This window comes from Magnolia sinica, chromosome 8, assembly GCF_029962835.1.
Source record: "Magnolia sinica isolate HGM2019 chromosome 8, MsV1, whole genome shotgun sequence".
Taxonomy (NCBI): domain Eukaryota; kingdom Viridiplantae; phylum Streptophyta; class Magnoliopsida; order Magnoliales; family Magnoliaceae; genus Magnolia; species Magnolia sinica.
In genome coordinates this window covers 91,259,888-91,331,976 of record NC_080580.1, presented here as the reverse complement: position 1 = coordinate 91,331,976, position 72,089 = coordinate 91,259,888, and the positions used below count along the sequence as shown (strand labels likewise).

The window sequence follows — 72,089 nt, the reverse complement described above, 5'->3', positions numbered from 1 at the left end:
TGCTTCGATTTTTTGGATCAAGCACTAAAATGATCTATCAATACTGATAGACGGCGTGGATATAATACATATTTATCAATGTGGGCCCCACAGTGTCACACCCAATCCGCTTCTAGATGGCATATGGTTTTGCATTAATCCCGTCCATCTATCTATTGGGTCCTATCACAGATATCACAGATGGTATTTGAAAGCAAACATCTTAGCCGAAAATATCCGCAAATTTTCCAACGAATATCTGACCGTTAACCATTTTTGTTTACGACCGTAGATTTGAGTGCCTCTGATCTAACGGTTAACATCATCTATCAATGCTTAATTTTAACCATTTTCCATCCACACTAGGAGTGACTAGATGGACCTTCCCGATTGAAAAATCACCCTGCCACGTGTACTCTGGAGAGATGGATCTACATTTTTCGGATTCCATCGGCTTCGAGACCTGAGAGACTGACAACAAACGTTCTAGATGGTTGTGTTGATTTTCCAAGGGTGAGTTGTATGATACTCCGGCTGCGTGTGACGCTAGATACGCAGGCACCTAGATATTGTATACGTGGCATATATTAAATCAAATCAATCGACTAAATTGTCGAACTTGATGTCACTAAATTAGAGTCCAAAAATCAGATTGGTGGAATAATCCTGAATAAGACGATTGATTTTTTTTTAATTTCAACGGTCAAATAAATGTCCAACAATCTAACGGTCAGATTAAACAGCGTTCATGACTTATAAGCCACGTATGCAATTACTATGTAGCGTATCATCCGTCACAATCCATATTCTGCCGGGTTTTGAAAAATGGAAAGTTGAATGGAACTTCATACTCTAGAGCATTCTAGTGACATTTCAAGTGGTATAGTGGGGCCCATTTTCATCCTACCCGTTGATGATGTGGGCCTATCGTGCATGCACCAAAACTCCTAAATGAAAGAAATCCTAACCCTTCAACGACTTGGATCATTGAACGGTGGGCCCCACTCGTGTATACAGAAAGCCCAGAGGTACTCCACCAGAGTCTTCTTGCCTTAACCATGAACGTGAAGGGATGAATGCATGGGGAGAAAACCAAGGTGGGTTGTATGTACACGTGCCAATATGGCAAGCGTGTGAGAATTGTCGTGTGGCAGGCGACATGGACGGGTCCAACTAAAGACCATGTGGGCCCCACAATGAATATACAGTGGCCCAATAATAAAAATCAGGCCGGTGTATCAAGTAGCATCTTCCAACCATATTGAGCTTTACACGTAGGCCGTTGGTTTTTTTTTTTTTTTTTTTTTTAACAGCTCATAGCTTTGTGGCCAACCTAACGAGTGAAGTGGGCCGATTTTTGTAGCAAGGTGCATCCATGTCAGGGCCCACCTATTGACCGTATCAGATCAATTGCCTATGTGTCAGCCATCTTGTCCTTAACGGGCTGAATCTGAGACACATCTAAGGTGACCATTATAGGCCCATTCCGGCCCAGCCTTTCATCTACGTGGACTTGAACTGGGAGGGTCCACCTGCTGAGATGATTAAACCCCATCATTGTTGAGTTGGGAGGGATTGGTCTACTTTTGTCATGGCTAAACTCAGACCTGGATCCAACCAATGGCTAGGAATCACTTCAGGAATGCCTTGTTGAGTTGGGAGGGATTAGGCTCTAAGTTTGAAAATTTGAAGCCAAATTCAAATTCGGATTCAGATCCGACTCAGATTCAAAATGTGATATCCATATCGGATCCACTTATAAATAGATAGATTCATTTCGGATCCAAAAATTTATATAGCCATCGAATTTAGTCGGATTTAGGTCTGAATCTACCACATCACAAATTTAAAAAATATGTAAGATAATATATTTAATTTAGCAATAAAATCGTGCAATTTCAATACTTTCAATTTGAATCATGCGAGTATTGAAGTCTAAAGAGATAAAGTCGAACAATCACACGGAACTCACTATTGTGAAAGTCGAAACAGTGAAGGCTTCAAGGATGCAATAGTGATGTAGAGCGGGTCTAGATTTGGATCCAACCCAAATATAATTCAAATTTATTTTTGTGAGCCTAAATATAGCCCATTTAATTTATTAAATCTATTTTAAGATCCAACTCCGCTTATACGGGTTTAGAGCGAATTGGATCTTGGATCTAACTTGCTTCATTGAAAGCCCTAATTTCACCCTATTCAATTTCAAGTTTGAAGTTGAATTTTAAATCTAAAAGTTTGAAATTTAACTTTAAATTGTGGAGAGATATTTCTTTTTAAATGATAAAAAGAGTAAATTTTATGTGACCCAAAGGTAGGCCCCACGAGCCCATATCCAACATGGTTTATATACTTTTATCATGGCTAAAACTCAGGCTTGTACCACCAAATTATTACTAAGTTTAATTATAACTAGGAATTGGGAAATTATAATTAGTTAATGGATGGATTGAAAACTTGAAAACGGATATTCTTACATTTAATCATTTCTCATCTATCTGGAAATCATGTGTGAAGGAATGCTACTGGCGTTAGATCAAGTCCGATTACTCACAAATACAACGCTTATTTGCAATAAGAGCCATCATGTAGGAATCACTGCAGTAGGGCCTTAGGCAACCCCAGGCTCAATCCATAAATCTCATGAGATGGTCTGGATCTTCTTATACTTGGATTGGACCATTAAATAAATGAGTTGGCTTATTTTGATTTCAACCCACTTCAGAACCCACGATGATATCAATGAATTGGACCCAGCTGAAAATTCAGACTCAGTTATTAAACGGGTCAGGTTTCAGATTCCCCCGGACTCGGCCTATTTTCCTAAGTAGGTTGGGTCTCTCGTAGACCCAGAAATACAGTGGGCTGGCCCAACAAGTCAGCAATGAATCAGTCAGTGGGCCTCGGTGTATTTCACTAAGTAGGCTGAGTCTCATTTGTTAGACCCAATTCCATCGCATGAGCCTATGATTACATGTTGATGTAGAGGGGGTCATGGATAATTTCATGGCCAAGATGGACCAGAAAAGGCCTGATTAGAGATAGAGATGATCTGGACTGTCAGAACTTAAAACGAACATATCTCGCATACCAGGATGAGCTATCGAACGCACCATATATGATTTTCGGTAGGACTAGTTACTTTACCCACCCAACTTACTATGCCTGGTTGCGCACGTCGAATTTGCGAAATACTTTTAGATCGACGGTTAAATTCCAATTTTAATTTCGTTTTTATTATTTATAGTAAGTTATAGTTTAAGTATAACTCTTCATTTGTTGGCTTTAGGAGTTGTGCCCAACATGGAAAGTGCTTAGAATAGTTAGGAAAACATCATGATTTGGCCAAATAGGACACTTACTATTTTTGGCTGAAAACAATCGCACTAGTAGGAATCATAAATGTCTATAAATAGTAAGTTTACTATTTATAGTAGGGGTTTTAGTTATAGTTTAATTTCAAAACTGTTTCTACGTTTAGTTATTATTTAAGAGGTAGTGAGCTCGTTTTTCATCGTCAATCAACTTATTATGAATTTTTAGAAATTATTCTATTTTTTTATTTTTCTCGTGGATTCGAGGCATCTCTATGGGGAGTTCATAGAAGTTCCGTGGATTTGGAATAGTTATTTTTTTGAGGAAGTCTGTGCTCAACCTCAACACACCCTTCACTGCGTCACATGTAGACCTGGAAACACGGTGGGTTGGCCCAACAAGTTAGTAATGAGCTAGGACTCAGCCTATTTGCCTAAGTCGGCTGTCTCATTTCTTAGACCTAATTCCATCACGTGAACACTAGGATTACATGTAGACCCAAAAACACAGTGGGCTGGCCCAACAAGTCAGCAATGAGTCAGTCAATGGGATTCAGCCTATTTGTCTAAGTAGGCTGGGTCTTATCTCTTAGACCCAATCCCATCGCATGAGCCTAAGATTACATGTAGACACAAAACCAATGGGATGGCCCAACAGGTCAGCCATGAGTCAGTCAATGACACCATTATAGTATATGAGCAAGCAATGATGCAGGTTCCATCCCATGGCTCAAGTGTAAAGAGACTAAGTACCTTTCAACATTAAGATCATGGGTTTGAGTGCGCATGTTGTGTGTGTCTAAAAGAGATCATTTCTGTTTGCGTGCTCATGTTGTGTGTGTTTCAAAGAGAGCAAGAAATGATGTGCGCAACAGTGCATCTTAGCCAACAATCACTGCAATTCTCTAAAGAACAGGACACTGATTCCTATGGAAAGCTAGGTAGGGTCCATTGTGATGTTTGTGAGCAATCCACTCTATCCATATGTTTTAACAGATCATATTAGGACATGGACCCAAAAATGAGGCAGATTCAAAACTCAAGCGAGCCCCAAAAACAATAAGAATTCAATCCCTATTGATGGCTTAGTGGTAGACTCGAGAGTTTCAACGCTAAGGTCATGGTTCCAGTACCTATTTGTGGTGTGTGTTGGTGTGAGGGTTAGTGATTATTTTTTTCAAGTTTAAACAGAAAACCGTGGGTATTGAACATCCACAGTTGGAATATTGGTGGGCATCACATTAATATTTTTGTGATTTCAGTTCATTCCAATAGGAAGAACCGTATGAAGTAGTAAGGACATTATGATATTGATTGCATGTAAACGTTTTGGACCTAGGGAGGTTTCAACGGAAAAAAATTAGCACCGTAAATGAGTCTGTACTATGCCTTTTTTTTTCACCGCCTGAAAATTATCTCACCAAAGTGGATTTTTAGGGTACGGAGATAGGTTTTTTGACGAAAATACCCCTACCTATTAGGGTAAAGCAGCTAGAAAAGGCAGGGGTATTTTTGTCTTTCTGGATTTGTCCGTACGGATTGTAGTCTAGTTTGGTAATTTAGGTTTTTTCAGGTCGAATGAAAAAAGTAAGTAGTACATCGGGTCTATACTAAAAAAGTACCCTTTCAACGGTAGCATTTCCCTACTATCTTTATCCCGTGTAGTCCACTTCCACTTAAGTTTTAGATCTACCTCATTTTTTGGACCCAGGTCCTAAAATGATATGTCAAAATAGATGAACAAGGTAGTTTCTCACAACATCAAAGTGGCCCCACCTAACTTTTCGGTCGCAGGAAGTTATGGGAGAAGCTTTGCAGGCAATCTGCATCCCAACGAATATCTGACCGCTTGCCACTGTAGATTTGAGTGCCACCGATCCTATGGTTAACATCATCGATCTGTGCTTAATTTCAACCATTTTCCATCCACATTAGGAGTGACTAGATGGTCCGACTCGATTGAAAAATCACCCTCACACGTGTACTGTGGAAAGATGTATCTACATTATTCTGGTTCCACAGCCTTCCATTGGTATTAAATCCTGCCTTAAATGGTTTCAAGACCATGGAAATTCACCACAGTGTTCTAGATACTTGTGGTGATTTTCCAAAGAGGATTTTATTTGATACTCCAGCTGCTCGTGACTTTGACACTCAGGCACCTAGAAATTGTACACTTGGCATATATTAAGCCGAATCAATCAGCTAAATTACGGACCCTTATGATGCTAAGCTTGATTCCAAAAATAAGATTGGTTGAATAATTCTGACCTTTGATATTTAGACACTTGTTTGTTGAAATATGACTATCATATTTTATTTTATATTTTTTTCCAATTTCAATGGTTGAATAAATGCTCACCGACGTGACGGTTTGATTTCATTACCTGTATGCCACGTATGCAAATTTTAGGTAGTGTATCATCCATCATGATGCTAGGTATCAAAGACCCACTTTTCAAAATGGAAACTTGGAATTGAACTTCATACTCCAGAGTGTTCTAGTGACATTTCAAGTGGTCTCTCTAATGAGTCGTTCAATAACGTTGTTCAAGCAAGTGGGCCCACTTTCATCCTGGCCGTTGATGTGTATGGGCCTATCGTGCATGCACCAAAATCCTAAATGGAAAAATCCTAAGCCTTCAATAAGATGTTAAAAAAGAATGTGGTAATGACTCTTATTCTGGTTAGATTTTTAAGTGTTTCTTGCACACAACGGAGGATAGAAGAAAAAGATAACGAGATGATCAGGTCTATCGGATTCAAAGCTCGACTTGAATGGTCAGTTTCTCAAGACAGATTTGTTGTCCTTTTTCTGGAAGTTCCAGCAAGTGTAAACGAAGAAAATCTGTAAATTCTCTTCAGGATACAATAAACTGTCAATCCAAATTTCAACACGAAAATTTGCACATTTAAGTGTTAAACAGATCTCTAGTTTTGACACGATATGCCTTTAAGACATTCAGAAAAAACTTAGCAAGAAGTCAAATCAAGAGTAATTGCACAGAAGATGATAAAATTCTAAGAATTAATAGTGTTAACTTCTGGATTATAGCATCCAAGATTTATATCAATTGAAAGATTATAGATTTCTTCATGAAGAGATGCTAATGTGCTTCTTTAAGAAATTCATACTCATTCATAGCAAACAATAGCCTTTCCATGAAAGGACATGACTCTTTGTCCTATGGCAGTTATTTCTATACCCATTCAGACAAGAACAGTTATCCAATAAGAAAAACTGTATCCACATAAGTGACACATGGCATAGATGCCATATGTACAATCATGTCACAATTACTCTCAATCATAAAAAATGTAATAAAACATTAGGGTAGACCCCGGTTCAATTCCAGTTGTACTATGACCCAAAAAGTTTAAACTGTGTGCTAAAAAGACTAAGGCTCTTTTTGCTCCTTGCGGCGATGCGCACGTGCGAAATGCTAAATGTGCCTAATAAAGTGCCCATGCCGCCTGGGCGAACGATGATTCACATCGTTCTCGAAGAGATTTAAACCCTAGTTGCATAAGCAAAAACCTCTTTTCTTACTGATTAGTTATACATACTATTTATGAAAAGTTTAAATAATTAATATATTTATTTACTTTCTAAAAATAACTTTTATTTTTGAAATTTATTTTTATTCTATAAAAAAAATAACAATTCAATCTATTAAAAGGATATTTTTTTATTGTTAGTGTTGTCGTTCAATTCGAAGAGATCAATTTTGGTGTAGTGAGATAGATATAAGTATAACGAACAGATCGATTTCAATTAAATGTGTGCAAATATATTAGGTAATGGGCATGAAAAGGTCATGTGTCGACTTGAATCACATTAAACGTTTGTAATCTCATATGCTAAATTAGTCGGATTAGGACCATTTTTATTAAGATTGACCCAATTATTCAGCCAACAATTATTACAACAATCAAGTGATTCATAAAGGGGTTGTCCAACTGAATAAGTCTTTTGCCTTGAAGACAAAGACTTTTCTTTAAATGGTGATAGATTGGACCATGTTTCTCAATAAAACAATAAGAGATAAAAAAATTAAAAATAAAGGACTTGGTATCTAATTTTATTAATAAGATTGTCAATACAGTATAATTGATAAAAAATAAAAAAAATAACTAAAAGCAAAGGAAATTATCTACAGGGGTTTGTGTTGGAGAAAAATGACCATGACAATGCTCCATACCTAAGTGATCATGAGACGGTTGTGGTAGCGGTCAGTAGAGTGTGACCAAAGATATACTAAGTAAGAACTCAATAATTTGAGAATCTAACATCGGAGTTGTGGATATTCACACTAATCTACTGACACATTGCAGCAATGCACTAGACAATAGAAAATCTAAGCTAAGAAGTATGACGATAGCAAATCTAACAACAGATTTTTACCAGGTTTGTTGTGTGTCTGCTATTTTTACTCGATGTGCCTTTTTCGATTTTCACTTAGCTCACCCATTTTGTTTTGGACATACTCTCTCTGGTTTTTTTTCAAGCACTGTAATCGATGGCAGAATTTTCTTCATTGCCGACCAAAATGTATCTTTCCAACGAGCGTGAGATTTTGAATAAAAAAGCTTGAGGTTTTAGACCAGTTTAAGAAATTATGTGGTAAGGATGGAGGGTTTTGCCCCCAAGGGCCAATTTTTATTACCTTATTTTATTTTATTTTCTTTTTTATTTCATACCCTTATTATTTACTTTATTTTTTTTTCATTTTTCTCTTTTCTTTTGTTTTTAAAAGGTGTTCGAGGTGAGCGACCGCGTTATGGTCCATCTGCGCAACGAGATATTTCCGACCGGGACGTACAACAAATTGATAAAGAAGAAGATTGGACCCGTCCAAATTATCCGAAAGATCAATGACAACGCTTATATTGTTGATCTTCCAAATGACATGGCAATCTCACAGACTTTCAATGTCACAGACCTGACTGAGTATCATGAACCAGAGCATGACGAGAACTCGAGGACGAGTTCTTTTGAAGTGGGGGAGACTGATGTAGAGTGGGTTACGGACAGTTTCATGGCCAAGATGGATCAGAAAAGGCCCGGTCGACGACAGAAGTGAGCCGGACAGTCAAACCTTAGATCGGGCGTATCTCGCAATCCGGAATGAGTTATCTAACGTAAAATATATGATTTTGGGGTAGAACGAGCTACTTTAGCCAACCAACCTATCTATACTGGGTTACGCAGCCCGGAATTGTGAAAAATCCCTGGATCGACGGTCGTTTTCCTGTTTCAATTTCGTTTTTACTATAAATAGTAAGTTTTAGTTTGATTATAACTCTTCATCCGTCGGGCTTTAGGAGTTGCGCCCAACGTGAAAAGAGCTTAGAATAATTAGGAGAACGGGTTGGTGAAGCCAAATAGGACACTTACTATTTTTGGCCGAAAACCTTGCGCACTAGTAGACATCACGACCGTCTATAAATAGTAAGTTTACTATTTATAGTAAGTTGCGGATTCTAAGAGTTTGAGTTGTAGTTTGATTCTAATTTCTTTCTCATTGCTTGGTACCCCTATTTAAAGGGTTGTAAACTCGTTTTTATTCATCAATTAATCAATTTCGAATTTATTAGAATTTATTTCTATTTTTTGCTTTCTTTCCTCGTGGATTCGAGAAGTCTCTGTGAGGAGTCCAGAGAAGCTCCGTGGATTCGGAGTAGTTATCCTCATCACGTTCATCCCTGCGTCAAATAGTGAGGATCCGATCACTACTAGATTTGGATCCAACCCAAATATAATTCAAATTTATTTTTGTGAGCCTAAATATAGCCCATTTAATTTATTAAATCTATTTTAAGATCCAACTCCGCTTATACGGGTTTAGAGCGAATTGGATCTTGGATCTAACTTGCTTCATTGAAAGCCCTAATTTCACCCTATTCAATTTCAAGTTTGAAGTTGAATTTTAAATCTAAAAGTTTGAAATTTAACTTTAAATTGTGGAGAGATATTTCTTTTTAAATGATAAAAAGAGTAAATTTTATGTGACCCAAAGGTAGGCCCCACGAGCCCATATCCAACATGGTTTATATACTTTTATCATGGCTAAAACTCAGGCTTGTACCACCAAATTATTACTAAGTTTAATTATAACTAGGAATTGGGAAATTATAATTAGTTAATGGATGGATTGAAAACTTGAAAACGGATATTCTTACATTTAATCATTTCTCATCTATCTGGAAATCATGTGTGAAGGAATGCTACTGGCGTTAGATCAAGTCCGATTACTCACAAATACAACGCTTATTTGCAATAAGAGCCATCATGTAGGAATCACTGCAGTAGGGCCTTAGGCAACCCCAGGCTCAATCCATAAATCTCATGAGATGGTCTGGATCTTCTTATACTTGGATTGGACCATTAAATAAATGAGTTGGCTTATTTTGATTTCAACCCACTTCAGAACCCACGATGATATCAATGAATTGGACCCAGCTGAAAATTCAGACTCAGTTATTAAACGGGTCAGGTTTCAGATTCCCCCGGACTCGGCCTATTTTCCTAAGTAGGTTGGGTCTCTCGTAGACCCAGAAATACAGTGGGCTGGCCCAACAAGTCAGCAATGAATCAGTCAGTGGGCCTCGGTGTATTTCACTAAGTAGGCTGAGTCTCATTTGTTAGACCCAATTCCATCGCATGAGCCTATGATTACATGTTGATGTAGAGGGGGTCATGGATAATTTCATGGCCAAGATGGACCAGAAAAGGCCTGATTAGAGATAGAGATGATCTGGACTGTCAGAACTTAAAACGAACATATCTCGCATACCAGGATGAGCTATCGAACGCACCATATATGATTTTCGGTAGGACTAGTTACTTTACCCACCCAACTTACTATGCCTGGTTGCGCACGTCGAATTTGCGAAATACTTTTAGATCGACGGTTAAATTCCAATTTTAATTTCGTTTTTATTATTTATAGTAAGTTATAGTTTAAGTATAACTCTTCATTTGTTGGCTTTAGGAGTTGTGCCCAACATGGAAAGTGCTTAGAATAGTTAGGAAAACATCATGATTTGGCCAAATAGGACACTTACTATTTTTGGCTGAAAACAATCGCACTAGTAGGAATCATAAATGTCTATAAATAGTAAGTTTACTATTTATAGTAGGGGTTTTAGTTATAGTTTAATTTCAAAACTGTTTCTACGTTTAGTTATTATTTAAGAGGTAGTGAGCTCGTTTTTCATCGTCAATCAACTTATTATGAATTTTTAGAAATTATTCTATTTTTTTATTTTTCTCGTGGATTCGAGGCATCTCTATGGGGAGTTCATAGAAGTTCCGTGGATTTGGAATAGTTATTTTTTTGAGGAAGTCTGTGCTCAACCTCAACACACCCTTCACTGCGTCACATGTAGACCTGGAAACACGGTGGGTTGGCCCAACAAGTTAGTAATGAGCTAGGACTCAGCCTATTTGCCTAAGTCGGCTGTCTCATTTCTTAGACCTAATTCCATCACGTGAACACTAGGATTACATGTAGACCCAAAAACACAGTGGGCTGGCCCAACAAGTCAGCAATGAGTCAGTCAATGGGATTCAGCCTATTTGTCTAAGTAGGCTGGGTCTTATCTCTTAGACCCAATCCCATCGCATGAGCCTAAGATTACATGTAGACACAAAACCAATGGGATGGCCCAACAGGTCAGCCATGAGTCAGTCAATGACACCATTATAGTATATGAGCAAGCAATGATGCAGGTTCCATCCCATGGCTCAAGTGTAAAGAGACTAAGTACCTTTCAACATTAAGATCATGGGTTTGAGTGCGCATGTTGTGTGTGTCTAAAAGAGATCATTTCTGTTTGCGTGCTCATGTTGTGTGTGTTTCAAAGAGAGCAAGAAATGATGTGCGCAACAGTGCATCTTAGCCAACAATCACTGCAATTCTCTAAAGAACAGGACACTGATTCCTATGGAAAGCTAGGTAGGGTCCATTGTGATGTTTGTGAGCAATCCACTCTATCCATATGTTTTAACAGATCATATTAGGACATGGACCCAAAAATGAGGCAGATTCAAAACTCAAGCGAGCCCCAAAAACAATAAGAATTCAATCCCTATTGATGGCTTAGTGGTAGACTCGAGAGTTTCAACGCTAAGGTCATGGTTCCAGTACCTATTTGTGGTGTGTGTTGGTGTGAGGGTTAGTGATTATTTTTTTCAAGTTTAAACAGAAAACCGTGGGTATTGAACATCCACAGTTGGAATATTGGTGGGCATCACATTAATATTTTTGTGATTTCAGTTCATTCCAATAGGAAGAACCGTATGAAGTAGTAAGGACATTATGATATTGATTGCATGTAAACGTTTTGGACCTAGGGAGGTTTCAACGGAAAAAAATTAGCACCGTAAATGAGTCTGTACTATGCCTTTTTTTTTCACCGCCTGAAAATTATCTCACCAAAGTGGATTTTTAGGGTACGGAGATAGGTTTTTTGACGAAAATACCCCTACCTATTAGGGTAAAGCAGCTAGAAAAGGCAGGGGTATTTTTGTCTTTCTGGATTTGTCCGTACGGATTGTAGTCTAGTTTGGTAATTTAGGTTTTTTCAGGTCGAATGAAAAAAGTAAGTAGTACATCGGGTCTATACTAAAAAAGTACCCTTTCAACGGTAGCATTTCCCTACTATCTTTATCCCGTGTAGTCCACTTCCACTTAAGTTTTAGATCTACCTCATTTTTTGGACCCAGGTCCTAAAATGATATGTCAAAATAGATGAACAAGGTAGTTTCTCACAACATCAAAGTGGCCCCACCTAACTTTTCGGTCGCAGGAAGTTATGGGAGAAGCTTTGCAGGCAATCTGCATCCCAACGAATATCTGACCGCTTGCCACTGTAGATTTGAGTGCCACCGATCCTATGGTTAACATCATCGATCTGTGCTTAATTTCAACCATTTTCCATCCACATTAGGAGTGACTAGATGGTCCGACTCGATTGAAAAATCACCCTCACACGTGTACTGTGGAAAGATGTATCTACATTATTCTGGTTCCACAGCCTTCCATTGGTATTAAATCCTGCCTTAAATGGTTTCAAGACCATGGAAATTCACCACAGTGTTCTAGATACTTGTGGTGATTTTCCAAAGAGGATTTTATTTGATACTCCAGCTGCTCGTGACTTTGACACTCAGGCACCTAGAAATTGTACACTTGGCATATATTAAGCCGAATCAATCAGCTAAATTACGGACCCTTATGATGCTAAGCTTGATTCCAAAAATAAGATTGGTTGAATAATTCTGACCTTTGATATTTAGACACTTGTTTGTTGAAATATGACTATCATATTTTATTTTATATTTTTTTCCAATTTCAATGGTTGAATAAATGCTCACCGACGTGACGGTTTGATTTCATTACCTGTATGCCACGTATGCAAATTTTAGGTAGTGTATCATCCATCATGATGCTAGGTATCAAAGACCCACTTTTCAAAATGGAAACTTGGAATTGAACTTCATACTCCAGAGTGTTCTAGTGACATTTCAAGTGGTCTCTCTAATGAGTCGTTCAATAACGTTGTTCAAGCAAGTGGGCCCACTTTCATCCTGGCCGTTGATGTGTATGGGCCTATCGTGCATGCACCAAAATCCTAAATGGAAAAATCCTAAGCCTTCAATAAGATGTTAAAAAAGAATGTGGTAATGACTCTTATTCTGGTTAGATTTTTAAGTGTTTCTTGCACACAACGGAGGATAGAAGAAAAAGATAACGAGATGATCAGGTCTATCGGATTCAAAGCTCGACTTGAATGGTCAGTTTCTCAAGACAGATTTGTTGTCCTTTTTCTGGAAGTTCCAGCAAGTGTAAACGAAGAAAATCTGTAAATTCTCTTCAGGATACAATAAACTGTCAATCCAAATTTCAACACGAAAATTTGCACATTTAAGTGTTAAACAGATCTCTAGTTTTGACACGATATGCCTTTAAGACATTCAGAAAAAACTTAGCAAGAAGTCAAATCAAGAGTAATTGCACAGAAGATGATAAAATTCTAAGAATTAATAGTGTTAACTTCTGGATTATAGCATCCAAGATTTATATCAATTGAAAGATTATAGATTTCTTCATGAAGAGATGCTAATGTGCTTCTTTAAGAAATTCATACTCATTCATAGCAAACAATAGCCTTTCATTAAAGGACATGACTCTTTGTCCTATGGCAGTTATTTTTATACCCATTCAGACAGAAACAATTATCTAACAGTAAAAATTGTATCCACATAAGCAACACGTGGCATAGGTGTCACATGTACAATCATGTTACAATTACTCTCAATCGACAAAAAGGTAATAAAACATCAGGGTAGAGCCTAGTTCAATTCCAGTTGTACTATGACCCAAAAAGTTTAAACTGTGTGCTAAAAAGACTAAGGCTCTTTTTGCTCCTTGCGGCGATGCGCACGTGCGAAATGCTAAATGTGCCTAATAAAGTGCCCATGCCGCCTGGGCGAACGATGATTCACATCGTTCTCGAAGAGATTTAAACCCTAGTTGCATAAGCAAAAACCTCTTTTCTTACTGATTAGTTATACATACTATTTATGAAAAGTTTAAATAATTAATATATTTATTTACTTTCTAAAAATAACTTTTATTTTTGAAATTTATTTTTATTCTATAAAAAAAATAACAATTCAATCTATTAAAAGGATATTTTTTTATTGTTAGTGTTGTCGTTCAATTCGAAGAGATCAATTTTGGTGTAGTGAGATAGATATAAGTATAACGAACAGATCGATTTCAATTAAATGTGTGCAAATATATTAGGTAATGGGCATGAAAAGGTCATGTGTCGACTTGAATCACATTAAACGTTTGTAATCTCATATGCTAAATTAGTCGGATTAGGACCATTTTTATTAAGATTGACCCAATTATTCAGCCAACAATTATTACAACAATCAAGTGATTCATAAAGGGGTTGTCCAACTGAATAAGTCTTTTGCCTTGAAGACAAAGACTTTTCTTTAAATGGTGATAGATTGGACCATGTTTCTCAATAAAACAATAAGAGATAAAAAAATTAAAAATAAAGGACTTGGTATCTAATTTTATTAATAAGATTGTCAATACAGTATAATTGATAAAAAATAAAAAAAATAACTAAAAGCAAAGGAAATTATCTACAGGGGTTTGTGTTGGAGAAAAATGACCATGACAATGCTCCATACCTAAGTGATCATGAGACGGTTGTGGTAGCGGTCAGTAGAGTGTGACCAAAGATATACTAAGTAAGAACTCAATAATTTGAGAATCTAACATCGGAGTTGTGGATATTCACACTAATCTACTGACACATTGCAGCAATGCACTAGACAATAGAAAATCTAAGCTAAGAAGTATGACGATAGCAAATCTAACAACAGATTTTTACCAGGTTTGTTGTGTGTCTGCTATTTTTACTCGATGTGCCTTTTTCGATTTTCACTTAGCTCACCCATTTTGTTTTGGACATACTCTCTCTGGTTTTTTTTCAAGCACTGTAATCGATGGCAGAATTTTCTTCATTGCCGACCAAAATGTATCTTTCCAACGAGCGTGAGATTTTGAATAAAAAAGCTTGAGGTTTTAGACCAGTTTAAGAAATTATGTGGTAAGGATGGAGGGTTTTGCCCCCAAGGGCCAATTTTTATTACCTTATTTTATTTTATTTTCTTTTTTATTTCATACCCTTATTATTTACTATATATTTTTTTCATTTTTCTCTTTTCTTTTGTTTTTTGTACTTTAAGGGATGTTTTGTGAGAAGTATGAAATTTCTCATTCTTGTCACTATCTCGGGCAGCTTTTGCGATCATGTCTACCACCAGTGATAGACTTTTATGTGATCGACGCTGTTTGGCTTAGGAAAGTCATTGCCCTTCAAATTGGTAAGGCGGAAGCACCTTGTGAAAGAACTTCTTTAACAATTTACATGCTACCCCCAAATGTGTTTGAACTAATCTTCGAGATTAAGCAGGTGAGGGCGCAATACCCTGTTTGCTATCGTAACCCCTATTTTAAAGCTTTTGGTTCAAACTTGCTTGCTGAGAACTCTCGCAATTCTTCTTTGGCAACTTAGGGTGGCACGACACGTGTGTACTTTTACCTACTTAATTAGTCGATTGTAGCAAGCTCGTGGCCACTTTTCTTCGAAGAAGTCCTTTCACTTTTGGTATAGGAAAGGCATCCCTTTTTTCATGGTGATGACTTGTAGGGTTCTATGACGGCTAGTGACGTTACTTTTCTGAGATGTTGTTATGGCAGCGTAAGATGTTACTCCCACCCATTTAGTGAAGTAACTGACTACCGTGAGGATACACTAGAGATCATTGAATGCTTTTAGAATTACTTTAGCCAATAATGTCAATATCTCACTTTGAGAATGGCTAGGATGTTGACAGTCTGTAAAGCTCATAAGTGAGCACATGAATGTGATTCGCACACTCCTGGCATTTGAAGCATTTTTTGATGTGTTGGCAACAATCCAACTTCATAAACATCAATTGGTATCCTTGCCTTAAGATCTTCTTTTGTCATCATGTACTTATTCATACGCATATCATAAACTTGTTTGTGGACTTTGGAGATGATTTTCACTACCTCTGTTTCGTCCACCTATAGTAATGAGACATGTTGAAAGATTCTCCCATACGTAATGTCAATGCAAAACATAAATTGGTCTAACAGGCGATGATCTGTGTATATTTTCTCCAAGGTGCATTTCAACTTCTAGATATGGCTTGATGTTGATGTATTAATGGTGGTTATAATATGACAATTTGACTTGTAAGTAGAGAGTTGGGTGTTAGTCGAGCTTAGGTGTGAGGAAAGGAAAATTTTGACAATGGCAGTTTCGCTATTTCATTCTTCCTCTGCTTATTCTCAGGGGCATGAATTTTTCAATATGCACTTCCCTAGGAATTTTTTTATGCCCTCCAAGTTTACGATTCTAAAGTTGATAGGAACAACATTGGCTTTTGAATCGAATTGAAATTGCATATAGTGGTGGGCCGCGGGTATACCTGGAAGCTTGATAGAGCTATGAAACGAAGGTTGTATCCTAAAAGGGAGTGATTGGGACCAAATAAAATTGTACTCAATTAAACATATAATTGTTTATTTAAACTAATTTTCAATTAAAGCTAAGTAAAGCAATTTAACATTGAGGCTTTCAAGCTATTAATGGGTCCAATCACATAGACTACAATAGATATGCTAATGAGGTAACTAGTCTATAAATAAAATAGTGTATATGTGTGTGGGATGTGCTAACTATTAACTCATAGCATTCATCTAATCATCCATACATATAATTCATCAATTAATCATATAAGCATAATTAAACAACTACTTAAAAGATAATTCCAAATATAAGCATGTATAATGTTTCAGTTTCCCTACTCTACTCCTGGCAGACGCACTCAACTCATGAGTATACCGGATTTCACTATTGAAAGTTTTAAATTAGGTTCACCTCTAACTTTTACAATCCTACACAAGAACCATCTCCCTCGAAGACTTACATAGTTTTCTATAAGCTAACCATGAACTTTAATTATAGTCCAATGACCTATGTTTACTACCCTCGGAGGCTCCCATGGAGATTAACACATACACCCCCATGTCTGGTGAATTCGGCCCTACACAAGAGCCTATGTCCTACATAAGAACTTATTGAGTTTGGATTTTTAAAAAAAAAAAACTCTTACCATCAATCATACACAAGGAAAGAGAGTATGGACTCTTACATGACACTTGTTGAATTGAGCTCCTTTGACGCACCATCTTAAGTTACTTGATCAATACTCTCCCGTACTTCAATCAGCTCCCATTTTGCTCCCCATATCGTCAATGCCAATGCTTTGCCAAGGATTCAGCTCCAAGATCAAATACCTTACATACGATACTCCATTGAGATGATCAGGATGATAGGAGTTGGGTAAAATCTCCTACAACTAATAGGAAGTTGAATTCCTAGGGGATTCTCCTAGATAGATGCTATATAGGCTAATAGACATTATGATTTGCCAATAAATTGACTTGTCTAAACTCCAAAAAAGTCTTGAGATCATGATCTTCTTGTAGAGGAGAATGGAATGCTCATTAAAGTGAATAATTACTAAGAAGAAAGCATGAATCTCAATGGGATAGAGCCTAAGATGTTTGGTAAAGTTTAAAATGCACTAGGGTCTCTAAAATGCCAAAATTCATTATTTGCCCAAAAATCTGAATGCAATATATATAACAAAAATGCTCCAATAAATCGCTAACGTCTAGGCTCAATCGATCGAGCTACGCCGAAAATAGTCTAGATAACTCGTTAGACTGTTTTGGCCATGTTCGATCAATCGAGCGCGATTGCTAAAGAGGAATCAAAGATTTCTTAATGGATTAAGCTTGTGCTCTGAGCGCTTGAACTAATTCATTTTTTTAGGCCAGAGCTTGCTGAACGTTTTTTGCCATGTTCTATCGATCAAACTTTGCTCAAGCACACCACCAAGACTGTTGCTTTAGGCAATGGGCAGTTTAGATTTCTAGCAGCTCAGGAACTTCTATAACCTAGCTTATCATGTTCCAATTAAGCTCCTAATGCTAAGGAGTGATCACACAAAGTTTTTCTATTAAAAATAAGGATCATCTAGAGGTACAAGGATTATTTTGGGTCAAGGTTAAGGTCACTAAGACACCTCATCTACCTGTTTTCACTTCCTTGATGCTCTGATCTTTAAGTGTCTTTGGTCTTCAGCTTCTAAGAGTTTAACTGACTCCTTGACACACAGATGCACGTGATTAACAAACAATATATACGAATTAGTGTACTAACATGAACTTCTCGAGGAGGTCATCTAGTTCAGAAGTTAGATCATTATTTCCCATGAAAATCCTCAATTAAATCATCATTTCCCATAAAAGCCCTTAACTCGAGTTTGGAGTCTAATTTTTTATTGAAATCGGTAAAGTTGACTTCGAATTCATATGCATTGTCACACAGACTTAATACTTTATTGCTTGAATTTTTTAAGGTTTTTTTTAAGATTTTTTAAGATTTTCTATTTTTTTAAAGTTTAAATTTTTTAATATTTTGTGGCTTTTGAATTTTTTTATGAACCCTGAGTGGGACAACACTGCGATTCAGGAGCTACCTTTATTATGATCGATATCCTGAGAAGATCGGTCAGCTTATTCGGTTGTCATAGGAATAATGATTTGATGGATGCCCTATTCTCCTTCCCCTCAGGAGGCATGGTCAAAGATTGTAATAGACGGACCTTTGCTGTTTTGCCTAAGAGTCATGATGAATTTGACATTAGGCTCTGAGTCAATGACAGATGTGATGGCGTTCGGCTACTCCCTGATGCATTGAAGCTCCTCGGGCATGTGCAGCTTAGATGGGTTGTGGACAGTGGTCTAGTTAATAAAGGGCAACTTATGCCCCTCGTCCAAGTTCTCATCAGCCAGCTCTGTGAAAGTCGACTCGTACAATTGATCCTTTAGGGCATAGTCCGGCTAGTCATTGGGATAAATGATCCTTACACTAATGTGACTAATTGGTGGGCAGGTGAAAGAATTATTTTCCTCCCTTGTCCTTGTTCTTTTGTTAGACCTTGTTGCACTAGCCTCAAATTTGAAGTTGGTTGATATCTTGATCTAGTCCTGCTTGGATTTCCTCGAACATCGATGACTCGTGTTAAGTCTCGATATTCGAGTTGACAATGAAACAATTTGTGCCTGGTAGGAGAAAATATATAGTTTAATCTAATAGGACAATCAGATGGAAAGCAATTTACAATTTTCAATTTGAAAATATTTTTTGGTGTATCATTTTTGGATCGTTGTATGTCTATAACCAGTGACTGGGAGGCTAGGGGTAAGGTCCATGATAGATAGAGGTTAATGGTTCAGAGTGACTTATCGGGATCTTTCCTTAAAGGATCACGGGTTCGTTGCATGTCAAGGAGCCGGACTCTAAGCTTGGAAGAAAGTTAATTGGTCGGCAGAGCATCCTGACTCGCCCAAGGAAGGTGACTGGCAATTAGGTCCAGGTGTCTTTCCTTGGACGATGAATGGTTGACTGGACCATTTTGGACTATAATAAGGAGTGGTGGTGAATGGTAGCTAGTGGATCTTTTCTTATGGGACCGATGGTTGATCAACCCCTGTCTGGCTAGTACTGGAAGATGATGAACATGGTGACTCTTAAGCCTTTGACGGTTGTGGGTTCGGTAGGGGCTTAAGCTATAGTGGGGTAAGGAGTTACCGTTAGCCTAGCATGATTAGTATGTTACTGTAAGATTGAGTCAATGGAGTGAACTGCCTTGGTTCATGAACCACACCCATTTGCTTATTCTAATTGGAGTATTGTATATTCCATTTATGTAGTTGTTGCTAGTGTTAGTGTTCTCCCTGTTAAGGGGCGAATGGTGTACCTTGGGCAAATGTGACAAGATCATCATCTTTTGTTGGACAGGGGATGGGGATATCATCATTATCGCTCCGTATTTGGTAAACTCGTATTTAATGAGCTCTTCATCCACTTGATACCTTTTTTTCCTAAGGCGGCCTGATGTGGCCAGGGGGAGATTGTCCCAGCCCTTATTCCGATTTTCGACTTGTTCCCCAACGTGAATCAGTTGGAAGAAGTTAGCATATGGATATGAGACGAGGTATCCAGATATACTCGGGTCTGCCAAATGGACAATCATGGAGATTTACTCTTCCTCGTCGATGGGTGTTTTCATTTTGGCAGCCTCGGTCCGCCACTGTCCAACATAATCTAACAAAGATTTGTTATTCATTTGTCTTAAAAGTAATAAGATTTGCCCTCTTAGGTGTTATGTTTAGATCGTATGTAAAGAGATCGATGAATGCTTGTGATGACCAAGTGATGTGTACCAACTAAGTGCGTTACCTCTCAGGGACTTTTGGAATAATCAAATTAAAATTCAGTTGTCCCCTGTTATGACATTGAGTTAGTTCGCAAAATGCTTTCAGGTGGACAGCGGGACATCCCATACCTTCATATTGTTGAAACTTTGAGACTTTAAAATTGGCGGGTAACCTGGTATTAGAGAAGGGACAAATGTCTCTGAATCGGATGTATGAGAGTTCCACCTCGTGTTGCTTTTGAAAGTCATTTTTTATGGCCCTGACTTGCTTCTTAAAATGTTCCTGGAGTTGATCAATTTTTAGACGGCCTTGAATTGAAGGGTTTGCCCCCCATGGTATGTGCATCGCTTCCTTCTCCCTTAGAGAAGGGACTTAGGTGTTGCTCCTATTAGGGGGAGTGTGTTGAGTTGGAACTGAGAGAGGAGATAGTAAATGAAAAGAAATGCCAACGATGGGATGATGTTGACTATTGGAATGTATATGTCGTAGTTGACTGGAATGAGGTTGGCTCCCATTAGGGGGAGAATGTCGGAATTGATTGACCATATACAAAGACGGGCTTTTGAATCAGTAGATTGATTGGAGCGATCGACAGTTGTGCCAAAATGCTTTGGTTTGACGGAGTGGCTCCGCTTTAAAGGAAGGGGGTCATGAGGTTTTTTAGCCTATTCATGATGAGGGCTATGTCGGCTATTAAAGGAGTAACCGTGGGTTAATGGGTTTGCCACTTGGGAGACTCTAAGAGAGATTAGGGACCGTCTCATTGAACTGACATGGTTGTTAGTGTACAAGTTTGGATAAAAGTTTGGTACATGTGCATTGTCTTTGAGGGGCGGCAGACCCATAAGTGATTTTTTTAACACAAGGTTGTGGAACAATCTGTTATTTCTGAGATTGGTTTATTGCACACTCTTTTTATTTTTTCTGCTTCTAATTTTTTGTTTTTGTTTTTTGCAATTACAATAGAAAGTAAAGTGCGGTATATATAGGTAGAAATGTAACTAGGACCAGTGTGCATTGGAATGAATGATGCGCATGAGACAATAAAGTGATCAATCTACACTGGAATGCATAATGTACGTAAGAAAGTACATAAATTACTATTCACTAGAAAACTGAAAGATAAATGGACCATTATGAAACTGAAATATTATAATACTAGTAAAAACTGAAAGTTAAAAAAAATTCCTAAAAGTGTACAAGCAGGCATTTCGAGTCGGGAATTGGCTAATACGTGGCTCTCCAGAAGAGTTGTCATTTTGTGAATGCTGAATCAAAAATTTTTCCCATGTTGCTAACTACGCATCTGAGTCAGACCATCTAATGGTTGCATGAGTCAAACAATATGTGTATGTGTGTGTGTGTGTTTAACGATAGATATAGAACTAAAATTTACTCATAGTTCTAATGTGACAGGATCCAAATACCCAGTAAGTCATAAAACATACATCTTTCGTAAACCTAAAATATTGTATGCTCGGTTGATGTAGGCAATAACATGGGAAGGCCTGGATATGAAGTCTATCCAGATCCAGGGAAACTCATAGCTAAGATCTCTATACTCGAACCTCGTGGAGGGGTTGAGTGGAGAGATTAATAATTCTAGGTGCTTGGTTGATTCAAGCAGTGGCGTATGAATGCTCAGATTCGAAGTCTATCCAAATATAGTAGAACTCGTAACTAAGACCTCTATACTCGAATCTCACAAAGGAGTTAAGAAGAGAAGTTAATAATTACACTTATACTATTTATAACCCCTCATGTAACATGCTTATATACTTGGACAATAAGCCCCGTGGGTATGTACTTGGTTTGCAATAACTCGGTATGGTTATGGACTGTACACTCATTTCACAAGATTGATAGAATGACTCGACTTAGCACTGTTTTGGAGTCGCCACTAGCCAAATATAAATGATCGAGAATCCAAGGTATGCTAGAATCTGTGGAATTGCCTTGAGATCAGAAAAACAAAAGAATTCCTAACTCGAATGACTCCTGCTTTAATATGTGCCATGGATTCTGGATAAGGGCCTCAATTATAGAAGATGGATAGATTAGGTACCCTTTTACCGCCCGTGTGAAACACGGTCTCTATTTTGCTAGGTTATGCACTTTCAAAAGGAGATTAAGGAACTTTTGGCAAAATACTAAGATTCATATATATAAACTACAAGAAATAAATTGAAAAGGAAATAAGAATAGTAGAAAAAGTGTTCTCCAATAGAAGCCTAGAAAAGAAAAGAACATGGAGTTTTCAATTACTTATTTAAATCACGTATTTTCATACATAAGATCATCAAGAAATACAGCTGTAGAGCATACTTTACGCAATGTCATAGCAGAGTCTACTACCTCATGTGTTTAAAGCAGTAGGGTTGGGATATACATACTAAAGAATGATAAATTAATAATACGAGGTTGGTTTTAAAATTGAAATGCGATGGAAAAGATCAGGGAAAAATCAAGGAATAAAAGCCTTTGTATCAACTTCTCTACCTCGCACTTTATCTCAGACTCTATTTGAGTCTGATTCCTCTGGGGACTCTCCCTCTCTTATTGTCTCTCAGCCTTTGGACTTTGGCCACTTTTTTTTTTCATTTAAGAGTCTAGGGTCCCTTTTATAGGCAAATGGAGAGGGACACGTAGATGGGATAGAAGGAGATTCGATTCTCCCAAGCCATAGACTTTATCATCAATGCTAAGCTTAAGCAAGCCAAAACAGAGTATAAATGGGTGTGAATCAGAGATTGGTTCAGCATACAAGCCGAGGCAGAGTTGAGGTGCCAGCGTAAGGCAGTTATAATTAAGAAAACCCGCAACCGGCAATAACAACGCCATATTTGTGCTAGCAGTGCCGTGTTTGTGTAAAGACGGGGCGCTAGTAGTGCCACCTTTATGTTGTAGACCGGGTAATTGATGAAAAATATACACTTAGCTTTTGTGTAAAGTCGACACTCAACTTTTGGTTCGCCCTGGCTCAATATGGACCATTAGTTGCCTTCGTATGAAAATTTTGCTGTATATATCCGCTTAAATCGAGGGCCACTAAAGTTAAAAAGTCATGTGATCATATTTTAATTAGTAAAATGACTACAAGTAACTTGGCCTCATCTCTAACAATATCATGTCAATCAAATCTCATAAGTTAAAAGCGCCTTATGTGCTTCCCCAGCCTCACACAATCGATTCATTTCCTAAAAGTAAGTTGGTGCCTGCTGTACCATATTCCTGACCATTATTAAAAAACCTAATTAGAAAGGACACGTGTTATAGTAAGGAAAAAATATTGCAGGCTATAGATCTCCAAGAATACTTGGAGTGCTTTTTATAGAATCACAATTGATAGGATGACAAGACATGAAGTAGTTGGGATGAATTCAAAAGTAAACCAAGCAATTGACTAATTGGTCGATAGCCATTTAGGAGGTCGATGAAGTGGTTGATAGTCATTAAGGATGTCAATCAAGCAGTCGATAGTCATATAGGAGCTCGATCGACTGGTCGAGTGGAATGCGATTAAGTCAGTAAGGAAGTCTCTAAAAGATCATGTAGTGTTGAACAATTATAGTAACTATTATAATGTGAGAAGCATCCAAAAAGCTGAGTAGTGCTAAAATAATTATGACAACAGTCAGAACGTGAGAAAAATCTAAATAGCCAGGGTAAAGTTATAAATAGAAGAGGAATGCAGTAGGAAGAAATCGTCTCATGCCAACCCAATCAAAACAAAACTTTATCTTTCAATTATTATTTTAATTACTAGTCAGTTACATTTCTTTGTGTAATCATTTTATACTTTTCTGCCAAGTAAATTACATTTCTTAATGTAATCTTTTAATTTCAGTTTGCTATTTATATTCCATGGTGTTAATCAAGTAGCTGATAACTTAGTTGTAATTGGAGTTTACGCTCGCACGCCGGATGTGGTTATGCATAAAACAAGGTGCTATGTAGTTATTCTTCACGACCAATTGTAAGAATCTCTTTCTTATTTCACTTCATATGTAACAAAAAGTCCTTTCATACGGAAGGCAAAGGTGTAACTCATCATCAGAGGACGAACGCTACCATCTGAATATCGCCTGATCCTGTCTACACATCGAGTGAGTGGTTGAATAAGCGATCACTCTCATCTGATCTTGGTCATACACTATGTGTCTGCCTATCTCGGCGTCTAGGGTCATAGTTGTTCAGTTTGAATTGAGCCGCAAATTCAATTATGGCATGCTTGCATTCCAACCGCTGAAAACCAAACAGTAACAAATTTTGACATGTCCGGTGGAACCCTAAATAAAAAAATACTTGACTATTATAAATATACAATGTGTACCGACCTTAAGAATCAACAATAATTTTTTACACGCCCAGTGGAACCCTAAAAAATAAAATACTACTTGACTATAAAAAAATATACACTGTGCACCGGCCATAACAAGCATTAATAATTTTCAGCATGCTCGGTGGGACCTTAAAGAAAAAACTACTTAGCTATCAGAAATATACACTGTGCACTGGCTGTATTAAGCAACAACATTTTTTTGGCACGCCCAGTGAGACCATAAAGAAAAAACTACTTGGCTGTCAAAAATATACACGGTGCACCGATCATACCAAGCAGTAACAAATTTTTGTATGCTTGGTGAGACCTTAAAGAATAAATTACTTGGCTGTCATAAATATATATTGTACACCAGTCATACCAAGTAACAATAATACTAACTTGATGCACGCACATGTTTTAAAATATCACTGAGCCTAAAAACGAAGTTGATCCAAAGCTTAGGGGTGTACATCGAGCCGAACTGAGTCGAGCTGGCCTCAACTCGACTTGGCTCGGCCACTAGCTAACCTCAGCTCGAACTCGACTCAAATTTGTCCTCGAGCCTAACTGGGCAGCTCAGCTTGGTTCGATCAGAAGCTTAGGCCAGTTTGGGCCGAGTTTGCCTATCCGACATTTCCACAAACACCTGGACTGCACCTTCAAAATCCCACTGTCTATAAACAACAGTAAAGGTTTTTCAGGTATTTTATCCAATACCTTCTAAGCAACATAAAAATCTACAAAGAAGGGTATTTGTTTTATATACATACCTTCATTGCCACCAGCCACACTTCGTTGAGTCATTTCATCAAACACTTGGTGAGCAACATCAATATCAAAGTAACCGAGTCACCGAACTAGTTCGATTTGAGTTCGATTCGAGCTGGGTTAGATCCGAGTCGAGTCGAGCTTGGGCCAGCTCGAACTCGGCTCAAACTCATTTTCGAGCTCAAAAAATCAGCTCGACTCGGCTTGAACTCAGCTTCGAACCAAGTTGAATCGAGCTTTTTTGAGTTGAGTCCAGCGAGCTAACCGAGTTAGCTCGGTTTGTGTACACCCCTACCATAGTTCAAAGTGTACTACACCACGGGAGTTAGTGGGGGCTTAAGCACCCACCATTTAAAACTTCCCAAGGTCATAAAAGACTTTTGAATGAAGTTGATATTTGCGTTTTCTCTTCATCCAATTCATGTGACCTTATGAATAGGTTGAAGGTCAAATAAACATCACTGCTTCTGGAAATGTTTCAATGTTGGGTTTCATTATACTGTTGTTTCTTGTGGTGTGGTACACTTGAGTTTTGGATCTACTTATCTTTTCAATCATATCCTAACATAAGCTGGAAAAAATTATAGATGGTAGGGTACATAAAATACATATAACATGGTTGTAACAACTCATTTTTGTTGGAACTAACCCCACTGTTTGCTTCCGTGTGGCCCACCTGAGTTTTGGATAAGCCTCATTTTTGGCCTTATATCTTCTATTGAGCAGGCTGAGATGCTGGACGGAGTAGATTTATGTCATCGTTAATTGGACCCACCACATCTAAAAATTAAAAATTTTTAAATAAAAATAAAAATATTTTCCGCACACCGACTAAACCACTTTCTCCATTCTCCCTTCCTTTTTGTATGGTAATGGGCGCCGAAACCGTCTCATAATCCCAACTCTTTTATTCTATTGCGCACCCCTTTATAAAAAATAAAAAAAGAAGAGAGAAACAAAGGAAACAATCAAATCAAAAATAGAGAGAGGGAGAGAGAGAGAGAGTTCTGTAGATCAAGAGAGAGAAATTAAAGCGGGGCCGGATCATCAGACTTTTAAGGTAGGCGATCTTATCTTGAAATTTATCATTTTCAGTTAATTATTATGCCTATTATTCCAAAATTTTGATAGGAATATTATTGTCAGTTGATTATTATGTTGGGAATCCTACTTATTTATGAATTTTTATTTTATAAATTTCTAATATTTAATGTTGAAATAACATATATATATATGTATATATAAATAAAATAAAATAAATTTACAGAATAAAATAAATATTTTATCTAAGTTTATATTTTAATTTATTAATTTATAAATTTTTGTTAAGATTAAAAATTAAATATGAATTATTTCTAAATTTTTAAAAATTAATTAATATGAAAGTAAATTATAAAAAATAGATTAAATTCAAATTAATTTATGAATTTATTTAAATTAGTAAATTTGAATTAATTTTAAAATATTTTTAATTAATATGTTAGTCATTAAATTTAATCATATAAATATTTTATCTAAGTTTATATTTTAATTTATTAATTTATAAATTTTTGTTAAGAATAAAAATTAAATATGAATTATTACTAAATTTTATAAAATTAATTAATAAGAAAGTAAATTATAAAAAATAGATTAAATTCAAATTAATTTATGAATTTATTTAAATTAGTAAATTTGAATTAATTTTAAAATATTTTTAATTAATGAGTATGTTAGTTATTTCATGAATAAAATAAATAATTTATCTAAGTTTATATTTTAATTTATTAATTTTTAAATTTTTGTTAAGATTAAAAATTAAATATGAATTATTTCTAAATTTTTAAAAATTAATTAATATGAAAGTAAATTATAAAAAATAGATTAAATTTAAATTAATTTATGAATTTATTTAAATTAGTAAATTTGAATTAATTTTAAAATATTTTTAATTAATGAGTATGTTAGTTATTACAAAGTTGTTTAATTAATCAATTATATATATATATATATATATATATATATATATATATATATATATATATATATATATATATATATATATATATATATATATATAAAATTCAAGTTAAAAAGTAAACTAAAAATTTAAATTCCAATAATTTATAATACTTAGCATTAATTATAATAAAAATAAAATTTTAAAATTTGAATGTAAAAAAAAATAATAATAATAGTATCCAAAGTCCAAATTAATAACTTCCTTAAATTTATTAAATTTAGATATAAAAATAAATAATAATAAAATCCTGAATTTAGATTTAAAATAATTAAATAAAATTTTTTAAGATAGATTAACTTAAATTATTAAATAATAATTTAATTACATTATTAATGTTATATTATATAAATCAGTGTAATATTTTTGTTTCTGTAAAGATTAAAATCCAAATTTTAATTCTAAAATTTTAAAGAGTTAATTAAAATAAATTTAAATGAACTTGAGTTTAAGAAAATTTTCAAAATTTTGGAATTGAAATTAAAATTTTTTGTACATTATTTCATAGAAATTCTTAAATTAAATTAGAGTAAAATAATATTTTATTTAAGTATTTGAATTATTAAAGTTTCAACAAAATTTAAATCTAATTTAAATCTAGAATTGTTAATTAAAATTATATTTTTGATATTTGATTGTGAAATAATTATTCATCTTACATGTATGTCTACCATTCATTGAACACCAATTTTAATATGTTGGATGTAACGTAAGTAATTAGGGCAATCGTATCCATTGGGTAAAAGACTCTAAATTAGTAAGTAGGGTAATCGTGTCCCTTGGGTGAGAGACTCAAAAGTCAGCAAGTAGGGCAATTATGTCCCTTGGGTGAAAGACCCTAGAACCCACTAGATCCTTTGGAGTCTCCTTTGTGTATGGCGTATGAGTACAATTGTTTGCGCAGACATACGTCAAAGGTACAACTGGAGCAGTAGTCTAACCAGCTAACGTATAAATGGGTCCATCACCATGAGGTACCAGTGTGTGGGCATTAATGTAGCATGACCATCCACTTAAGTACGGTGTTGTAAGAAATTATATAAATGTTATGAGTATTCATGAAAATATCATATGCATCGCATTTTCACAATTCTGTTGTTAAATTTCATTATATGTATTCTATTTCCTTCATTGTTATAAAATTGATATTATCTGAACATGTTAAATTTTGGGTAAGAAATGACCCTATTCGGCTGTTATGCTTATCGTACTAAAAAAATGCACAGGTGCAGAGCTGGAATACTACGAGCAGGCAGGCCTCTACTATTAGCTTTATTTTCTAAAAAATTAGGTTTAGTTTTAATTCAATTCAGGTTTTATTTATTTATTTATTATTATTTATGTTTAGTTTATGTTCAAATTTCGATTTAGAAAGGGAAAACTATCAAAAGAGTTGAATTTAATAAACATTTCACTTGTATATTTCTTTTAGATGATGGTGAATATTTATTGAATTTAATTGAATCAACTAGATTGTAATAAATGTCATTATATTATAACTCACAAACCTTGGGATTCGGGTCCCGAATACCTTATTCAGGTACCCGAATTTCGGGGCGTGACAATGGTGGCCCCACAAAGCTTGGGCTGGGCCTTGTTTAAGAGGAACTTATTCAACCTTGATGCATGTGTTGTATATCCATCCACGAGCCAAAAATGAAGCAAATTCAAAATTATAATCTCACGTGGATCACACCACAAGAAACATTGGTGAATGAATGGACGTGGGCCACAAAAGTTTTGAATTATGTTGACATTCATGCTTTCCCTTCATCCAGGTCCATGTGGCCCTGTCAACATGTTATATGGTAAATAAATATTATGATGGGCGTTAGGAAGTTTCTAGTAGTGAGTATTCAATCACCATTATTTCCTTTGGTGTGATCCTTATGAGATTTGGATACGCTTTAGTTTTTAGTGCATCCCTTAAAATGAGTTACTATAATGGACTGCATAGATATATAATACATAAATTAATAGGGCTGAAAGTTGGGAACCCGACCGACTCGTGACCGACCTGACATTGGGTTGGTCTCAGGCAGGATGTATCAGGTCCGGTCTCGGGTTTGGGCTATACAAACACCAACCCAATAAAACTTGGGTCGGGCTCGGGTTGGGGTTTCCGGTTGCCCAACCCAACCCAATTTGAACCCAATCGATATATAAGTTCTTTATAAATTATAATTGAGTGTGGATAGATTGTGTCGAAGGTACAGGAAATTCCAGTTTCATTGGGTCTCATTGGTCTACATTATTTCTGATGACCCAATGTAACATTATACACCGGATTTCTCTCTCCCAAATATATTATATGCTACACAACATGACTTTTAAAGGAGTAGTTGTCCTATATTTTAGGAAAAATGAAGTTTTTTACAATAAATAACTATTTATATAATTAATAAAATTATAGATATAAAAAAATAAGAGGTTCATTGAAATATAATAGAATAATGTAATAACCAAAATATTAGCATGTATCTACCCAACCAACCCGAGTTAGCCCGGTTGGGTTGGGCTTGGGTTGAGAATTCCCAAGCCGAGGATAGGTTGGGTTAGGGTTGAGGTATAGGAACCTTGGGTTGGGCTAGAGTTGAGGACCTACTGGTGTAGATACGTGTCACACACCTCTAGCTCCGAATTGTAGTTCAAATGAAATCAAAGTTACATAGACCCCACAATGATGTATTTATTATATCCATGCCGTTCATCCATTTTTCAAGATCATTTTAAAGCATTAGAAAAAAATGAATCATATTGAAATCTCAAATGAACCACACCAAAAATAGTAGCGATGATAATGATTTTCACTGCTAAAAAATTTGTAGGGCCCACCATAGCATTTATTTTCCATGCAATTTGTTGATAAGGTTAAAAATACGTGTATGAAGAGGAAAAACAAATTTTATATTGATCCGCAACTCCTATGACCCCAAAAGGGTTTCAATGGTAGACATTCAATCCCCCACTGTTTTTGCATTGTGGTCCAATTGATCTTTAGCTCTGTCTTATTTTTCAGCTAAAGACTTAAGGCGAGCTCTCCAAATGGATAGTGATATAACACATAACTCATGATTTGACCCACAGAACTTGCTGACGTAAATATATCAGCTATATAGCTGATGTGTGTGGTACACCAGCCAATCCGCTTCCCAATCCGACTCGACCCGCCGGACTTTCAGGAAACGGATTGGCTATTCCCCTTCCATGGCTGGTGGTAGGTGCTCTGTGGGCCTCACCATAATATATGTTTTTCATCCATTCCGTTCATCTAATTTTTAAAGATCATTTTAGGCTTGATCCCAAAACCGAGAGGGATACAAATCTCAGCTGGACCACACCAAAGGAAAAAAAAATAGTGATTGGATATCCACTATTAAAATCCTCCTAAGGCCCACACTACTGTTTATTTGACATCCAATCTATTGATTGGGTCATGCAGGCCAGATGAAGGGAAAAAAACAAAAATCAGCTTGATCCAAAACTGTTATGGCCCCGAAAGGTTTTTAATGGTTGATGCTCATTAAACACTGTTTCCTGTATTGTGGTCCACTTGAGATTGTGATATATCTCTTTTTTAGTCGCATAGCATAAAATAATATGAAAAAATATATGAACGGCAGGGATGAAACACATACATCATGGTGGGCCCCAATTGGACCGACCTTCAGCCATTGGCTGGTGGCAGGGGGACTAGGCAATCCGTTTCCGGACTTTCAGCCCTGTAAATTAAGCTAGGCTCTACGGTCACCGCCTCACCCATTACCTGTAGGCTCTACGGTCATCGCCTCACCCATTGCCTGGACCCACCGAACCGAATCCGATACGCTGCTCGAAGGATATTCCTCGCGGCATCCGCTGCGCCCAATCCGTGTGCTGCTAAAAGGAGGAGGACGCGGATTTCCTGCCCAAGCCTTTCGCAGGAAGTTCCTGCACCGGGATACTAGGTGGGCCCCACCGTGATGTGTTTTAGAAATCCACCAGTTCATCCGATTTACGATTTTATTTTAGTACATATGACCGAAAATTTGGTGGATCCAACGTTCAAGTGAGCCATGCAAGAGACAAAACTAGGGAAATATTTTCCTACCGTTGAAACCTTCCTAAGCTCCACTTGATGTTTATTTGTCATCCAAACCGTTTATAATGTCATTCTCACTAGGATGAAGTTAAAACATGAAAAACCTAGCCTGACATGAAACTCATGTTAATATAAAAATGTTTCAACGGTGGTCACTAAATCCCCATTGTTTCCTCTTATGCGGCACAGTTGAGTTTTAGATCCACATCAATTTTATTATAATGTTCTAAAATAAGCTATAAAAACAGATGTATGGGGTGGATTGCTTACAAACATCACGGTGGCCCACATAACATGACTGTAGAAGGCTTTTCGGGAAATCCGATTCCCTCACAGGAAGCGGAGTACCTCCTAACCAGACCGACAGAGCTCTATAGGGCCACCGAGATGTATAGGTTTTATCCACGCCGTTCATCCATTTTTTCATATCATTTTAGTATACTTATAAAAAAAATTGAGGCAGTTCCGAGGCTCAAGTGTACCACACAGTGTGGATTGAACGGCCACCATTAAAAACTTCTCGTAATACCTGTGAATTTTAGATTAAGCTGATATTTATGATATCCCTCCCTTCAGGTCTACCTAACCTTATAAATAGTAAATTGGATGGCAAATAAAAATCAGTGGCCCTCGGAAATATTTCAACGGTGGGTGTTGTTATCACTGCTGCTTATGTTGTTGTCCACTTGAGCTTTGGATCTACCTCATTTTTATCCCATATACTAAAATGATATGGAAAGATGAATGGACGGCGTGGATAAAACCAATGTATTACTGTGGTCCGACATAGCCCCTGCTTTGGACGGATTATTATACAGTCGGGGCAAGACGCAATCCGCTTCCCTGCTAAAATAAGCGGGTAGGTAAGTATCTACCTACACGCTACGCACCCTCGCGTGCTCACTTGCCCCGATATTTTTATAAATAGAGAAGCAGCGGCAAGCATCACGGTTCTCTCACCATCGTTTTCATCCAGACTCTCCTCTGATTTCAAAGGCATCTTGATCAGATCGCCTATATATATAAAGGTCCGTACACACGGGATTTCTGTGTATTGTCCTAGAAAGAGCCTTGGAAATTTCACAAGGTATGGGATTTCTCCGATTCCGATTGCAAGCTCTCCTCATTTTTTCAGTCTTAGATCCATTTCGTGATATTTCTATTCAGATCTTCGTATGTGATTTGATTATTGTTTCGAATTTCATTTATTTGAATAAACCTCCCTGGATCTGTTCATTTTATTGGGTTTTCTCTTTTGATTCTTCTGTTCTTTTGATTCATTTGGATTTTTCTTCTCTTTTTATGAATGCGTGTTTCGTTAGATTTGGAGAGTTAGGTGTCTGTAGACCCCATAGGGAATCGCCGTTGTGATATGATTGCTGATTTCTTCATTTCATTGGGTTGGAGGGTGTTTCTCTGAAACCGACCTTGTCTGGGATTGGAACGTGGTAACTGGTGTTTGAACGCTCAAAATAAAAACTAACCTCGGTGGGACCCACCTCCAGCGGGGCCTCCTACAGCTAAGTTTTGATTGGCGCTCTATGATCTAGCCAGGTACCGCCCGCATGGTTGAGTGTTGTGTAATGAAAAGGGTGAGATATTGATGGTTTTTTTTTTTTTTTCTGAACCATGTGAAGAGGTGCTATCTAATCAGGCAAGAGTCCTGGCGTGTCAACAGGGATAGTAGATAGCATATCTACTCAAAAGTCTTTCTCGAGTATAGTTTAATCATTGAAGGAGACTCTCGTAATGCCATTATGTCAATACCTTAGAAATTAAATTCTGGTATTTCGGAACTTGAGCTCTCTCTCTCTCTCTCTCTCTCTCTCTCTCTCTCTCTCTGAGCGGGAGAATTGTCTTCTTTGATAATTGAGGGATGTGAACAAGGTAACCATTCCCTTGGAAAGGAGGGAGTGAGATTGTCGCTGATGGTTGGCTCCTCTTTTCCATTTCCCTAGTTGACCCATGTTTTTATTTTCTTTTTTCATAAATTTAGGCATCTTTCAATTAAAAAACAATATTGGGTAGGAAGAAATACACCAAAATCAAGTGATTTTGGTGGATTTAGCTAGGCAATTCATGGGCCTGTTGTGTCAGATGATTAAACTATTCTAATTTCTCTAGTTGAGGTTGGATGGTCCTTTTCCTTTGCAGCTGTTTTTTTATGGCAACTAATCAAACTTCTAGGATCATCTGATTATTGTGATATTCAGGGCCATGCCCAATCCATGATGGGGTCCACCATCCATGATGGAAAAATAATAGCCAGCATGCATCTGGTACCTTTTAGTAAATGTTATCAACCCTACAATGGATAGGATTATCAAGTATGTCAATTGGTGTGTGAAAGCTCTGAACCATGATACTAATATGTATATGCCACCACATGGATGAGCCATGGTTAAAAATTGCAGTGTTTGGTTGCTTCTAACCACTCGATTATAGGCCTTTTTTTTTTTTTTTTTCTGGATAATTGCTCTAGACTTTTCTTGGATTTACGAAACAGGTGATGGATCAAGTAGTCAAAAACTAATAATCAATGTTCTTTTGGTTACGATTCACCCAAGAATAATGCTAATTGGCCAATCTAGATCCATTGCCAATTTTGTTTTATTCCAGCTGAAGCAGCCGTTGTCATCATTGATACATTATTTTTTCATTGCCAGCCCTCTGTTTGACTCATTATTTTTTCTCTCTTATTTGTGATCTTCTTTAGATTTTGAGAGATGGGTAGCTCTGGATTCTCATGGAAATTGGCTGAACACCCAAAGCTTCCAAAGGGTAAGACCATAGCAGTTGTTGTTTTGGATGGGTGGGGTGAAGCCAATCCTGACAAGTACAACTGTATCCATGTTGCTGAAACACCGACAATGGATTCGCTTAAAAAGGTAAAAGAAAGTAGATGATTTTCTTGTTTTAGTTATATTGCTCTGATAATGAAATTTATGAATACCCTTAGCTTGTTGAGACAATTAGATTTGCAGGCACTCTGTTTTTTTGTGCACAATCTGTTTTTGTCTTGAATCTTGTTTGTCATGCAATTTTGTGAAATCTATGGATTTGACCCTAAACCCTAATCAGCCTGATCAAGATGTTGCAGAATAACCACGTTGATGAAAAGAAGCTAAGTTTGATTTGGTTTTGTTTCACAGATACTGTTTTGTTTTGCTTGGAATTTTCACGTGGTTAGGGAAATTGTCTAGTAGCATAATACACCTGCATGCTTTTATTTTATTTTAATTTTTTAACATGAATTTATTATTATTGTTAAATTTTTTAAACATGTATTTGAGTGTACAACTGAAACTGAAAGGGAAGTCTTATAGTATGACTCAATGCTTTACGGGACAAAATGTTAGGCAGTTAAGGAACAATGTGTTCATAAGATGAGTGTTAGCTGAAATGAGGATGTTGAGATGGGTGAATGGTAAAACAAGTATAGAATTAGAAATGAATGCATTCGAGGGAATTTAGGAGTAGCACCAATAGGATTTGTTGTTCTTGCTAAACATTTTCCCAGATTCTTAGATGTATTTCCTCCTGACTGATTATCAGATAATTTTCATTAACTTTATTTTTGTGAAGTAGATTTCTATACTTCCTTTTCCCTGCATGCATGCATCTTTGTGTACCCATTCATTTGTAATAGTTAGTACCTTAACAATATATACTGGCTTAGATGACAATGAGGATGATTTATTTGTTGTTCTTGCTAAACATTTTCCCAGATTCTTAGATGTATTTTCTCCTGACTAATTATCGGATAATTTTTGTTTACTTTTATTTTCGTGAAGTGGATTTCTATACTTCCTTTTCCCTGCATGCATGCATGTTTGTGTATACATTCATTTGTAATAGTTGGTACCTTGACAATATATACTGGATATCTCACTTCATTGTGCATCACTTATATGCAAAGTTACAAACATGCAATGACTGAAATAGTGACATGCTTTTCTGCTTTTAGACACAAGGCGAGGTATTTACAAACTTGGGTCAATCATATTTATTTTCATTATTATGCTTTTGGGTCTGTGGCCAGCTCTTGCGATTGCAGTGTCTTGACAAAAATGTCGTTTTAGAGGAACTTTAGTTTTCTGCCATGAAACGTTTTGGGCTCAACTGTATTTTTTATATTCAGTTGTCGTACTGCTCCCTTTCCTATCTTCTCAACCTCATCCACTGGTTTATTTCTTTCTTTTTGTTACGTGCCATGTTCTATTCAACACCATACTTCTATTCTTATTTTGTTCTGTTTTGTGATGTTTCTATTATGTTGCATGTAGATATCTCAGTTATGTTATTTATGTGAGAGATTTGTGGCTCCAAATCTCTAAAGATGAGTCACTTCGTCATCAACTTTCTGATTAATTAGTTGCCTATGTTAGGATTATTTTTCTAATCAATGTTGTAAAAACTTGCCGATTGACTTGGAGGTTAGCCAAGTTAACTCAGTTTGGCTGGGCTCCAGTCAGTTACTAGGTCCAAGCAAAAATAAAATAAAATGCAATGTCATGCAAAGTTTAAGTTACCCATTGACCACGATGTATTTTTATTTTTTTATTTTTTATTTATAGTCAGTCAATTTTTGTTGGTTCTTTTTAATTCAACTTGGAAATTGAATATGTTGATTTTGAGGTTGTAATTTTTATTTATTTATTTATTTTGTTTACTTAATTTTATGATTTCTTGATGAAAAGGAAAAAAAGGCCACTGACATTTATCATTTGTTTTCCCTGAAGAGTGCTCCGGAGAAGTGGAGGTTGGTGAGGGCTCATGGAAAGGCGGTGGGGCTCCCAACTGAGGATGACATGGGCAATAGTGAGGTTGGTCACAATGCACTTGGTGCTGGACGGATATATGCTCAAGGGTAGACTCTTCGCTCTTACCTTATGCTTCAGATAGATGTTTGCTAGTCCCACATACTCTTCACATGCACCTCTACACGCAGCACGTGTCAACTTGGATTGTTGTGGGGACACAGATGCGGTGGTTAGAATCTGATACTGGTACAGATTGTTGGATGTTGCTGACCCCCAATTGTCTAATCGGAAATCTATTATTCGAAGTTCTAACATTTGTTAAAATTGAGAGAGAGAAACAAAGGGAAATCTAATAATTTTCTCTTTTGAATAAGTGGTTTTACATTTGTTGGAGTAATTATCCAGAAGTAACTTTGTTTTACATTTCAAAGTGGTTTTACTTCTTCTTCTTCTTCTTTTTGTTTTTGTTTTGTTTTGTTTTGTTTTGTTTTGTTTTTTTTTTTTTTTTTGCTACCTTTATTATGAAGAATCCAACAATGAAGTATGTGTTGAGAAGATTGTGTGTGTTTAGGCGTGCCTAACCTGTTGGATTCAACAGGATTCGGCTGGTATAAGAATCTTGGCTTGTCGCTCAAGAATCCATATATGTATTGGTGTGAGATTCTCCAACACATGATGCCCCTCAGAATAATCCACACTTTTTGAATCACCTGAACAATGCATGTGGTGGCTCCCCCATTCACTGATACACAGAGGTTAGGACTGACTCATCAAGCAGGTAACACAGCTACACTGAATGTGGACCTGTGGATTTTTTTAAAACTGTCCATTCTTTTTATAGGGGGTGGCTACCTGATTAGTGGACTAGCTCAGTTTTAGCATATGTTCGTGGTGTACACAACCTTATGCACCATTTATAGGTCTCACAAACTTGTCTGGTTGGCATGTATGCTTGCTGTAAAGGGATGTGCAGCTAGCAAATTCCCTTCGTGACCTTTTCAAAGTGTTTCAGTATTGAGTTGTTTCGTTAGTATTCTCTTATCAAGTACCAAGCTAACCATAATTGTACGGTTGATGGCCATTGCAACTACTTGGTTTTATAATAAAAAAGTTCACTACATTCCCACAGAAATTAAGAGATAACTAACCTTGGTTATTTTATTTTATTTTATTTTAAATGGGGAAATATAGCAAACCTAGTGACTATGATGCTAACAACATCATCCTTTTCAAGTTTCACAATTTGAACTTCTAGAGGGTGTTCGGTTGATATGAAAACCAGAGATCTGTAATTGGCTTGGTCTTTTGATTATTGAGTTTAGATTTGATCTTCTTAATGAAATGCTTCCCTAATTTTGACAATATAGAGTTGGTTGAACCTTTATTGGGTAAATTTTGATGAACTAAATATCTCAAACAGTGCTGTATTGCCTGTTTCATAGTTATGGTGATATCGTATGTATCATGGATTTGTTAAGATATATTTCTAGATCTATTTCAATTCATTCACATCAGGTTCAAAATTTTACCAGTAACCTTGGTACTAGCCAGGGTGCCATACTAAAAAATTGTCTTGTCATTTCGATTCCAATTCATGTCATAACAAGTACTGATTCACAGTGTCCCTTTGATGCATATTATCATTTTTAAATAAGATCTGAAGTTGTATATATGTAGTACTAGTATCTTAATTTTTTTTTACCAAGGTAGTCCAATTAATTCATTAACCTCATCTTTTGTTTTTTTATTTTTCTGTTTTTTAATTTTTCTTCCAAATGCAGTGCGAAGCTAGTCGATCTTGCACTTGCCTCTGGAAAAATCTTTGAAGGAGAAGGTTTCAAGTACATCAAGGAAAGCTTTGATACTGGCACTTTGCATCTGATTGGGTTATTGAGCGATGGGGGTGTCCACTCCCGGCTTGATCAGTTGCAGGTATGATCCGTTGATGAGGCAATTTATGGATTTTCTGTTCTCATTAAATCACGGTCTTTGACTGTATGTTTGTGATTCTTCTTCAATTTATGTTCAGTTGCTACTAAAAGGAGCTAGTGAGAATGGTGCCAAAAGAATCCGTGTGCACATCCTCACCGACGGCCGTGATGTTTTGGATGGTTCAAGTGTAGGCTTTGTAGAAACACTCGAGAATGATCTTTCACAGTTACGGGAGAAAGGCATTGATGCTCAGATTGCATCTGGTGGTGGCAGGATGAATGTTACAATGGATCGTTATGAGGTATTTTCTGAATTTTGTGATTTTGGGAGTTGTATTAATTACTCAACTACTGTTGGTAGAATTGTTATAAGTTTGTGACCCATGAACTTTTTCAATGTTTCAAACTCAGAATTGATTCAACTCACACAAGCCATAAAAAATCTGGCTACCACTCATCATCTGAGCTACATATCATCGTGATCATCATCATCTAAGCCTTATCCCAATTAATTGAGGTCGGCTACATGAATCTTGTTTCGCCTTCAAACCTTAGGTCATCAAGTCTTTTGGGCCTTCCCCTTGCCCTTTTAGAGCCTTCAACTTGTACCATGTCATTCATTACCGGCACGGTTCTGTCCCCGTTGCACATGACCAAACCATCTAAGTCTACTTTCCTCATCTTATTACCTATTGCCTATTGGTGCTACTCCTAGGTTCCCTCGAATGCATTCATTTCTAGTTCTATCCTTCCTCGACTTGCTACTCATCTATCTCAACATTCTCATTTTAGCTACACTGATGCTGTGAACATGTTGGTCCTTAACTGCCCAACATTCTGTCACATAAAGAAATTGGCAGTTCAAATGGCCAATGCTCCTCCTATGCATGTGGCTCACCTGTTGACCAGACTTGCCTGATTGTTCTACCATGGTGACTACTCGATGGCAGCCATTCTGCACCCAAAAAAACACATCGGTTCATGTGGGGGAGGGCACAACTTGAATTCCTACTCTCATGACTGGCATTATCGCTGGGCTTTCTCAGGTAAATTATTTATTTTTCTCTTTTTGTTGGTCTGCAGAATGACTGGGGTGTCGTTAAACGTGGATGGGATGCCCAGGTTCTTGGTGAAGCTCCATGCAAATTTCAAAGTGCTGTTGAAGCTGTGAAAAAGCTCAGGGCGGAACCTAAGGCCAATGACCAGTATTTGCCCCCATTTGTTATAGTTGATGAGAATGGCAAGGCAGTCGGGCCAATAGTGGATGGGGATGCAGTTGTAACAATCAACTTCCGGGCAGACCGTATGGTTATGGTTGCTAAAGCGTTTGAGTATGAAGATTTTGATAAATTTGACCGTGTTCGGTTTCCAAAAATTCGCTATGCCGGAATGCTACAATATGATGGGGAGTTGAAGCTTCCAAGCCATTATCTTGTTTCTCCCCCAGAGATAGAGAGGACATCTGGTGAATATCTAGTGCATAACGGTGTCCGCACATTTGCATGCAGGTAAGGTGGTCGCAAACAATTAAATTTTAGAGACTTAGAAATATTTTATGTGGCCTTTACAAAATAGTTTTTCTTGTTACAGATCATCTGCTACTTTAATTTATAATTACTGTTGGGACCTGCTTGCTACGGGCATTTTTTTATGCTGCGTTTGGAAGTACCCCCTATTTGGTGGATGCTTTGTTTTTAATTTGGATGGATTTTTTAAGGGCCTTGCATACATAGGCAGCGCTTACCAAGGTGTTCCAAAACAGTAATGGTGACCGTAATGGCCCCCTGTATAGGCCGTTACAGCCCTTTTTTATTTTTTGAAAAAACTGTTACAGGACCATTATGAGACCATTACGGCCTGTTTTTCTGACGGCCGTTTCAACCCTGTAATGCGTAACGGTTATGACAGTTACCATTACTGTAACGTAACTGATTATGAATACCTTGGCGCTTACGTTTTTCAGCTTAAGGCAGCCCCTCAAGGCCCTGGGGGATATGCTGTTAGGTGGGTTTACTTTGAATTGGGCATTCAGGGTGGGCATTTGGTGTGGCTCACAAGTCACAATTGAAACCTGGATTGGAATGTGATGGCTTTCCTGCTTTCTTGACCCCAAAATACAGATGATCCTTGGCCTGGGAATTTGCACAATATCATCGAGCCTGTAATGGCCATTACAGGGTTGTTAGAGGCCCTCTTTTTTTGAACGGGCATTATGATCCCATTTCCCATACGGTTCTCACCATTACCATTATGTAATATACGTAACAGCCATCACATAACTGTTTTTGAATATCATGATCACAGGCCTTAAATCTGCTCACATGAGACTTGTGCTTTGATGATATGGACCATTCATTGCATTGGCCCTGCTGGAGATAAAGCATGGCTCAAAAGTCTAGGACTGACATCCAATATTTGGCTGTTTTTCCATTTACCATGGACCTTTGGATAGTTATCTATTGGCAGACCACTGGTCGAAGACTTAGTAATGCTCCCCCTTTTTTGGACTTGGGTTGTACGAGGCAGGTTCCATCTGATCAAAGGCCTGGATCACCATACAATGGACCACACTAGTACGAATCAGGCTTGAGGATAATCTTTTTGTATCTGGTTTACAGTATACTCGATTCAGGCAAAGCTGAAACCATGACATATCAGAATTCAGAACTCAATCCTGAGTCTCTTCTCTAGTAGGGGCTTGGGCTAAGCAGCTCAAAAACATTCTGGATGCTTAGGCTCGAGGATACCATGTGCACCCTTGGGCTGAGGATCATATAATTCCTCAATAGACTATAGGTCTAAAATTTCATTATATGGCTCCCATTCTGTAGTATGCTTGTGAGGTTCTCTGTGTCATTTTCATTACATTCACCTCCAAAATCTATAACATATTTCGATCTTTGGTTGACAGTGAGACCGTCAAGTTTGGTCATGTCACATTCTTCTGGAATGGAAATAGATCGGGATACTTTAACTCAGAGATGGAGGAATATGTTGAAATTCCAAGTGATAGTGGAATTACTTTCAATGTCCAACCAAAGATGAAGGCCCTGGAAATTGCAGAGAAGGCAAGGGATGCCATCCTTAGTCGCAAGTTTGATCAGGTATATAATAAACTTAGTGCCGGCTATTGCATGAAACCCTTGTAGGTTAGACATGGATAATATCAACAGCAGATGATGTGTTACTTTTTTTTTTTCCTCATAAAAACATGGTGGCCTCAGAAACCCAACAACCTTATATTTGCATACTGCTATTGTATCGTACTATTGACAGATGCATCATCATTAAATGAGAATCTGTAAAATCATAATGATTTTGGAAAATGTGGATCTTTTAAGATACAAAAGGCAAAAAATTAATAAAACAGGAAAATATGATATAAATTTAACAATGTAGCTTGTTGTTAGATTATCACTCTTAACTAAGATGGCACCCATTTTTTCCCCATTACTCTTGAAAACAAGCTGAAATTTTGTGTGTGTGTGTGTGTGTGTGTGTGTGAGAGAGAGAGAGAGAGAGAGAGAGAGAGAGAGAGAGAGAGAGAGAGAGAGAGGGCAGGTTGGCCCGATCATGTGCGTACTATGTGTGCATCTGTCACCCCCTGTAGAGCACATGTAGCCCCATCTTTCTCGTGGAACATGTTGGAATCTGAGCCATGTAAAAGGGGTTGCAAACCATGAAGATCACCTAGTGTGAAAATCAGGTTGTCATTCGCTAGGCAGACTGCACTGTCTTCATGCTAGTTGATTGCCATGGTTTGGCCCACCTTTGCATGGCTTAGATGTCTAACACACATGGCACGCTGTCTCTCTCTCTTTCTCTCTCTCATGCAAAAGGTTACATCCATCCCACGTATGATCATCTCTCTCTCTCTCTCTCTCTTGCAAATGGTTACATCCATCTCATGTATGATCATCTCTCTCTCTCTCTCATGCAAAAGGTTACATCCATCCCACATATGATCATCTCTCTCCCTCTACCTCTCTTTCTCTCTCCCTCCCCATGTGATACAGTTGCCTCTCTTTCTCCCTCCCTCCCTCCCTCCCTCTCCCTCTCCCTATGCGATACAGTTGCATTATAAACATGACTATCAAATGCGTTCCACTTTGCTTAGATTTGTTGAATCACACTCAAGTCTTCTTTTTTAAACATCTCCATAATAGGCCTAGATCTAGTAAAAAATGAATTCCTAGACTTCCTCTATGCTCGAAATGAGGAAGATGCATGAAAAATGTGAGAAGTTGGAAAATAGACTCGTATAGGCGCATCAGTTTGATATGAGCCCATGTTGCTCAATATGGCAATCGATTTTTTAGGGAACCTGTTTCTCCTCCTTACCATGTAATATGGGTTGGTTGATATGGATCCGATACAGCCATATTGGCAGATTTGAAACTGATTTACGTTGCCTACAACCCCAATCGATGCCCTTTTTAGTGAGTCCATCTATGGGCTTCTTTGCACTTGACTCTACTGTGTCAATTTGCTCTCCATTATTTCCTCTTATTGAGACTACTCTTACACTGCTTTGGATGGCCTTGCTCTTGTCAACACCAATCCCAACATGTTATCTTTGCAACTCTCAATCTTTGCTCTTGCCACATTCTAGGCCATATACACTGCCACTTGACCCAAGAGTTTGTCAAGTAAATTGGTCTAGTTCGAGTCTAGAACACCAACGCTTGGGACTATTTACTATTCAAAATTTATTATATTGTTGAGTTTTGGCATGTTGAATCGAGTTTGGTTGTGTTTTATCGAGCTTTTTCCAAGGTTTGTCCCATCCAGTCAAATCCATGGGAGTAATGACCTAACATTTTTTCTTTCTTTCTGTCTTTCTTCTTCTTCTTCTTCTTCTTCTTCTTCTTTTTTTTTTGTAATTTTTTTTGTTCTTCATGAAATCTGAATTGAGTCCTTTAATTTTTTGTCTCTAGCTTCCATACATAGTTTCCAACTGCCCAACACTTTGTTGTCCCACATGGCTTAACCGGTTGAATATTGTCTTATAAAAATTTCCCTTAAGTTTAATTGGCATGCGATGATCACACGACATGTCAGAGGTGCTTCTCCATTCCATTTGCCAACTCTAATTCTATTGGAAACATCTTTATTTATCTCCCAATATTTTTGAATAATAAACCATGGTAACAAAACAAACAACATATTGAAGATTCTCTTGACAATCAAATTTGAACTAAAGCCTCTCCTCTATAACATTTCCTACTAAACTTGCATTCCTAATATCAATTCTTGGCCATTTGATGATTATCAAGCCTACACACACACACATCTGAAAGTACTTACAAAAAGCGACGATATATATTCTTTTCTTGCTGTTTTTGACATGTTCTGTTAACATCTTCTGCTGGACCTCCGTATTTCGAGGGGCAAAAAATAAAAATAAAAAATAAAAACTAAAAAATAAAAATCTTTAAGTATTTTTCCATGACAACTTGCATAGTTCCCTAATTAATTGGGATAAGGCTTAGATGATGATGATGAACTTGCTTGCATATTTACCATAGTAAACTGGAAATGCTTCTGTGAGTTTTTCTGTTGAGATGAAAAGGGATTCTGGACGAACATGTATCTGATGCTTCTTTTTATATTCTATAGGTACGTGTCAACCTACCTAATGGGGACATGGTTGGGCATACAGGTGATATAGAGGCAACGGTTGTAGCTTGCAAGGCAGCTGATGAAGCCGTCAAGGTAACATCTTAGGTCTTAATTAATATATATTTAATTCTCAAGGATTATGTTTTAATTTCTCGGGATGTAATACTAAGTTACTTACGTTATATGAATGCTTGAAAAAGTAAATTGATCCTGAAATAGGCCTTTGGATTGCCTAGTCATTGGTATAGCCAATGAAAAAATTTCCGTAAGAGAAAAGAAGGAATTAGAGTGGGGAAAAACTCAAATGGGTTTTGCCAAAAATAGGAAGGAAGAATCATGAGAAGAAGAAGATCGGCATGAGGAAGTTGGTTTTTGTATGGCTAGTGACAAAAAAGAAAAATGCATGAGCAATAGTGATGTCTTGAAAAGATCATCGGTGATTTCAATTAGTTGAGGGGTGGGCTGAGGATGGAAGGGGCAGTTACATTAAATTAAATGGGATGTTTGGATGATCCGTCAATCGAATTGCAATAAGCACTTAAGCAATCTAATAAATTGGACAACCAAATTGTAATTTCTTTGGATATTCATATTATATTGCCTGACTGGGCTCTAAATTACAATAATCCCACTTTCAAATTGGACCAAGAAGGAAAACGTTTGCAAGTTGACTGCCACTTCGTCATTGTGGATACTACAAAATAATGAGAACTGTTTCATTCTCTTGATTAATATCATCTCTCTTCTCGTATGCTCTTTCTTCATGAAGTGTTCAACAATAACCTGATGTTGGTCTTTTTAGTCTTGGACACCGACTTGGATGGGTCAGTTGGAAGACCTGTGAAAAAGATAAAAAAGAAATTTGAAATAAAGAAATGTGCCATGGACTATGAAAATAAAAGACTGCTTTTCTTTGAACTTGCCTTGTTTGAAGTAAAACAAAATTGATTTTATTGCTGTTTGTAAAAGTACAAAGCCTTGTATTATTTGTGCTTGCAGATGATCCTTGATGCGATAGAGCAAGTGGGTGGAATCTATGTCGTGACTGCAGATCATGGAAATGCCGAGGACATGGTGAAGAGAAACAAGACCGGGCAGCCTCAGCTCGATAAAAATGGGAATATCCAAATCCTCACTTCTCATACTCTCCAACCTGTAAGTGAATAAAACTATCCTTTTTCTCTATGGTTAATCAGTAGAGTCTCCCTTCAACGAAATGATATGGTAGCAGTTCTATTGGCTTTTGGAGTGGAGGGAGGAAGTTTCTGCTAGCATTAGCTAGAGAGTGAGGGGTGCTCTTCAGATGAGAGAATATTGAACAGGGCTTGCAGGTTCACTCGCAGGCAATTCATGGCAATGGGGCACATGTACCAGATCCAAGCCCATCCATCAGGCAGTCTCCGCTGTTTAGATGCCCTGGCCCAAAATTCAAGTTGGTCCAGTGACCAGGTGCACCACATGCGTGTGTTGAATGTGGATTGTTGGCCATCCTTTGACTGTCTCTCGTTTTCATACACGTATATAGCTGATGAGCACATCATCCTGTTTTGTGGGCCAGGACATGTACATAGTGGGGCCCACCCAAATGAGTGCTCAGATCTTGCAAGTGCATTGTTGGCATGTGAACCATGATTCTTTTTGCAAGCCCAAGCATGTGAGTTCTAAATGTTCATCAAAAGACAGAATAAATCTTGCAAGTTGCTGAAGAGGAATTATGTGGGGATGAGCACAGGACAAAAAAAGAAAAGAAACAGTTGATACTTTTCCCTTCCCTTGTTCTTGCACTTGTATTCTTGACAATGTATTCTGTAATGGCCACCACCATTACCGTTACGATACAAGCTGAAATGGCTGTTACGGTCTCTTTCTTTTTCTTTTTCTTTTTTTTGCTTCTTTCTTTTTCTTCTCTTCTTTTTCTTCTTTTTTATTTTTTGAAGAAAACCTTTATCAACCCTGTAACGGACTGTTATGGGTCATTTTTTCCATAATGGCTGTTATAATGGTTGCCACCATTACTGTTACATAATGGCTGTTATGGGCTGTTATGACACCCCAGGATTCTTGATTGTCCAAATAAAGGACACCATAAATCAAGAGAGCCACTTATCTTAATGTCTCATTCTCAAATGGTGACTAGTGTTGGCTCTACTTTGGAGAGAAGAAAACTAAACTCCTACATCTTGCTGGCTGTAGACTAACTTGCCATACATTCCACTTGTGTAGAACAACCTTACCATGCAAATAGCAGGTCTCACAATAAAGATAGCATGGCACAAAATCAGGCCAGTAATCTCATCATGTGGTCACATTTGATAATTGGGCCTGATTTTTTTTTGTGGGCATAGGCATTTACACAGTGGATGCCGATGATGGCCAGAATGGATCTCACACACGTCTGCCAAGATAACACATGGGGTGGATGTAGATTGGATCATTCATACGCCTGTGTGGGTTTAGGAATTCTCTTTACAAGAAGAGAATTATCACATAGCTTTATGTTAATTTGTGAGGCCGCCCCATCTTTTATGCCAACATTCCACTTCTGTAGGATCTCTGTACACGCAAATGGATGGTCAGTCCCATGATGAAAATCATGTCCCTACCCGATCCAATTATTAGGTGGGCCACACCTGTAAGTTGAATTGGACTGTCAGTTTTGCATATAAGTGCAAAATTTTGGCCCACCTGCTACCGTCCCAATTTTTATGCCATGCGATCTTCATTGTGGAGTCCAACTTTCACATGGCATGTGTGTCTTACTCAAGTGGCATGGTGTAGGGAAAGATGTTGTATGGCTGGCTGTAGGTGTAGGTGTTTTGTTCTCCTTTCTAAAAGGGAGAGCCGACACATATTGCAATTAACATTACTCTTTATTCAAGGAAAATGTGGTTATGCATACATCATCACCTTTGGAATCCAAAGCGACATGATTTGATTTTCATCCGTTGGTCGGCAATTTGAAAGGGAATTTTAATCTTCCAAGTTCCAAAATTTTGCATCTTACATTGAAAAAAGAAAGAAAGATACAAAAAGAAAAGAAAGAAATATTCAGCAATTTTACAATGTACTCCATTCTACAAGTCAGATCCATTAAAGGATTTTATAATCTGTTTGATTTTCATGCAATTGATCTTTATTGGAGTGGCGACTGCCCTCAAAGGTCCTAATAAGCTTACTAATGATGTTGCCCATGATCTTGGTTTTAGGTTCCGATTGCCATTGGAGGCCCTGGTTTGGCGGCAGGAGTCAAATTCCGGACGGACGTGCCCGATGGTGGGCTTGCCAATGTCGCAGCCACTGTGATGAATCTCCATGGTTTTGAGGCGCCGAGTGACTACGAGCAAACGCTCATTGAGGTTGTTGACAATTGATTTGTCAGAGTAACAATGATATAATGACTTTCCTACATGATTTAAGACTTTCAGTAACATTATAACGCTATGATAAGCGTCGGGGGTCTTTGTGGCGTTTAAATAATTTTTGAAATCTGCTGTTTAGTGGTTAGGCATGATGAATTTCGGCGCGATTAGTATGAGGTTTTTGATTGAAAGTTGGCTGAAATGTATTTGTATTAGATGTTGTATTGGAACCTTTATGTGAGGGTTTTCCCCCACTATTTTCCTTTTTGGGTCCATATTATTTTGATTTCTACGTAAGCTTGCTTTCTTTTGAGGTGCAGTTGTTGTCATGAATGAATGGCCACCATTAAAAACTTCCTAGGGCCCACCTAATGTTTATTTGCCATCCAACCTGTTGATAAGGTCACATAGACCTGGATTAAGGGAAAACACGAATATCAGTGCTTGTTCCAAAACGTGTGGCCCCCCTAGAAGTATTTAATGGTGAGCATTTAATCACCATTGTTTCCTATGGTGTGGTCCACCCGGGATTTTGGATTTTCATTTTTGGGCTCATGCTGTAAAATGATCTGGCAAAATGGATGGATAGTGTTGATATACAACGTATACATCAAGGTGGGCCGCACTGCCACGGCCTCACTGAATTCTGTGTTCCCCCAAATCTGCTCTCGAATTCACTCGGAGGACAATAGTGATATGGAAAAATGTGATATGCCAATTGGCAGACAACGGATTTTTGGTGCTCAATCGATAACAGAAGACATCCCACACGGGAGCATGTATCTATCAACGCTATAACTCGACTCGACTTGGTTCAAACCTGAGTTCGAGCTGATTTTTTTAGCTTAAAAATGAGTTTGTGCTGGCCCCAGCTCGACTTGACTCGGATTGAACCCAACTCGAATCGAACACGGATTAAACTAGTTCAGTGACTCGGTTACTTTGATATTGATGTTGCTCACCAAGTGTTTGATGAAATGACTCAACCAAGTGTGGCTGGTGGCAAGGAAGGTATGTATATGAAAAAAATACTATTTTTTTCTTGATTTTTATGTTGCTTAGAAGGTGTTTGATAAAATACCTGTAAAACTACCGTTGCTGTTTTACATACAGTGAGATTTTGAATGTGCAGTCTATGTGTTTGTGAAAATGCTGCACAGGCGAACTCGACTTGAACTGGCCCAAGCTACTGACCAAACTGATTCAAGCTGGCCAGTCAGGCTTGAGGACCAAGCCGAGCCGAGTTCGAGCTGGGCTCAACTAGTGGCCGAGCCTAGTCAAGCTGAGGCCAGCTCGACTTGATTTGACTCTATGTACACCCCTAATCAATGGCCCCAGTTAAAGGGGGCCACCTTCATGTTATGTATTCTATATCCACACCATCCATTTGTGTTGGTGTTGCCGTATCATTTTAGGACATGAGCTCAAAAATGAACTAGATGCAACTCTCAGCTGGACCATAACATGGCAAACAGTGGTGATTGACCATTAAAAACTTCTTGTGGGCCACAAAATTTTTGGAACTTTGCCCCTTCATTTAGGTTTGTGTGACCTTATCAACGGACGGGGATTAAATACTGGCAAGTTGAGTAGCAAGTTGGCTACTGAAGTGACATCAAGTTCCGTGGGCCCTACTATGATGTATGTGTTATATCTACACCGTCCATCCATTTTTAGATATCATTTTAGGGTATGAACCAAAAAATGAGGCAAATAAAAATCTATAGTGGACCCCACCAAAGAAAACAGTGGGGAGAGTGATTCCCACCATTGAAACTATCCTAAGGCCCATCATAATGTTTATTTGAAATCCAACCTGTTCAAAAGTTAAAAAAGACATGAAATAAGGGAAAAAAAACAAATATTAGCTTGATCTAAAACTTTTGCGGCCTTTGGAAGTTTTTAATGGTGGGCGTCACTGTCCCATTGTTTTCTGTGCTGGGTCCACTGGAGCTTTGGATTTAACTCGTTCTTTGGATATTGCCCTAAAATGATATCTCCAAATGGATGGAAGGTGTGGATACAAAACATACATCATGGTGGGGCCCACAGAACTTGCTGACGTCACTTCAGTAGCTAGTCTCGCTACTCAACCTGTCAGTAGCTAATCCACACCCCTTATCAACTGGTTGGATAGTGGTGGTAGGGGTGTACATCGAGCCAAACCGATTCGAGCTGGCCTCAGCTCGGCACGGCTCGGTCACCAGGCACACCCAGCTCGAACTTGTCTCGGCTCGGTGATCGAGCCAGCATCTCCAACTCGAGCTCGGCTTGGTCAGCAGTCGGACCAGTTCGAGCCAAGTTCGAGCCAGTTTCGAGCTTCGAGCTTTTGAGTCGAGATGAGCAGAGAGATGCAGAGGGCCTCTGCTGGTTGGGTACTCGGGTTGCTGACCTTGCTGGTCGGTCGGGCGGGACGAGAGAGGGGGGGGGGGGGGGGGGGGGGTTAAAAGAGCAGAGAGGTGAGAGGTTTGCCGGACGAGCAGAGAGAGAGATGAGAGAGGTGAGAGGGGTGGCCAGAGATAAGAGAGAGAGAATACCTTGCTAAGAGGGGCGGCTAGGGAGAGAGGGAGCAGCCGAGCAGAGAGAGGGGCGGCCGGGACTCTGGGACGAGCAGGGAGAGAGGGTCGGGCGTATGTCTAGGACGAACTAGAGATAAGAGAGAGAGAATACCTTGCTAAGAGGGGTGGCTAGGGAGAGAGGGAGCAGCCGAGCAGAGAGAGGGGCGGCCGGGACTCTGGGACGAGCAGGGAGAGAGGGTCGGGCGTATGTCTAGGACGAACAAGGGCAGGGAGAGAGGGAGTAGGGAGAGGGTCGGGCATATTTTGAAAAGGGGGGAAAGGGATTAGGATTTAGGGTGTGTGTGTGTGTGTGTGTGTGTGTGTGTGTGTGTGTGTGTGTGTATACACACACACCGAGTCAATCCGAGCTGAGCTAGGGCCTGCTTGAACTCGGCTCGAACTCATTTTCGAGTTCAAAAAATCAGCTCGACTTGGCTCGAACTCAGCTTCGAACCGAACCGAGTCGAGTTGAGCGAGCTAACCGAGCTAGCTCGGTTAGTGTACACCTCCAGGTGGTGGGCCCTAGGACGTTTTTAATGGTGGAGCGTACAATCACCAATGTTTCCTATAGTGTGGTCCTGGTCCACATGAGATTTGCATCTGCTTCAACTTTTGGCTCTTGCCCCAAAATGATTAGCAAAATGGATTGACGGGGGTGGATATAGAATACCTATATCAAGGTGGGCCCCACTGTAAGGGCTGCACCGTCTTGGGTGAGGCTGGGGGCCTCACCTAAACTGCTCTCGTGGTTCCCTGATTGTGGGGCCTACCATGATGTTTGTATCTTACACTCATGCTGTCCATCCGTTTCTTCAGCTCATTTTAGGGCATGATTGCAAAAATGCAGCAGATCTAAATCTCAGGTGGACTGTGACATGAAACTGTGGTGATTGAATTCCATCGTTAAAACCTACATGGGGCCACCAAATATTTATTTGCTGTCCGACCTTTTGATGAACCACAATTTATGCCATGAACCACACACATATGCTGTTCCATCTGTTTTTCACCAACTGTTTTTCGGATCATTTTAAAACATAATACCAAAATTTAAAAAGATCCAATTATTGGTGAATCATATTATGGGAAACACAGGTGATGGAACACCCTATCGTTAAAAAACTTGGTAGGGCTCACCTTAATGTTTCCTTAGTTTAATTTTCCATCCAAGCTGTTGATTAGTTCACATGAGCTTAGATGAAGATAAAAAACAAATATCAGCTTGATAAAAAAACAAAACTCGTGTAGCCTATTAATGGTCACTCACCACTGTTTCGTATGTATGGTCCACCTGATTACTGTATCTGCTTTATTTTTTGGATAATGCCCTAAAATTATCTTGAAAACGGATGGACAGGATGAACAGATCACACAGATATAAGCTTATCCAAAACTTTTGCGCCCCAAAAAGTTTTCAATAGTAATCACCAGTGCTTCACTGTGGTCCACCAGAGATTTGGATCTGCTGTATTTTTTTGGTTCATGCTGCAAAATGAGCAGGCAAAACAAATGAATGGAATGAATGCAACACACATACATCAAGGTGAGCCATATTGTCAAGGATGGTGTGATTTGTAGAAGTACACCGAGAGGAATTAAACAAGATAATTACAATTGCACAAGCAAATCTAACTAGAGGACAATTCAAATTTACATAGAAAAACCTTTTTAGGAAAAAAAAAATAAAAATTCACAACACAAAATGAAAATGCATTATGAAAAAACGAAGTTACAAGAGATGAAACCTTTCCAATCCAAGTCCTAAGAGGAAAAGTCTTAGCCTATGTCATAGGCTATATATATACTACCATAACAGGATTAGGAAACAAATTGCACACTTACATAGTTTTGTGTGTGCCTTTGATGACATTAACAGCTATCGGGGACCAGTTGATAACATCGAAGAACCTTTAATGCCATTGAGTAACAACTTTCAAAACTGTCTAATAATCAATAAGATTTTTCTACATTTTCTCGATGGGATCAAGCATCGGACAATAGCATCGTCAGTCACTTGATAGAATAGAGTGGTTTGTCAATGACATCGACAAACTCTATTATGGATAGATTCAAGACACTAGACAACAAATGATCTACCCACCCCTGGGAACTCCACTTAGCGGTGACCCTGGAGCCATCAATGTAGGTGGGCCCTGACCGTGCAGCGTACGTTGATGTATGCATTATATATCCACTATCCATCCATTTTGCCAACTTATTTTAGGACAGTCTTAAAAATGAAGCAGATAAAAATCTCAGTGGACCACCTCCGCATGAAAGGTGGTCATTGACCGCCCACCTTAAAATCTTCGTAGCGTTTATTGTAACGTTTATTTGCCACTGAACTTGTTGATAAGGTCACACAATACCTTAGTGAAGGGAAAACACAAATATTACTTTGATTTAAAACTTTTGTAACTTAAAAAAAAGTTTTTAATGATCGATAACTACTCTTTCCTGGAGTGTGGTCCACCTAAAATTTATATCTGCTTCATTTTTGGATCATTTCCTAAAATAAACTAAAAAAAAAAAAACGATGGACGGCGTAGATATATAATGCATGCATTTAGGTAGGCCCCACGGTCAGGGTCCCACCCACATTTCTGGTTCCCGGGTCCCAGATCCGGGGATCCACGGAAGCCGCGCCCCATTATTACCTGAATCTAAACCGTTGGGTTTGTGGGACCCATTATAAATATCTCATCATTCCAAAATTAGATAGATCGAACAATCCTAACCTCTCATAACTGGTTATTTGTTGATTGAGTTTAATCCAATGGCTGTTTCTTATTTCAATCTTCACGCATTAAAAAAATAAAATCAGTGTAAATATTCGGTTTATGATCCATCTCGATAGAGGCCCATGATTTGGACAGTTATTTTGAGTTACTCCTACGATCGTGTATAACCATCTTTGCGGCTGACAGCGTATCAACTACTGTACTCCGTCAGAGTATCCAAGTTGTTCCCTTCCCTCCTTTCTCCATTTCAAAAAATCCAAACGTCCACAGCCTCCCACCTCTCTCTCTCTCTCTCTCTCTCTCTCTCTCTCTCTCTCTCTCTCTCTCTCTGTGTGTGTGTCAGAGATCGATCGGACGAGGATGGAGAAGTACGAGAAGCTGGAGAAGGTAGGAGAGGGAACGTATGGGAAGGTGTACAAGGCCCAGGACAAAGCCACAGGACAGCTCGTTGCATTGAAGAAGACTCGCCTCGAGATGGACGAAGAAGGCGTCCCTCCGACCGCCCTCCGTGAGATCTCCCTCCTCCAATTGCTCTCCCACTGCCTCTACGTTGTCAGGTGCGTCCGATTCTTCCGTTTCTCTAACCCTAACCATTCCACCGTCGATCTCCTCCGATGGGCTCCACGTACCCTGAATCTCCCCCACTGGACTTCCCCATCCCTCTAAATTGGTTGTCCGAATTCGATTGAAATTAGGCTAATGATTCTACGGCCACGATCTCCTGATCTGGCTATTCTTTTCGGGGCATGGTCCATCAGATCAGTGGTCTGGATCACGAGAAAAGGGATGGTTGGATGGTTAAGATCTTCCAATCTGGTTTATTTTTCAGGGCATGGTCCATCCAGTATGGGACTGATTCGATCAACGGTCTGGATCACTGAACCATGCGTCCCACTTGTACAAACTGAAAACGATGTGTATCATACAATTCTGTTTTTTTTTTTTTTCCCTTTCTTTCTTGAATTTTAGGTTGCTGTGCGTGGAGCATGTCGACAAGAACGGGAAGCCGCTTCTGTATCTGGTGTTTGAGTATCTCGACACCGATCTCAAGAAGTTCATTGATTCCCACCGCAAGGGACCCAATCCGAGGCCCATCTCTCCTTCCGTCATTCAGGTAACCGACCGCATCATCAGATTTTGATGTTCACTGCCACATTTGATTTTGATTATGTGATTTGATTTCCCATATGGAATTGTGTTGTCTTAAAGATGTTTGGCAGCTCTAGTTTCCGATGTAAGGATTATATTGATCTTTGCAATGAAAGCCCTCCATTTCAATGATTTCCTTTATGCAAGTCTGTTTGAGGCTCATTCGGCAACATGGATTTGAAATCTTGTGGAATCAGGTGGATTTTAGTCCATTCGGAATCGAGTGGATTTGAAATAATAGCTTTGGGGTGGGGTTAAAAAATAGCTGTTTTTAAGGATTTGGATTCCACTCAAATTCAACTCCCTCCAATTCCTTGCTACCAAACAACCGAAAAATAGCAAATTCCCACAAATCTCTCCAATTCCACACTGCCAAACTAGCCCTCAAGTGGGGCTCATGCTTTGGGAATTCAGACTGTTAGTCTGATGGGCCCCCACTTTCGATAGACAATGCTCTAAGATATCCTATTGAATATATGATTTAAGAACAATTACATCAATGATCCACATTTCACAGAAAATATGACATTCTCTTGTGATTATTCTGTCTTTTCAGAGGTATTAGTCCATGGATCTTCATTTTTAAAAAATCTTTTAGGGGTCGTTTGGATGGTAGTAAATGAGGCAAGTTGTAAATCATTTACAACTTGCGTTTCGATGCCCTAAAATGCTTGTAAATAGTCTACTAGTTGTAAATGATTTACTACCTTTTTTCCCTTTTCATTTACTAGCAAAAAGCTGGGATTTCATTTGCTAGCAAATGATTTACCAGAAAGAAGCATACAACAGCTATTTACATGGGAGAACTCCAATGGCTCTCTCTCTCTCTCTCTCTCTCTCTCTCTCTCTCTCTCTCTCTCTCTCTCTGCCAATGGCAGCAGATCTTGCTGCCAGCCTTATAAAAGAATATTTGAATTCATGGGGGCCCACTTCTATGGCTCACCTACTGCTTGGTTTTATGTGAGGATCAACCCTATGCTTTAGTGAGATGGTTTAACCTAATGATCCACTTTAAAATCCACTCTTATATGCCATTTGAATGTTTTTTTTAATGAGTTACTTCTCCGAACCATCTCAGGTGTGAATACACAATTACAGGATATAAACCATTTACAGGCTATACAAACAATGTAAAGCCAAATAGACAGGCTGTGTAAATCATTTACACCTTAAACCATTTAACACCATCCAACCGACCCCTTAGGTATTGATTTGTTTCAATTTTTCAGATATTTGGCATGGAAACCTACCCGTCTTGTCAGGTTTTGTAGACGTCAGTTTGTTAGAATGCAACCCTTTATCCAGACCCCTGTTGGTTTTAAAGCCTATTTTTGTTTGTAGGTTTCAATATGAATCTTCATTTCTTGGCTTTTGGTTATGGAAATTGTGAATACCTGTCATTAAAACCTTAGTTTTAGACGTTTTACAATTTCATGTCTGCATTTTGTTTGCTGATTCTCACTATATTTTAGCTCGTCTTCTTCTTTTTCCATTTTTGTGAGGCAGATTTCCAGATCTTGCAGACCTTGAACATGTTAGCTTACTGGAATTTCTCTGTTTTGTTCTTTACAGAGCTTCCTGTATCAGTTGTGCAAAGGAGTTGCTCATTGTCACAGCCACGGAGTGCTACACAGGTTATATACTTTTTTTTGGTTATTCATTCGTCTTTCTTTTCATTTCATTGATTCCATCCTTCTATAAATGTCATTGTACAAAAACATCAAAAACCTGATCTTGATCCGTTGGAACTGCATGGAACAGAGATCTGAAGCCTCAAAATCTCCTGGTGGACACAGAGAAAGGCATACTGAAGATTGCAGATCTTGGGCTTGGAAGAGCCTTCACAGTCCCTCTCAAGAGCTACACTCATGAGGTGTGCATATGTAGTGGCAAATGAGAAACCAGCCCATGTAATTTGGTTTAGATTACTTGTGTCTGAAGCAAATCTGCCATTCAATTTCATGTTTGTTTCCCATTTCAGATTGTTACACTTTGGTACAGAGCCCCCGAGGTGTTGTTGGGATCTACACATTACTCAACCGGAGTGGACATGTGGTCTGTTGGATGTATATTCGGTATGGTTTTCTGTTCTTTTTTTTTTTTCTTTCTAAGTGTTGATGAAAATTAATAATAAACATTTGGTTTTCTCTCATTTCCTTTTGCATTTTACCTGGTAGACCCAAGGGTGAACTGTTTGCGATTTGCATGCTTTCATATTTCAGTCAGATTGGTTGAAGAAGCTTATTTCCTTACGCATTCTCCATTACTTGGTTCATGGGTTAACTTTTTCTTCTTTCTTCATCTTCCATTGCATTCTATGAAGTTGAAGAAGACTAGCCTTAAAATGCTAATTTGTTTGTTTGAATTGGTTCAGTTGTATGTGTGGTATCACGATTTTTGGTAACAAAAAATGATTGTTGCCTCCATGAATTATTTAATATTCATGATAACTGCCTAATAGCCATCATATCCAAGAAATGAGTGGGGTTGGAGTCTTTGGTATTGTAGTTTCATGAATTGCCATAATATTGATGTTCCTGTTTCATTGAATTGGTCTCTTGTAGGAGAGACATTGAAATCCCCATTGTTCCTTGGCTCAAGAAATCCACATTAAGTTTTTGTTGTTAGCCTTCAATTCAGCGATTTGTACTGCATGCTACTGTACTTAGATAAGTTCCTTATATGTTTCATGTCCTTGATGTGAGCCTTCAGAGCAGTACTAGGAAGATCTGAATCTCATCCACCTAAGGTCCTAGGATTCCGAAGAGCATTACCTAGAGCACGTCCAGCAACTCCTTGGATTTTTCTATTGATGGACCCAAATATAAAAAATAACAGAAGAAAAAGCATGCTTGTGTTTTGATGTCTCGCCGAATTGTGGTTTGCAGCATTCCCTAGACAACTTTGCCGAGCAATAGGAAATTCGGCCATATTAAGTGTGCTAGTGCTTTCCCACCTTTTGTTCCTGAAATTGTGGTTGATGTGATGACTTCTTCTCAACCATCATTTAGCTCTACCGCAACTTGTCTGTCTCAGGAACCTCCAACACCCAAATGAGTCCTTATCAACTAATTAGTTTCCGTATTATATATATAGTCCCTATTACAGTTATCATAGTGGCAGCAGAAACTAGAAAGTGGAAGTCGCAACAGAATGATGAACATATACAATGTGTTGAGTTGGGGCATCTAGGAATCATAAGATTCATACACTGAAATTGTGATGGCACTCTAAATAGAAGGTTCAAGCAACCAAAGTCACAGATCCTATTGTGTTTCTACCCAAACAAATCAATGTAGGAGCATACACTGCATATGCTCCTACACTTTCAGCTGAGCCATTTCTCTTGCTTCTGTTCTCTATGATTTAGATCTTAATACAATTATCTGTTCTGTGCAGCGGAAATGGTAAGAAGGCAAGCTTTATTTCCAGGTGACTCAGAGCTGCAGCAACTGCTTCACATCTTCAGGTAGTTGTTGCAGAAGTGCATTATGGATTACAAAATGACTGTTTGACATAAATCACTGATTTCTATTGAGTCATGCTTCTTTTGCTATTTTCACTGTATAATATCTCATACAATGAGAGCAGGGTTTGAAATTTTGATCAGCCTGGTAAGTGGACTGGATCAGTTGAATACCTGATTTGACCAACACGGTATTTAACTACAAAAGAACTCACTGACTTGAGCAGATTTAATCAATACTGAGTTGGAGTAATGGGGGTAAGAAGGTTTTCTTGGAAGGTCTATTGGGTACTTGAAAAATCAGATCATATCATACTGTAAAAGTATATTTACCTTCATTGAAAAGTTGATATAGAGTTTCAGGAACTCTCCCAAAGTAGTCATTATGCCTTAGTCAAATCTTAAATTTAAGAGAAGGGGGGAGGGAGAATGACTTTGGCTGTAGTCTCTGTAACTGTCCTTTGGACTAGTATGGTTTCTGACCGGGACAATTAGATGCAAACTCAAGGTGTCATTGATGGCCACCATGGAAAACCAAATTGTGCTTACCTTGAAAGATAGATGATAATGTTGGAAAATAGTCAGTTTTGTGGCTTGATTTTTATGCATTCTGGCGGTAGAATACCAAAACTTAGCAGAATTCAGTATGGTTCCTCTGTTTGTTAACTACTTTTCTGATAAAATGCTATGGAAGGTTGCTGGGAACTCCAACTGAAGAACAGTGGCCGGGAGTAAGCTCTCTGAGGGATTGGCATGAATATCCACAATGGAAGCCTCAGAATTTGGCACGTTTAGTTCCAACATTAGAACCTGAGGGCATCGACCTCTTATCGGTAACTTACACTTTCCTTGTTTATTTATCCCTTACCAAATCTTCAGGGACTAACTCTGAAACTGAGCTTTCAACTTTCACGTATTACTCAGCCAATTTCTAGAACGAAACAACTCAAAGCTATTTCTTACTCAATTAGTGAGTGATTGAGTATTGCTTCCTTATGTTCGGAACAAAAACAGGGATGCCAGAGTGCATTTGTGGCTTTCTTTTCCTTGAATTCGTAACATGGCTGTCTTTCGCTTGCACTCGGGTCTGCTATCGAATTAACCCAAGGTTATTATTCTAATATGGTGGAAACAACCAAATTGCAACTACATTTTATTTTCAATATGGATGTGAAACATATGTAACTGTAATTTGAGGGCTGCATCAATGTCGTGATGGGAGATTTTCAGGGCATTCCCTATTGATGGTGATGCTGTCATATATCAATTGTATGGATCATCAAACCATTTGTTGACTCCAGCAGATTACGCAATGTCCCATGAGTTGGACTCTATTTAGTCCAACTGTTGAAATTGGCAACTAAACGACATATTCACTTTTTGTTTCTGAATTGAACAGAAGATGCTTCAATATGATCCTGCGGAGAGGATTTCAGCAAAAGCAGCACTGGATCATCCTTATTTTGACAGCCTCGACAAGTCACAGTTCTGACCCTTGCTTCCACAGATGATTCATCAATAACAGAATTGTGGAGATGCCATTTGCTCTGTTATCATTTGTAATCTGTGTATGATGGTAAGTTTGGTAACTTAGGTTGCCATTGTCGTCTAGGTAAACTTTATAAGGTGAGTTGCAGCTTTATCTCATATCGTGAGCTTTCTTATATTTTTAAGTGTCCATCTTCTTGTTATTTTAAAAAAATATGATCCCCTATGATAGGCATCCGTATGAAGGGTAAAACTGTTTTTCCTTTTTAGTTAAACTGGTGCTTTAAAAGAAAAGGCAGGAATATGAAAGATCCGGGTTTCATTTTCTTCCATCTCATGTATAATTTTTCAAAAGACAAAAAGGAAAGTGTGCCTAGGAACTACTGGCGACCTGCAACCTCTGCTCTATGAAGCTAATAAAATATCTGTGTCCACTTCAGGATACTGTAGGAAATGGTTTACAAATGTCCGTATGTATTACATTTACGAGTCCTATACTCCATGTTGTACCTTTCTTTCTGGTTCTAGTCTGTTTTTCTTTTATGTAATTAATGCACACTTTATAGTAGAAAAAGTTTAGAGAATGAAGAATCCTTTCTCACACAAGTCTGTCTAATATCTCACGAGTTATATGACACAATCGCTTGTGCCACAACATGGAAGAATTCCCAGTCTAGTCTACATTTAGATAACATTATAGACGTGGAAGGTAATCAGGTCTAATTGGTATAGGTTGTTCACCATAGAGCCGGTGCCAACTTTAATCAAATTAAGATAAATACTGAATCTTTTATTCTCAAATTGGAACGAATATCCCAATTTATCCAAACGAGAAATAGAGATTAGATTGCGCCTTATAGAAAACATACAAAATATATCTACCAAATCCAATAAGTAACCAGACTCTAACCTAAGCCTATAGACTCCAATTGCCTCTACGTCGATTTTAACACCATTGCCTACTTATACTGAGTGCTTTGCATCAGTTGGTGGCCTGGTCTGTAGTAAGCTCTGCATAGAAGTACATATGTGAATAGTAGTTCCCGAATCTATCCACCAAGAATTCACCGACACATCAGTTAGATTAGATTCAAAATAGACTAGAGCAGAATTATTACCCTTCTTTACGAGCTACTGCTTATACTTTAGGCAATTTTTCTTTTGATGGCCCGACTTCTTGCAAAAGAAGCAATTATTATCTTTAGCTTGCTTGCGGCTCAATCCATTCCCAAGTTGGTTTTCAACTGGAGAACCTGGAGGATTGTGAGATCCTGGGGATCCCTCGTTAAAACCATGTTTCCTTTTTTTATTTTCATTATGTCCAGATACATGTCTTGAGGTTACAAGATCAATATTCTGACTATTTTCAAAGGATTTTGATGGTTCAGAATTTTCTAAAGTGATCTCCAAATGTAAGCATCCTAGGACTGTCTCTAAGGCTTCTATTCGTTGAACATAATTAGACTCGTCCAGGATGGGAACTAAATGCGTTTGAGTTGAAATTTTAATTGGTTGTAAAATATACTCACATTAGCAAATTGTTTGCATAAAACAATTCATGAATCAAATCATATATCAGTTAAACTTATCAATTCAATTGATTGGGGCTTTCAACTGAACTATTTAGGATGAAGATGGGCCCAAATATTTGATCCTAGCGATAATCGGTTACATCATCATCACTCCTCCTGTGGGAGGTAGTGATAATATGCAAGTGATTCTCCTAAATATGAACTTAGCCGATGTCAGTTATGTAAATCTAAAACACTCAACACCTGCGGGTATGATGAGTTTTTCAGCTTTATATCACCAGCACCATTTACTCCATCCTATTCATTCCTCTACCAAACAGTAATCATCTGTGTTTTCGTCACCATTCGCATTAGACATAAACGCAACTGAATGCAATCCTTTAACTGAATTTCCAATATCATAATCTTGATTCGTGAAAACTTTTACCAAATGAGGTTACTGTGGTGGCTAACATAACTGGATTTAATTCCACAAATTTTGACTTAGGAATGCGATTTTAATCTTGCCCACAACGGATTAAATAATAATCAGTCTGATTTGGCCCATAAGGCTGTTGGTATTGATTGTTAGAAAAAATTGAGGAACCTTAAAAAGAAACGGATGGGTATGTTTCACATTCCTCATTCCAACAATCTGTATCAACTCCTAAAAGATAGGTAATAGCCCCACAATTAAGCCGAATCGAGACTATATATGATCTGATCATCATCAATGAGTGATGCACGTCTAACCCTTAACATTCACAGGATGACAATCTATATAGAATGATTACCTGAATCAGGTAGTCATTCAGGTCCTTGTTAGGGTCCATAAAGTGGACCACTAGAATCTAATACTTGAGTGTCAACATGATTTGAAGGTCCATATTTTTTATTGTCCATCTAGTGAATAACTCATATTATATGCTAATTTTAAACTAAACAGACGTCCAAATCTAAAAAATGGTTCCCAAAATTGGCCCCAAAGGGAAGGCCCAAGCACTAAATGGGCATAAACATGCACTCAATTTGGGCTGAATTAAAATGGTACACGCTTAGAATAGAAGTTTCATCTAGTCAACCACTAGGCCTAAATTAAAATTAGACTTGGTCCACTTGGATGAATCTGGATAATGGATCCAAGACTGTCCAAAGGATAGGCACATGTTAAAGTCCTAATGAAACAAGGCCAACAGGAAACTATGTACGAATGGACCACTGGATCTATTGAATATTATTCAAGTGGTATTTTCATCATCCAAGGGTATGCCAAATGTTGGGATAAAATTCACAAGAGTGATGGTCATTGCTCATTTACCACTGGACAAGCAGATCTGACAATGTAGTCCATGTAAATGGAAGGCCATGATACGATGCTAAAAGCTCGTGAAATAATCATCAGTATGGTGGACGCCCATAATGTGCAAATACATGGGTCAAATCTAACGTATACAGCACAGTCAACAGGTAAAGAGATGGCCAGCACTAGAGTTACTAGTGGCCCACATGTGCAGGGTCTGGAGATGAGTATGGCCATTCCATCATTGGTCAGACCCGATGGTCCTCATGAGCTCTGAAAAGGGGACGGGGATTGCGTCCTATTCCCGCGGGGCGGTAATCCATCCAGGCAGTGCTCTGTGGGGCCTACCGTGATGTAAGTGTGTTATCCACACCATTCAACGATTTTTTCAGATAATTTTAATATGTGAACCAAAAAATGAGGCAAGTCCAAGGCTTAAGTGGACCACACCAAAGGAACCTGCACTGATAATGACACCCACCGTTGAAACCTTTCTAAGGGCCAACGTGATGTTTCTTTACCATACAGCCTATTCATAAGGTCATGTAGACGTGGATGAAGTGAAAACACAAATATCAGCTTGATCCGAAACTTCTCCGGCTCCCAAGAAGTTTTTAATGGTGGACATTCAATCCCCACTTTGTGGTCCACTTAAGCCTTGGACCTGCCTCCTTTTTTGGTTCACATGGTAAAATTATCTGAAAAAAGCGTTGAACAGCGTGGATAAAACACTTACATCACAGTGGGCTCCACAGAGCCCTGCCCGGACGGATTACTGTCTGGGCGGAGGTAGGACGCAATCCGGCAGCGGCAATAGAAATACATAAAGGTGAGGAAAGATACAAAATTTTTCACGCAATCCGGCAGCGGCAATAGAAATACATAAAGGTGAGGAAAGATACAAAATTTTTCAAAACATTTCAATAAAAACCAACATTGATTGCGACCATCGCTTCATGATTTGATGAACAAAATCTTTCTTAGAAAAATTTCAAAAATATTTCGATAAAAACCAACATAGATTGCAATGGTTGATTCACAATCCAATGAACCAGGTCATTCTCAAAAAAATCATAAAAATATTTCATTAAAAATCAGTTTCGAACGCAATTCGCAACCATCGATTCCGATGCATTAGATTTGTTTTAAAAAATCACAAAAATATTTTGATAAAAAATAAACATTGATCATGACCATCAATTCGCACCAACGGATTGGATCCTCATCTTCAAAATCGTCCCAATCGGCAATTCACAATATGATGGAATAAATCATTTTTGAAATCTAAAAAAATAAAAAAAAACCAATAAAACCAACAATGATCCAAAAAACATTTCAATAAAAACCGATATCAATCGCGACTGAAATCTGATGAGCTGGATCAATTTTAATGATCGGATTGCTACGATAGTTAGATTTCTTTGATACAAGCATGGCCTGCTAAGAAATCTTTGGACCCAATGGATAGCCTTAGATCGATTGGATAGTCCAAGTGGTCCAATGCACTAATAATAAGAATCGATTAACCTTATTTTGCAGTTTGAACTGCACACGTTAGGGGTTTACAAACACTCCGTTGAAACGGCCAGTCCCAACACGAAGCCCCCCAAAATAGTCAGGCACTGAGCGGATCTATGGACTGCTTCGGCCCACCCACTCCAACACCTGCGGCCGTCTTTTAGACAGTTTTATCGGTCGGTTTTGGGGTTTCTAAACTAGATATGGTGTCATCAACAAGCTCTACATTTACCACGGCTCAGGACCCCATTAATTCCTATTTTTCTGAAAAGATCTACTCTTGCTAAACCATAATGAATTGCACCTCAATGAGCAACACAATAAAACTATAAATCAGGGAGGGAGGGAGGGAAACAATTACAAAAGCATTTCATAATACATTTGCTGGAGATTGCCCAGCAGCAGGATGCAGACCGAGAGAGAGAGAGAGAGAGAGAGAGAGAGAGAGAGAGAGAAGCATTTCATGATACATTTGCCGGAGATTGCCCAGCAGCAGGATGCAGCCCCCAACAATCCAACTTGTCTTTTTTTTTTTTCCTTTCATTTTGGGAGTTGTGTGGGGCTCTCCAGGTGAATAAACAAATCAATTGGACCATACATGCACCAGACCTTCCCGATTACCTGTGTATATCTCGTTGCGCTCCTCATCGTAGAAGAGAGCAGTTATGTCCTCCAGTGCTTCTGCAACGGTATTTCGAATCCTCGAACAATAATCAGCCTTGGTGGGTCTGCTGCTGCTTGCTCGGATCTTTGCAAGGCACTTACCCGTCAAGATATTGCTGATGTTGATAGACCCAGCTGCACGCACAAAGAAACCAATGCTGTTAATCACTTATAATACCAGAGCCTACGTGTGGGCATGCCCACACACGTGCGCACACAGACTCACACACACTGACATCCACGGGTTAGAAACTCAATGCTAACTAATAATGGGGCATAGGGACCACCATACTGACAAGCACTCGCACACACACTGACATGCATCTGCACATGTTACACCCACGCTTGATTTGCCTGGAGGGGTCAAAAAGCAGGTTTCTTTTGCATTTTGGGCGGGCCCCTGTTCAAATGAAGGGTGGGCGTCCCCTATCAGATTGTTCCCTTTGTTGCAGCCCCCTGAGAGTTTGATTGTGCTGAATTCTGGCACCTATGGTTAATATGAGGTTGATGTGCGTGAAGGACATGTTGAAGGGCCTGCATACACATACTGTGGACCCCACATCTGCCCAGCACGGCACCACTAGTCAGTGATAAATATAATAATTATTATTATTAGTAATAAAAAACCCAGTCTTAAAAATAATTGTAATAATAATTCCCCTCCACAAGAACCCAGTGCTTGAGAATAACTACACTCTTGAAGACGAAAGTTGGTGACTCATTCCACCACCTCGTTTGCTCTTTCAAGTTTTGGCCAAAACTGTTGACTTTTTAACCTAAACTTGTGATTCATGCTCCAAAGAGAAGGAAAAGAAGAAAACCTTTACAACATTTCATAAACTAGTGAAACTCCATTCTTGTCCAAAATCATCATTGGACTGTTCCATGAATTGGCCTGAAAACGAAAAGGACGTGCGAGTCAGAAATCTTACCATTTCCTTCTGCCGATGAGTCATCAGAATCAGCCTTGCAGTAAGAGATTATAAGATCCTGATCGCTGGTGATATAAATGTTGTTTGTGTTGCAATCAGGATGCCACAACAGGTGGTCTTCAAATGAAGTCACAAGCTCCCCTCGGAAGTTCCAAACAGCAACTGTCCTATTCCGGAACGTTAAGAACAACTGATTCTCATATAAGAAGATAAATGCTGACGGAGTCATAAACTCCGTTCTGCTTACCTCTGTCAGCTCAGAATTTCGGACCTGCAAGAAGTGACTACATATTACAAATCCCAGCAGGGAGAGAACGGTATGAACCCTATGAAAACCGCTGCATACTTTTAATTTGAAAGGGAAAGGAAAAGAAGAGGATAAAAAAAGAAGAGGAGGGAAACAGCTTACATCAAGAATTTGGAGATTCTCATTTTCCTGCTTGACAAGAAGCTTTTCATTGAACTGTTCTATGAAGTCCACCTTTTTATTACGGTGAAGGAGATGGTTGAAGTCTTTGAGAACGGTGCCATCCTCTATCGATAGGATCTTAAGTGGGACATGACTGCTGGCTCTGGTAAATATCAACAGCATGATGCCAGGACTGTTACAGAAGAACATTGTGTTGTTAGATAAATAGACATGCCAAACATCCAGAAATAGGAGATCAGATAAGAACACGATATTCCATCTAGGGCAGAATGACAAATCATTTCCACTTCCCCTGTTTCTAAATAGGGTTGGGCTCGAGTGGGGTAGCCTGTGGGATGCGGGGGCACACTCGGGGTAGGCGGCTTGCAGAACCCATGTGATTTGGGGCCCATGAGGAGGGTTCGGCCAAGGACCTAACCCATGGATATGGGACCTGGGCTATTAGATAAAGGGATTAATTAATCATGCTCTATTAGTTCGAGCTTTTAGAGCAAATGGTTAATTGTCTTGCATCATAAAGTTTCTCATGAAATGGCATTTCCTTCCCATGCTTTCCACAAATCAAAAGTCCAAACATACCCTTAATGCATTCCATTACTTCCTCAAAAATGGGGGGCGGGGATCAACCCCAAACATGTTTTCCACTATGCCGCCTTTTTGCTTTTGTGCAGTCTGCATTCGCTACTGATTTCCAACCTTGATTTGCATCACATGCATTAATGCACCAAAATTATTTCCCAGTCATTGTAAAATTTGTGATGCAATGCTTGATTCTATGCAAAAATCATAGAAGATTCTCCACAAAATACCTTCACAGTGTGCATTGAAGATAGTATTGCTAGCATGCACTCCAGAACCAATAAAATCAGCAGCATCATAGTAAATGAGGAGTGCATTGAAGATAAAGATCAGATAGCAGCCCAGGCAATTCAATACTTTAGATCTCTGCTCTCGTCTAAAGAATGGGAAAGACCGCGGTTAGATAATCTCCAAGTGGACAGAATCGACGAAGCAGATGTCTCGTCCCTCGAATCCCACTTCTCTGAGGAAATGAAGATGGACATAGATTCACTCAGAGGAGATAAATCCCCTGGTCCCGACGGTTTTCCTATCTCTTTCTTCCAAAGTTTTTGAGATGTTATCAAATCCGATGTCATGGCCTTTGTTCATGAATTCCACAATAGAGGCAGACTTTCTCCTGGTCACGGCGCGTCCTTCATTGCCCTCGTACCAAAAGTGGCGGGTGCAGCTTCTTTCAGAGACTTCAGACCTATCAATAGGGGGCCCATACAATATCTTAGCCAAAGTTCTAATCTCTCGTTTGAAGAAAGTCATCGAAAAGATAATTTCAGCAAATCAAAGTGCGTTTATTCCGGGGAGACAGATTGTGGACTGTGCACTCATTGCAAATGAATGTCTCCACTCTAGCCACAGATCGGGCCTAAAAAGTATATTCTGTAATCTTGACATCGAAAAAGCCTACGACCATGTCGATTGGAACTTTCTCCAATATATGCTAGAGCGGATGGGTTTCGGTTCCAAGAGGAGAGGATGGATGGGAGAATGCATCGGCTCTGCCCACTTCTCTATTCTTCTCAACGGAACTCCAAAAGGCTTCTTTAAAAGCTCAAGAGGTTTGCATCAGGGTGATCCCTTATCCCCTTTCCTTTTTCTCATCGTGGGGGAGGCCTTAGCTAGAATGTTGCATAAAGGCCAACAAGATGGTATCCTTCGTGGTACCTCTATGCCAAGTATGCACAATCCAATCTCTCATATTCAGTTTGCTGACGACATATTGATTTTCTCGCAAGTGTCCCATGACAAGATTGAAAATCTTCGTACAACAATTCGGTGTTTTGAAACCGTGTTTGGGCTGAGACTTAACCTGGCCAAATCGAAAATGTTTGGGGTTAATTTGGAAGAAGAAGAGCTATCCAGTTATGCGTCGCCCTTTGATTATTCTTCGACAACCTTCCCGACCACCTTCGTGGGTCTCCCTTTATGCTTAGGCCCGCCTTCGAAGTCTCTATGGAACAGGATCTCTAACAGGTTCAAGAAATATCTTGCCAGGTGGAAGTGTCATTATCTTGGGAGGTCGCCTTACTCTTATCAAGGCGGCGCTTTCAAACTTACCTCTATATTTTATGTCTTTATTTAGATGTCCAATTTCTGTTTTGGCATCTATCGATAAATAGAGACGCAACTTCCTGTGGTATGGTAAGGAGGACAAGAAGAAATTCCATCTCCTCGATTGGAATGAGGTTTGCACTCGCATCCAAGAAGGTGGCGCAGGGGTCAAAAACCTTAGGACCATGAATCAGGCCCTCCTTGGCAAGTGGATATGAAGGTTAGAGACTGAAAGAGGTTCTCTTTGGAATATCATCATCAAAAGCAAATATGGCTCTTCTGTAGGTGGGTGGTGGACAAGGGACTCCTATTATAGGGCATCTTATCTTTGGAGAGGCATTCTTCGTATGAAAAAGAAAGTTCTCGCAGGTATTGGCTCCGAGTTAGGAAAGGGCAATGATATCAAGTTTTGGGAAGATCTATGGGTGGGCGACGAACCTTTAAAAAATCGCTTTCCTATCATCTTTCTTCTAGCTCCAAACAAGGCAACTTCCATCGTTGAATGTTACTCTGTGTCGGCCGGCAAGGTGGAATGGAATGTTAATTGCAAAAGGAATCTCCAAGACTAGGAAATCAATGAGTACATGGACCTTATTCTCTGCATCTATAAAGCAATGCCTAATCAACAAATCGATGACAATCTCATCTGGAGACTGGATAAGTCCAGTAGATTTTCAGTTTGATCGTTCTACTTTCATCTCCACAGCAATACAGTAGTTTCAAACAGTCTTGCGACCCCTTATATCTGGAAATATTCCACCCCCCCAAAAATAGTTTGCTTCGGCTGGTTGGTAGGAAAGAAAAAGATTCTTACGGTGGACAATCTGAAAAAAAGAGGAATGCAGATAGTCAATATCTGCTTATGTTGCATGAAGAACGAAGAATCGGTTGATCATTTACTCATCCACTACCCTTTTATCGATAAAATTTTGCCAGATTGCTGCTCGCGGTTCAGCATCAGTTGGTGTTTTCCTGGTTCCGTGGATTTTCTCCTTCCTGCTTGGCAGGGGTCAGTTTAGGAAAGAAAAGAAAGTGTTTATGGAGAATGGCTATTCTTGCAATCTGGTGGTCTGTTTGGGAAGAAAGAAATGGGAGATACTTTAGGAACACCTCAAACTGATGCTGAGGGTCTTATTATAGAATGGGCTGTTAATGTATCTTTTTTAAAGGACTTCGACCTTCGCTTTTTAGGAGTATAGCTGAGTCTGCTTTCTCAGCAGACTCTCTCTCCTCTTTTGTTCCGGTTTTTCCTTTAATATATCAATTGTTATCTTTCAAAAAATAAAAAATAAAAAAAATACCCCTCCCAGTGACCAATGAGCCTCCTGATCAACCACCAGCCAAGTTATCTCTTTGACCAGTAATACAGCCTCTCTTTCTTTCTTTCTTTCTTTCTTTTTTTACTCCAAAGAAGTCAAGAATGAAGCAACCAAACAGTTGGGTTGCTAAAATTGAAAGATGATCAATCAACTCTTGTGTCATCAACATATTTGCAAGTATAATATTCATATTTTTAAGGCGATCAACACTGTGGAGCTTACCCCTTGCAGCCTTACGATTGATCCTGGTTGTTCAATCATTTGATAACCAGAGTCATTCTTAGATAAATGATCACTATGAGTCAGACTCAATTGGACAGTATAAAGTAAAGTGTTTTTTCCCCCTCTAGCACAGTCCTGATCTTCTCAACAGCTAATAGCTCATCGCATACAATTGACGTAGTGATGGGTCCAAAAACCAAAAAGCCTACTTCATAGCGCGGTTACAGTAGAATTTCTTAAACCAAGGAAAGGTTGGACAAAAATGGACAGTGACAAGTTGCATCAGAGATCTACCTTCAGACATATTAGAAAATATGAGCACCATGGTGGACTTACCAACATTCAAATCATCAAGGAAATAAAAACTTCCACCAAGTAGCAAACACGATGAATATACACATGTACATATGTAGGTAGGCAAATGCTACAGTGATAACAGGTAGTTCTGGGGAGCATCCATCAGTTGCACCCCAAAAAAGTTGCTAGAGGAGCCCAAAAATCAGGCTAATCCAACCATCAGACAAGCCACAACATGGAAAACAATGAAAAAAAAAAGTGGTGGGGCCCACCTGAAAGTTGGATTGGGCTGATTTTTGGGGGTGTCGCATCATCCTCCTGGTGGGGCTCACATGATCTGACCCATGGATGGCATACACTATGGTAGGCCCCACCCAATAGGAAAGGGTAGAATAAAGGGCTTAAACATACAAATTCAAGTGGCGGGACCCACCTAATGATTGGAACGGATTTATTTTCTGCATGTCCTGTCATCATTGTGGGCACACTCAATACACAGTTTAGATGGTATCGACAAACCACAGAGAGCGGCACAATCTGGGCATTTTGTATAGTGGGAGTTCCCCCTCATTGTTCCCTACAGTGTGGCCCACCTGATGATTGGATCAGCCTGATCCCTGATGTCATAGACACACCATGTGGGTGGCAGAACAGCTAAGAGAGACAGAGAGGAGCTAACCTGATCTTAATTTCTTGAACATGCTTGTCTGATATAGAGTACAACATTGTATAATTTTTCAAGTCGAACACCTTGTATATGCTGATGCAAAGCAAAACAAAAAAGGAATGTCAGATCGAAAATCACAAACATTGGAGAGGTTGGGAACAAAGAGGATCAATATTTCACCTATCTTGTGCAGAATATGTAAGGACCTTTCCGTTTACGTCATCAAACTCCACAAAACCAGGCCACTTCAGTGACTCGGACTCAAAAAGAGGAAAGCCAGCATCAGGCTTACCCCTTCGTATGTACCTAGATCAGTCAGGCAAAGTAATATATTAAGTCAGCGCAAGGCCAAACCACACAACTAATGAATTGAAAAAGAAGAAAAGAGAATGAATGAATGAATGAAGTTTTAAAAAGAGAATTGCTATACTTACTCGATCCTTGTGGTTCTGCATTTCAAAGAGCTGAAATTGTCTGAAGCATAAACTGAAACTGTGATAAGTGAATCATTATTCTTATTATAAAACAAACTTCGAATGACTTCATCAGGAGTCACGTTCAAGAAGCATATCCGCCGGTTTGTCTCTGCATTCATACGTTCAACAATGGAAGACATGTTATACAAACCATATTCTGTGAATGCGTCCCTAGGATTATGACTACTGCTAAGATGTGCTGACCTCTGCTAAATGCCGCACACACGCCAGACTGTGCCAGAGCAAAAACGATGTCACGTGCTGCAACTATTTCAATAATTTTTGACCTCCTTTTCAGAAAAGTCAGTTGCAGGTTATCATATCCTTTGGGATCATGGGTATCATATTCCTCCTGAAACAAGCATCCATGAAAAACATTAACAGAAGAATAACTGTAGGAGCATTTTATACAGCACAACAAAGAAAAGAAGGCAGTTTGAAAATGATGTAAACAAATGCATCACTAGTAGTTAATCAGGGAGCAAAATTGAAAAATAAAACCATCAACGAAAAAATAATGGTACGTTCAGAAAAAAATAATCAGAAACAAGAAAAGTCAACAATATCTATTTTTTATTAATAACTCAAATTATATAAAAGGAGAAGAAGAAAGAAAAGACTACAAACACCAGTCACCATCAACGATCGAGAAGCTACTTAGACAATGAATCGACCAATGAATTCACCTCACGCTTAATATGAGCTAAACGAACATGGATTAAGGAACATAAGTCTACACATTCCTCAATCAATTTGCAACACCCTAACAACGGAGACCGGATTTAACCCATCTAATGACATCAGCTGAGACACCTTTGACAGTCACCAGGCTGCAATGATGACGTTCTGAAGAGCTAATTCAACTCCATGAAGCTTCAGCAAAGTTAGAATTGGTGATACCCGCCAGGCCCAAGAAGTCAGGAGCAGAATCCCCTTGGTCATCCATTATAGAGATGGTGTCTTGCAGCAGAAGACCATTCGTGCAAGCAAACTGAGCCATACAGGGTGGACTGCACCATGTTGTGTATGTGAAATCTACTCCGACCATTAGATGGGCCACATCACGTTAGGGCCAGGTCCCAAAAATCAGGCCAATCCGTAATTCAGGTGGGCTGCACCAAGAGAGACAGCTGGGAGCGAACACCACTCTTGATTTCACCAGGGCCACCTGAATTGAAAAATGGCCTGATTTTTGGGCCCTGGGCATAACATTGGGTGACACACCTATGGACACAATAGATTTCTCATAGACAGCATGGTGGGGCTTGTACAAAATCAAGGGTGGGTGTCCCCCTCCCAATTGTTTCTATTGGTTTGGCCCACTATTGTTGTGTCCCACTCTTGATTTCACCAGGGCCCCTCTGGATTGAAAAATGGCCTGATTTTTGGGCCCTGGGCATAACATTGGGTGACACACCTATGGACACACTAGATTTCTCATACACAGCATGGTGGGGCCTGTAAAAAATCAAGGGTGGGTGTCCCCCTCCCTACTTTTTCTATTGCTGTGGCCCACCTAAATCAAGGATCTACTTGAGGTTTGGGCATTAGGCCTAACATGGGGTTAGACACCTGATGTTCGGAGTGGATTTCACACACGCATCACAGTGGGGCCCACCCGATGCAGCACTTCGTCTGCTCGCACGGATGGGGTTACCAACTGTTTCTATTGCTGTGGCCCACCTAAATCAAGGATCTACTTGAGTTTTGGGCATTAGGCCTAACATGGGGTTACACACCTGATGTTCGGAGTGGATTCACACACGCATCACAGTGGGGCCCACCCAATGCAGCCCTTCGTCTGCTCGCACAGATGGTCTCCTGTGAGCTCAGGTGACCATGTATCTGTATGCATGTGTGTGTAGGGTTTTGCTATTGTCCCCACCTTCCTGGGGACGTTAGTAACATCCCCAAAGCTTTGAATTGACATGAGGAGATGCCCAATCATCAATTTGAGTCATCCATTCTTTCATACAACCAGGAATATATCATGGTGCACAAATCACGCCAAACGGATGATCCTAAGCATCTGATCAATAGCATGGAAAATGGACAGTTAAGATGGAGCAGAGGCAATATAGGCCCAATCATCATATTGAACCATCTATCTGATAGATCCAACCTTGTATTGCTTATGATTCCAAAGCAGCACTGTTCGTTTGATGA

At 38.6% G+C, this 72,089-nt stretch overlaps 3 protein-coding genes and 1 long non-coding RNA gene across 5 annotated transcripts in view; 2 read left to right on the top strand and 2 right to left on the bottom strand.

The window, feature by feature from the left end:
• The first annotated feature begins 32,303 nt into the window (after positions 1-32,303).
• LOC131253703 (2,3-bisphosphoglycerate-independent phosphoglycerate mutase) lies at positions 32,304-47,351 on the top strand. Its single transcript, XM_058254826.1, has 10 exons — positions 32,304-32,471; positions 34,101-34,272; positions 36,127-36,254; positions 37,929-38,079; positions 38,177-38,380; positions 39,162-39,586; positions 40,990-41,182; positions 43,698-43,793; positions 44,700-44,855; positions 46,907-47,351. Exons 2-10 carry the CDS (start codon positions 34,111-34,113, stop codon positions 47,069-47,071), a joined length of 1,680 nt encoding a protein of 559 aa, XP_058110809.1. The 5' UTR covers positions 32,304-32,471; positions 34,101-34,110; the 3' UTR covers positions 47,072-47,351.
• Positions 47,352-52,320: 4,969 nt separating this feature from the next.
• Positions 52,321-58,706, top strand: LOC131253702 (cyclin-dependent kinase B1-1). Its single transcript, XM_058254825.1, has 8 exons — positions 52,321-52,915; positions 53,328-53,472; positions 55,080-55,141; positions 55,269-55,380; positions 55,489-55,582; positions 56,907-56,976; positions 57,668-57,806; positions 58,373-58,706. Exons 1-8 carry the CDS (start codon positions 52,719-52,721, stop codon positions 58,463-58,465), a joined length of 912 nt encoding a protein of 303 aa, XP_058110808.1. The 5' UTR covers positions 52,321-52,718; the 3' UTR covers positions 58,466-58,706.
• Positions 58,707-63,309: 4,603 nt separating this feature from the next.
• LOC131253700 (uncharacterized) overlaps positions 63,310-72,089 on the bottom strand; it is an 11,133-nt gene continuing 2,353 nt past the window's right edge. The window contains exons 2-9 of one of the 2 annotated variants that reach the window (XR_009175289.1): positions 70,128-70,275; positions 69,882-70,032; positions 69,628-69,753; positions 69,460-69,540; positions 64,795-64,987; positions 64,633-64,656; positions 64,386-64,547; positions 63,450-63,588 (exon numbers count right to left, since the gene is read on the bottom strand). Coding sequence is in view for 1 of the 2 variants with exons in the window: in XM_058254823.1 (XP_058110806.1) it covers positions 63,374-63,588; positions 64,386-64,656; positions 64,795-64,987; positions 69,460-69,540; positions 69,628-69,753; positions 69,882-70,032; positions 70,128-70,275 (1,185 nt within the window). In the remaining variant the exon portion in view is untranslated. Of the gene's footprint in view, positions 63,589-64,385; positions 64,657-64,794; positions 64,988-69,459; positions 69,541-69,627; positions 69,754-69,881; positions 70,033-70,127; positions 70,276-72,089 lie in introns of both variants that reach the window. The other variant, XM_058254823.1, reaches the window with a different exon arrangement.
• Positions 65,544-68,479, bottom strand: LOC131253701 (uncharacterized). Its single transcript, XR_009175290.1, has 2 exons — positions 68,244-68,479; positions 65,544-65,624 (listed from the first exon to the last, which is right to left on the bottom strand). It is a non-coding gene; the product is annotated as an uncharacterized LOC131253701 (long non-coding RNA).

Bases quoted from the DNA above. Each gene is read 5' to 3' on its own strand.
- LOC131253703 (XM_058254826.1), top strand. From the start codon at position 34,111: ATGGGTAGCTCTGGATTCTCATGGAAATTGGCTGAACACCCAAAGCTT. The intron at 36,255-37,928 runs GTAGACTCTTCG...TTCCAAATGCAG, and splicing joins GGACGGATATATGCTCAAGG to TGCGAAGCTAGTCGATCTTG. The intron at 43,794-44,699 runs GTAACATCTTAG...TTGTGCTTGCAG, and splicing joins CAGCTGATGAAGCCGTCAAG to ATGATCCTTGATGCGATAGA.
- LOC131253702 (XM_058254825.1), top strand. From the start codon at position 52,719: ATGGAGAAGTACGAGAAGCTGGAGAAGGTAGGAGAGGGAACGTATGGG. The intron at 55,583-56,906 runs GTATGGTTTTCT...TGTTCTGTGCAG, and splicing joins GTCTGTTGGATGTATATTCG to CGGAAATGGTAAGAAGGCAA. The intron at 56,977-57,667 runs GTAGTTGTTGCA...ATGCTATGGAAG, and splicing joins CAACTGCTTCACATCTTCAG to GTTGCTGGGAACTCCAACTG.